The sequence below is a fragment of the Pongo pygmaeus genome, chromosome 16, assembly GCF_028885625.2.
Source record: "Pongo pygmaeus isolate AG05252 chromosome 16, NHGRI_mPonPyg2-v2.0_pri, whole genome shotgun sequence".
Taxonomy (NCBI): domain Eukaryota; kingdom Metazoa; phylum Chordata; class Mammalia; order Primates; family Hominidae; genus Pongo; species Pongo pygmaeus.
The window spans coordinates 50,027,704-50,099,792 of NC_072389.2; the positions used below are offsets into that span (position 1 = coordinate 50,027,704).

Consider the following 72,089-nt stretch of genomic DNA (forward strand, 5'->3'; position numbering starts at 1 on the left):
TTTACTAATTGAAAAAGTACAGAAGGAAGTCAGAGTGGTAAAAATGTACAGCAGAGAGGTCAATGCTACTCTCCAAAGGAGTTATAAGCTTCCAAGTCACAAAAATTCCCAACAATAGACCCACAGTTGCAAATGATAAATTTGAGAGAGGAAGACCACATTAGACTTTCTAGACACCCAACTATCCCCCTCCGTTAATAAGGATGGGCTTGCCCTGCATGTTAGGTAGCCTGCATAAATATTGGGATGCCCTCATTTGGGTCAGGTGCACACCATTACTTTTGGGACTATACGATTTACGATAAAACTAAAGTTGGTGGCCAGCTCAGTACAATATACTTGGACATAAACACAGCCTTATTTATCATTCTCAGCCTTCCCAAGCTAATATAGCCTGGTCCAGTGACTCTCTGAACTAAAGATTGTCAAGTCAAAAGGGGCTCTGTTACCCAGGTATCCTTACCAGTCAGCTAATAATGTCCATGCAATAGAGTTGTTATAAGGTATAAATAAATACTGGGGGTGGGGCCAAGATGACTGACTAGAAGCAGTGGTAATCAAAGGCTCTCATCTAAAAGAACCAAAACAGCATCCAAATCTTGCACTGGCAACCGAGGTATCCAGGTTCTATCATCAGGATTGACTAGGTGGCTGGTGTGACCCACAGAGAGGAAGGAATAGCAGTGTGGTGAGGTGGCCCACCAGAAAGCTACATGGGGGAGGGGAGCCCCCAGCCAAGAGAGGCCGTGAGTGAGCCTGCTACTCAACCTGGGAAGCCATGCTTTTTCCATGGAACTGTGCAACCCACAGATCAGAATATCCCACTTGTGACCCCATACTAGCATGGCCTAGGATCCCAACCACGGAGCCGCACAAATTCTCAACAGCTAGAATCTATCTAAGCCTGTTGCATTAACGGGCAGAGGCGCAGCCATCAACACAGCTGTGGCTGCCTGCTGTCTAAGCCATCTGAGCTTCTTGTGGGAGGGGCGGCAGCCAACACTGGGACTGCTAGTTGGCCGGGCACGGTGGCTCACGCCTGTAATCCCAGCACTTTGGGAGGCCGAGGCAGGCGGATCACGAGGTCAGGAGATGAAAACCATCCTGGTTAACATGGTGAAACCCCGTCTCTACTAAAAATACAAAAAAATTAGCTGGGCGTGATGGCGGGCACCTGTAGTCCCAGCTACTCCAGAGGCTGAGGCAGGAGAGTGGCTTGAACCCGGAATGTGGAGCTTGCAGTGAGCCGAGATCGCGCCACTGTACTCCAGCCTGGCAACAGAGCGAGACTCCGTCTCAAAAAATAAAAAATAAAAAAAAATCTGCTACAACATCTGTCTAACATTGTACTGAAGGTCAGAGCCAGTATAATTAGATGAAAAATTAAATAAAAGACATCCATATTGGGACGGGAAAATTAAAATTGTCTCTACTTGCAGATGGCATGATTTATATACAAAAAATCCTAAATAATTCACTAAGAAACTACTAGATTTAAGTAGGCGGGACAAAAAAATCAATACACAATGATCAATTCTATCTCTATACACTTATAATGAGCAATCAAAAATGAAATAAAGAAGCAATTTCATTTACAATAGCATCAAAAAGAAAAATACTTAATACATTTGATAAAAAGTGTAAAACTTATACTCTGAAAGCTAAAAAGTACTGTTGAAAGAAACTGAAAAAGTCATAAATAAATGGAAAGACATGCCATGTTCACAGATTAGAAGACTATTTGTCTAAGATGGCAATAAATATTCCCAAAATTGATCTATAAGATTCAATGTAATCTTCATTAAAGTCCCAGATGACTTCTTTTCAGAAATTGACTAACTGATCCTAAAAGTCAAGGGACTTAGAGTAGCCAAAACAACCTTTAAAAAGAAGAACAAATTAGGTGGAGACAGTCTCAAAAGTTTCTACAAAGCTATAGTCATCAATATAGCCTGGTACTGCCACAAAGATGTCATATAGTTCAATCAGATAAAATTTAGAGTCTAGACATAAACCCTTCGGTAAACAGTCAACTGATTTTCTTTTCTATATATATTTTAAGCAGAAAAGGATTTATTTTTATTTTTTTTTTTTACTTTAAGTTCCGGGATACGTGTGCAGAATGTGCAGGTTTGTTACATAGGTATACGTGTACCATGTGGTTTGCTGCACCTACTGACCTGTCCTCTAAGTTCCCTCAGTCAGTTCATTTTCTTGTTTTTTTTTTTTTTTTGAGATAGAGTCTCGCTCTGTCCCCCAGGCTGGAGTGCAATCTCGGCTCACTGCAAGCTCTGCCTCCCAGGTTCACACCATTCTCCTGCCTCAGCCTCCCAAGTAGCTGGGACTACAGGTGCCCGCCACCACGCCTGGCTAATTTTTTTGTATTTTTAGTAGAGACGGGGTTTCACTGTGTTGGCCAGGCTGGTCTTGAACTCCTGACCTCAAGTGATCCTCCCACCTTGGCCTCCCAAAGTGTAGGATTACAGGTGTGAGCTACCACATCAGGCCAAAAAAATAGTCTGTTAAAGATTCTTAAGGTAAATCCAGTTTAAAAACTAGAAAGATAAAATAATGTTTCCTTCTGACCTAATTTAAAAGGACCCAGGAAACAAAGTCCTCTACAGAAATCGCAGGGGGTGATACAGAGGGAAAGAAAGCAAATGAAGGAAGTAATAAAGGTACATCCAAGGCGGGATGGACATGCAGGCATCATAGTCACAGCCATAAACCAGATGAACTCTTCAGAAAAGTGGAAGGCTCATAATCTTGATTTGAAAACAAAACTCAATGACTCAGAATGGCTAAACCAAACCATGGCTAAAACCAAAAATACAGGCATACAACCTAAAAGGAGGTGTCAAGGACTGCCCTGCTGTTACTCTGCTGACCATCAGATAAAGTAGATGGTTAGTTAAAAGACTGAGTGCTAGTGAAAGGAAACAGCTGGCTTTTTGGAACCAGCGCTTTCGGGATCTGTTTTACTGTCCTCCCACGGTCTTTGAGGCCTCATAACAAACCTACGCAGTCTATGGTATCACAGATCACCCTGCCCAGGCTACCCAGGGGTCTGCTAGGGTTGTAGTGGTGAGTGGGTGCTTCCCTCCCTTCCACTGCTCCTAGGAAGTTGCTGCAGTCAAGGGCTTTCTGGAAATGAAAAGATTGCAGCTGAGCCTGAAAGCCACAGCAAGGTGTGACATTCTTATTAGTTTTTCTTAAATTACAAAAATGATACATGAACATGCTTTTTAAAAATTTTTCAAATTATAGAGGAATTTATACAGTAAAAAATGAAAGTCCTCCTGTCCCCAACCACCCCACTGGGCAAACAACATAAAACCCCTAAGTCCTTTCTTCCAGAGCTAACTGCTATTAATAGTTTGATGTCCATCAGCCTGGACATTATTTTCTGCACATATTCAAATATATGTATGTAGGAACTAGGCGGGATCTGGGGCAAGTCATTTAATCCGTCTGTATGTCAGTTTTCTCAGCCTTAAAATGGGGGCAATGATATTACTCTCATAGGGTTATTGTGAGGGTTATATGAATTAAGATATTTGGTATTCTCAGAATAGTGTCTGGCCTATAGTGGGCACCCAGGTTCAGCTGTTGTGATTCATTCCTTATTTCTCGTTCACAGAAGCTTAGCATTCTATTGTAGAGATGATAACAATTCTGAGAGGTTTCACCGACTCCTACCTGGATACTTAAGAACATACACAAGGCCGGGTGTGGTGGCTCATGCCTGCGATCCCAGCTACTTGGGAGGCTGAGGCAGGAGGATTGCTTGAACCTGGGAGGAGGAGGTTGCAGTGAGCTGAGATCACACCACTGCACTCCAGCCTGGGCAACAGAGCAAGACTCTATTCTGTCTCAAAAAAAAAAAAAAAAAAAAAAAAAAGAACATACTTACTATTAGCTCTCCTGAAATTAATGGGTTGGGGACCCTGGCCCAGAACTCAGAACTCTGCCTCTGGTCCGGTATTGTTTTCACCACACCACAGGGTCCCCCACAATTCCCCCTTAAAAGCCGAAACTGTCTGGATGCAGCAGCTGGTCCTACTCCTTTTCCCTCAGTGACGTCCAGCTCAGTTGTCTTATTTGCACCCTAGGCTGTCTCTGGTGGGTTTCTGGGGCAGGGAGCTCTAGGCCAGGCGAGCCCTCCTCTTGCTGCAGTCTCTGGACGTGCCCCTCCTGGTCCTCGAGGTTTGGCTTCCCCTTCCACACAGTGAGTCACTACATGTTGAGACTGCTGGCCTGAGGATTCCCAGCTGCTCTGGGTTTAGCTCAGGCTAATGGGCAGAAGAAACGGCTGGGAGCTGGGAGTGAGGTCTGGTTGCTTATCAGGCTACAGACATTTCCAGAGCTCCTTCTACATGCCAGGCACTGTGCCAGCCAGTTAGGGACACCTCCATAATGTAAGTGTGAGACTTGGTCATGGCTTCTGGGGGTCCCCGTCCATGTGAACCAACTGCCCAGGGCTCCTGGGTCCAGTGGCTCTTCAGGGGGGCTTCAGGGGAGCAGAGCAGAGCAGGTCGGTAAGAGGCAGCTCCTAAGTGCTGACACCTGGTTCCTCTCCTCCTCCCTGCCTGGCCTCCAGGTCTGCCGCCATCTCTCTTTCCCTGGCAGGTTTGTGGAATTGCTGAGAATGCCGGGTCAAGGCCAGGCTGAGGCCTTTTCTGCCACCCTGGGAACTGCTCACTTACCTTCGAGCACTTTTGCAGACTCAGGGCTCAGAGCTGGAAAAGTCTTGAGGGTCATTCATCCTACTCATTTAACAGATCAAGAGAGAAAATTTGGTGAGTCAGGGGCAGGGGCACAAGCACTTAATAAGCATAATCAGAGTGCCATTCACCAGGGGAAGAACATGAAGCTTCTTTATTCTGTCCCTATGACAAGCCTGAGGCTTGTTTTATTTTTCCCACTTAAAGGATGAGGAACCTGAAGCTTGGAGGAGTCAAGTGAGTTGCTCGAGGTCATCAGGAAGCAGAGTAGCCTAACGTGTACCCACCTCTTTCTTACTATAGGGAGCCCAAGACATCTACACAACCCACTGGTCTCTTCCTTTACAGGTGCCTCTTCCAAATGCAGGAGAGCTGTCCCTCCAGTCAGCCACAGGCCCATGGCCAGACACGGACTGGATGACAGAAACTTCCCCAGCCAACCACCTTGGCAATGTGTCTTCCCTTCGGAAGCATCGTTCCCTCTGGAACCCCATTCCGGAGGAAGGTGGCATGGCAGGAACAAGGGCCTTCCTCAGGTCCTAGGTTTGTTGGGCATTCAGCGAAGTGTGGGGATTTAGTGTGTGGTACAGGGGAAGGCAGGTAGGGGTTGGAGAGCTCTGGCTAGAGCCTGTCTGTCCCTGTGCTATGCTGAAAGCCCAGCTGCTCCCCAGAACCAGCAGCCCCAGTCCCCAAAGGCCAGAGCTGAGTCACTTTCTTCAGTCTGCCCTGGATGACTAGTTCCTTGCCTCCCAGCTTTTTCTGCATTCACCTTCTCACAGATCATGTGATAGACTCCTTCTGCTTACTGATAACAGTTTTTCCAGAAGTTCCTGAGAATCATTAAACCTTAATATTGTCAGCGCTGGCAGCCCTATCCCATCTCACATGATGGGTGGCAAGAGATATGATTCCCTTTGGTATTCCTGAAAGCAGATAGTGCAAATATGCAAGAGCACTCGAAAATCTACACAGTATTGTTAAGCTATGTAAGCACAGCGTTACATACACATATGTGCCCACAGAATGAAACAGCAATGTGACAAATGCTTTTGAATCACTCAGAAGGCAAAGTTCCTTAAGGGTTTTACAAATTGCCAAGTCTCTTGGGGTCTGAGCATCTAAGATCTGCATATTAACACTTGCTATGGTTTGAGTTTGTCCCCACCAAAACTCATGTTGAAATTTGATCCCCAATGTGGCAGTGTTGGGAGCAGATGCCTAATGGGAGATGTTTGGGTCATAAGGACAGATTCCTCCCGAATGGCTTGGTGCCATTCTTGAGGTAGTGAGTTCTCACTCTGGCAAGACTGGATTAATTCTCTCAGGAATGGATTAGATCCACAAGAGTGGGTTGTTACAAAGCCAGGACGTCCCTTGAGTTTGGCCTCTTCACACGTGTCTGCTTCCCCTTTGACTTTCTCTGCAATGTTTTGATGTAGCATAAAAGCCCTTACCAGAAGGCACGGCCATGCCCTTAAACTTCCCGGCCTGCAAAACTGTGAGCTAAATAAACCCCTTTATTTGTAAATCACTCAGTCCCAAGTATTCTGTTATAGTAACACAAAATGGACTAAGCCAGTACCCAATCCAAGTCATTTTATGCCACATGGATTTGCACCCACTTGGAGAGGTCAGGACCAATAAGGAACATTCTGCACACACCACCCTTACTTCTTCCTGGTGACTTGTTAAAGTTTGGTGAATGGGCCGGGCGCGGTGGCTCTTGCCTGTAATTCTAGCACTTTGGGAGGCCGAGGCAAGTAGATTGCCTGAGCTCAAGAGACCAGCCAGGGCAACATAGTGAAACCCGGTCTCTACTAAAATACAAAAAATTAGCCAGGCGTGGTGGTGTGTGCCTGTAATCCCAGCTACTCAGGAGGCTGAGACAGGAGAATCTCTTGGATCTGGGCTGTGGAGGTTGCAGTGAGCTGAGATCGCGTCACTGCACTCCAGCCTGGGCGACAGAACGAGATCCTGTCTCCAAAAAAAAAAAAAAGGTTTGGTGAATGGCCTTTCTTTAGAGTTGCAGGGGCTCCTGCCCTAAACTTCTCAGTGAAACAGATTTCAATGGTCTTATGCTCCTCCCTCTCCCCCATTTTTTGTTTTGCCGTTTCATTGCTGGCAGTGTTCAACAGCAATATGCCCCCTCTTTGTATATTGTAAGAAACACTAATTCTAGGTTATTACAAGCAGAAATATTTTTGTCCTGAATAACATTGTTACTGGGCCAAAAGATAGATCAGGAGTCCCAGAGTTTAGTTTCCTGAAATCGCCAGGACAGGCACAAGGGGAAGGGGCTCCTGGATATTGACTAACTTGGGTGGGCCTAGCCAGGAGAAAGAGCAACATGTGTTCTGTACTTTCTGGGAAGATCCCTGAAGCCATCACGGAGGCTCCCCAACTTCCGAGTCGCCCATCTGTTGCTGTGGCAGTGGGAACGGATTACTTAAGGAGAGGGCATTTTGCTCTCTGTAGGTGGGCAAGTTTCCTGGGCTCTCTGTTTTACCTCCCTCTGGCTTCTTCCTCCTGTGCCCTCTGCTGTGTGCCACAGGGGATCAGGGATTCTCACCCTCCTGAGGCCCAGTGGGGAAAAGTGAACATGGCAGCCTCAAGGTTAGCTGAAGCTGCCATTTGCCCAGCCTCTTCCATCCCAACCATGTCAGTGAGCCCAGGTCTGGTTAACTATTGCAGAATGCCTGTAGCAGGGAACTCTGGAAGTATATTGGGCTGAGGTGGGATTTTCCCTCCCCACAGTGCCCTGAGCAATGGAAGTGGTGGGGGGTGAGGGAGCCATGCTGCTGAATTCTGGTTGGCATTCCCGCCTTGTGTGAAATGGGGTGTTGGGGTGGGGCAGCCTCTGCTTGGATTTGGTTGTAAGATAAACCTGGAGGAGAAAAAAAAGTTTGGTGAACGGTACCCAGTGTCCCCTGGAATTGAGGTGGAGGGGCAGGGGTAGGGAAGGCTTCCAGTATAAGTTCATTGATGGCGGCTCACTGCTCCACAGTAGCTGGGCCACAGTTCCCTGTGAATTCTGTGCCAGTCCTTCACAGGAGCTGTTTGTTGTCGTCCCGGCAGTAGTCCCAGAGCTAAAAGGGACCACCAATTTTACTAATAAGGAAACTGGGGCCTGGAAAATGGCAATCTGTCCAAGTTTATGGGTCTAGGCCCCTGCTTTCCCAAGGGTGGCCTGAAGCCAGAGAGCCAGTGGCTTCATGGCCTCATCCTCAGCAGCCCCTGTGAGCTACCCAAGACCCCAGAGTCCTCCCACATCACACAAGGCCTGGGGCAACCCCAGAGATTTTCTTAGACAATCTGAATGTCAATACTGTGTTTTCTTGTCTAACCAGGTCACCTTAAAAATGTGTGTACCCTTAACCCCAGCTATTTTCATTCTAAAATATAACTTCAAGAAATAACATATTAATAACTTCAGGAAATAATGAGTCAGGAGCACAAAAGTATGCAACAAGGGTAGTCATTGCAATTTTATTATTAGAGCAAAACTCTGTAAACTATCCAAACACTCAAAATACTGCAATTTTCTTTATAAATGATAGTCTATCCATACAATGGGATGTGGTGATTTAAAATAATGATGTGTATAATTATTGACATAGAAAGAAATTTAGCCATTTATTAAATGAAAACAAGTACGTTTGTAAAACAGTATCTAGAAGACAAAGGACCCAGTTTCTTCAACATGACAGTGGCATGTAAACCAAAATGTAGGGGGAACTATAATAAAGAAGCTTAAGAATGAAGAAAAAATAAAAAATAAAACAGGCTTAATACATCAACCACATGCAATATGTTTAGATCCTGATTCCAGAAAAGCAAGTGTAAAAAAGTAAAGTTTTGGCTGGGCATGGTGGCTCATGCCTGTAATCTCAGTGCTTTGGGAAACTGAGGCAGGAAGATTGCTTGAGGCCAGGAATTCAAGAACACCCTGGGCCACATAGTGAGACCTTTTTAAATTTTTTTCTCTACAAACAGTAGCCAGGCATGGTGGTGCATGCCTATAATCCCAGCTACTCCAGAGGCTGAGACAGGAGGATCACTTGAACCCAGGAGTTTGATGTTGCAGTGAGCTCTGATCAAGACCCTGACTTGGTTTAAAAAAAAAGTAATTTTTTCTGTTTCTTAGATGAGGGAAAATATGGCATGGATTGACTGGGTATTAGCTATTATGAAATTATTATTAGTTTTATCAGGTATAGTAATGGGAATTATTTAATAATTGTGATTTTTTTAAAGTCCTCATCTGTTAACGAGTAAAATGAAAAAAGTAAAGTACACTCCCATTAATGTTTACAAATGCATGCACATGTTTGATATGTATAGATTCATGGAAAGGGGCTGCAGGAAGCCCAGGATTTCATTCCTACCACCACCACAACCAACTAAGTGCTCAATCAATATTGATTGACTCAGTGAATCAGTCCCGGAACCAAGAATGTGAATTCCCCACAAGCTCCCCGACCTTGGGAGGCCCAGCAGCCTCTGTGTGCTCTGTCACCAGCGCCTGGCACTTGATTCATGCTTTCAGTCAACACTGAGGACCCCACCCAGTCAGCACCACGAGTGCTAGGGAGTGAAGAGGTGTCAGGGCGGAGAGCTGGGAAGGACCCTACAGGCAACCTGGAAGGCAGAAAGCAGCGGACTGCTCCACGGACCCTAAAGGAGAAAGAGGACATGTTGGCTCCTCTAATTCCCTCTTGCAGCCCACCTCTGGCTACAGCAGATGCTGGTGTGAAGTCACCTCTGCACTCAGTCACTGGTTCTCTGACATCTTCCCCACCCAGTCTCCCTTGTGCAGCACGGTGCTGCCTCCTCCCTCCTGCCTGCTATTGTGTGTGCGGGAGGCCTGGTGGGGAGTTGGTGGAGCCAGAGGTTAGGAGAAGGGGAGGCAAATAGGATTTATGGGATATTTGCCTTTCCTAAGAACTGTCCTCTGCTCATGATGTCAACCTAGGTTCAAGGTACGGAGGCCAAATAACAGGGAAGCAATGCTCGAAAACTAGCAGCCAGCTGGGACAGAGGCTGGGTCTGGCTACAGGCGGTGGGGCCTGGTCAGGGTCATCTCTGGGTGGCCTCCTCCACACACTGACTTCTACCTAGGGCTCAGGGAGGAGGACGATGAAGGGGCAGCAGTGAAATGGCTTCGCAAGGAGTGCATAGGCTGCAGGACGTGCCTCCAAGACACCAGCAGACATTCTCTGGTAGAGCCTCTGCCCCTCACTCCCAGCTTCCTTCTCCTCTTAAAGCCCTGGCTGAAGCAGACACTGAGCTCCTTCTCTGGGCACCTGAAAGTGGGCACAGGGCGTGAGGATGATGTTTCCACCAAGACTGCTTAGTGCATCTTCTCATCAGTAGGAGCTGCTTGGCGTGGGTGGTGGCATGGGGAGCATCATTGTCCTCTAGGACTGGACCCCTCAGGCCTATGAGAGGCAGCATGTTGTAAAGGACTTGATGCCAAGATTCCTGGGTTCTGTCTAATCCTGGGCCATTGACTAACCCACTGTGTGATTTGCCAAGTCACTTCCCCAATCTGAGCCTCAATTTCCTCTCTTGTTAACTGAAGGGTTGTGTTAAGACAATCTTAAGGTCTCCTCTGGCATTTATATCTTCTTCATCTACAAAATGATTTTGTATGTGGCTTGTTGTGAGGATTAGAGATAATTCATGTCAATGAAATTATATTTGGTAAAGAAAATATGTCACCTTCAAAAATCCTGGGATCCTTTCCTCTGGGAAATGGGTAACCTAAGTCCATTCCCCGCTAAACAGGTCCATAAATAGCAGCATGAGTCAGATAGCACCAACAATATTTATTACCCAAAGCAATCTGAAAGATTAGGGCACAAGGTCATGGCTTTCCCAAGTTACAAGAAAATCAGAACCTCTTCAAACTCACCCACCACCCATAGCCAAAGTAAGGGATTAAAGGCTATAGCTCAAGCTATGTCATGGCTATTATATCCTCATTCTTGATGAATAATCTCAAAGTCACAAGTGGGCATGATGTGATTTGGATCCAAATCTTACCAGAAAAAAACCCTACCATTAAGACAAGACAAGTTCATAGAAATCATTCCAACAGAAAGATACCAAGAGCCTTTACTGGCAATGGGAAGAGGAAAGGTTTTCTGTTTATAATAACCAGAAAGAAATGGAATTGTCTAATAATCATCAGTTGAGTATGAGCCTAGTTGAGTTGAGTATGAGCCTAGTATGGGATGCTAATCTTCTAGGGTGGGGAAGTCTTGTGAGCTAACCAAATCCTCCTGGTCTCTGGTGAGGTCCACAGGTGGCAGTTTCCCAGTGGCCTAGTGACAAGGGACCATGCTTAGGGGTGGGGTGGGGCATGTTGGGGAGGGGGTCCTTCACTTGGCAAGTGAAATAACACAATTCTCAGGAGCTGAAGAAGAGGCAATCTTCAAACAGTGCTGAGAAGTCCTCTTACTTTTTCCACATTAGGGGAATGCAAGCTGGTTTAACCTCACATGACATTTCCTTTTTTGTTTGTTTGTTTTTTTCATTTGATTGGTTTTAAAATTATCCTGGATCCAGGAAAGTGATACCTTTTCTTATTCTCCTTTTATCATCAAACCAAACAGCCAATATGTGTCTAGAAACATTGAGTTCTAAACTGAAAGTGCTGACAAGCCTTCATCCCAGACCCCGAGTGGCAGATTTTCATGAAAATCAGCTTCTGGGCCAGTTAAGTCTTCATGAAGTTATCTTTTCATAACTCAGCCGTCATTCCCCTCCGGGTCAGTAGCAGTGGAACCAGGAAACCCAAGGGCCAGATTTCCTTCCTCAGTGAAGGCACTCCAGGAAGAAGGGGAGTTCCTGGCACCTGCCTGCCAGACTCCGCTCTACTTGCTGAACTTTGCTCAGCATGAACAGGCCATTCTGGCTACAAGTTCCCCCAAACTATCCCAGATTGTATCTTTAAGGCACACCAATTCCTCTGTGTAAGGACTTCTGTTCACAATGAATTGTATTAGTTATTCTTAACATTCAAAAAAGAAAGTTCTGCATCAAAGCCCACCCATGTCCAGCCATTGTGCCCTGAGATACCGAGACTATGGGGATGAGGGCAGAGCCAATTAACATCAGGGATTCTGGTCATTGGGGTCACACTTGAGCATGATTTTCAACCCCAATCCCTTTTTAAATGTTTCAAAGGCCTCCAGAGCTTTCTCCAGAGGAAACCTATGGGTGACGAGGGGTTTTACGTTCACAGACTTCGACGCAAGCATTGAAATCACCACTGGCCACCTGTAAAAGAACAGGAGCATTATATTCAACCTTCAAGAGGAAAGAGCCAGGTGCCCCAAACTACCAAGCACTAGATCAGCTTGGCCGTATTTATTGATAGCACTGTGGTTCTGCAAAGCCAATTTTACAGGCCAACAACCCAGGAAAGGACCTTATGGCTTATGCTTCAGGGGTACAGAGCCTATTTCCAATTGCCCCCACCCCTCACCCACCCGCTCACTCTGCCATGTCTGCATGGAGCCTAGAATTCCTGTGGCATGAAGGTACAAGGCACATGGTGGAGGCCACTGGGAAAAGGCAGAGAAGCCGTGGGGAGGCAGCCCAGGACAAACCAGTCACATCCACTAACAGCTCAGCTTACTGGAAAACTGGCGCCCTCATGAGGGCATGGAGTTACAGCCTCTAAAGCCAGGAGTAAGGGACACTGCTGGAGAGGGGGGTCCCAGCCAGAGGGCCGCAGCAGGGGAGAGGGTAGAGCTGCAGAACATGGGTGGAGCAAACTCAGACCCTTTCGCTCCCCAGCGTGGGCCCTAGGGCTCAGGAACGGAAGCCACAGGACTTGATTTCTTCCTTTTGTCCTCCTTTCTCTCCTTCTTCCCTTTAAAGGGAGAAAATGGAGATCTGGCAACTTAAGAAAATTGGGGGAAAAGGGGGCTTAGGGCGGATAAGCAGCAGACACTCAGTAACAGCATGCTTCAAAATCCGCTCCTTCCCTCCCTCCATCCATCCTTCTGTTCCTCCCATTCTTTTTTTTTTTTTTGAGACAGAGTCTGGCTCTGTCGCCCAGGCTGGAGTGCAGTAGCACAATCTCCGCTCACTGCAATCTCTGCCTCCTGTGTTCACGCCATTCTCCTGCCTGAGCCTCCCGAGTAGCTGGGACTACAGACTCCCACCACCACGCCTGGCTAATTTTTTGTATTTTCAGTAGAGACAGGGGTCACCGTGTTAGCCAGGATGGTCTCGATCTCCTGACCTCGTGATCCGCCTGCCTCGGCCTCCCAAAGTGCTGGGATTACAGGCATGAGCCACCATGCCCGGCCTTCCCATTCTTTAACTGGGAGTGAGTGTTCTCTCTTTGGATCCCTGTTATATCACACAGCTATCAGTGTGGCCAGGGAGTGCCCCCATGAACAAACAGGCAGAGACTCATGGGCTCAGAGGCTGAGTGGGGCCTGCCCTGGTCTTGCTGGAGGCTGGGCATCCCGGCTCACCCACAGCATACTCACGTGTTGCAGTATCGAAACACGCCTTTGATATCCACCTCCCGGAGGACTGCTTGCAGTAGGGGTACGGTGGTCATCTCAGAGCCCACCCCCACAAGCACGAGGGTCCCACCAGAGCGAGTGGCCTGTAAAGGAGGTAAAAACAAGAAAGCTCAGAAGATAAGAAATACTGACTTCCCACTTACAATAACATATTGTCATCACACAAGTATCTTCTGGTTGCATCAGCTGAGCATCCAAAAATACCAGAGAATGTGATTCTTGTACACTGCTGAACTGCTCAGCCTGCCAACCAAACTTAACTGAGTGGCAGAGTAAACACTGTTTTCTTTAAAGCTTCTGAAAAAATACACTTAACCCATGGAGAACCAGGAACAGTGGGAACATCTTCCAAAGCTTTACAGATTCGGGACCCAATATTGGCTTCAGCCACCTCCACAGTCTAAGCACCTGTTCCTCCCACAGAGCGCCCCTCCACAGGCAGCACTTTCATCAGAGCTGGAAGGAACCACTTGCCCTCTAAGCTCACCGGTGGTGAGAAAACTATAAACATGAGACAGATGGGCCACTTGTATTCTGTGGTTTAAAAAAGGCTTTATCCGTGCGTGCAGGCTGGCAGTTAGAAATCTTTTTGTTCCGGAGATGTTTACCTCAACAGTATGAGCCATAATGGGTTTTGTCTTCCTTGAATGTTTATCTGCCTTATCAGTTCCCCACTTGGAGTGGGTCACAGGCAGCAGTGAAATTTCTCACGAAAATTTCCCCAGAACTCCCTGTGAGTGCTGTGCTTGTTTCAGAGCTTTCTGGGGATCACTGTGCTCAGTGTGGTGAGAGACAGAACAATGGACAATTCAGTCATGCTGGGTGTTCATTACAGTCAGCAGCAAGCATTTATTGGGACCATTCTAGGTGCTAAACAGTGGAACTAGAGAAAGGCACACATCACAGCCTCCACTTCTGAGATGAGGGATACACCATGATCACAGCCTCCACTTCTGAGATGAAGGATACGCCATGGAGAGAGGCCTGTGGTGCCCCCACCATCAACAGCTGGAAATGCCAACTGTTCCAAATGCTCTCAGGGCAGGGTACAAGAGGGTGCAAGAAGAAGGAGAGCCACGGCCTTTAAGTCCCCCAGCTTATACTGCCTCTCTGTGGGGTGCAGGTCACTGACCTGCCGACAACTTGAAGACAGTAGATGCAACTTACTCATGTCTTAGCCCTCAAAGTGCCCAGCACAAAGCCTGGCACATGGCAGGTACCCAAGACATACCATGGGTAGATCAATCACACACACACACACAGACCCATTGTTCCTCTCTGAGCTTCAGCTTCTTTTTGCCCCTTCCCACATGGCGACCACTGCCTATGACAGTGAAGCAGAGGGCTGGCCAACTCCAGCTGAAACTCAGGACAGTGCCAAGGTGGCACCCGGTCCTCCCTCTCCCCCACTGCTTCCTCAGCTCCCAAGGCCACTGGGCAACTTAGTAGAGGAAGTCTAGGCAGCTCTGCTACTCAGCTTGGTGGGTTAGCCTTCCCTAGAATGTCTCATGTGATGCAAAGTGCCCTCCTGCTGTGACTCTCAGAAGGAAGGAGGAAGCCCACGCTACCGTGGGGAAGCTGTCTGGGAGGCAGGGACGGAAGTCCCCTGTGGTGGCAGCTGCCTGCTACCCTCTCCAGCCCTGGCCCTGTCCCCCAACCCTAGCAGGGTTGTTCGTGCCCTCCTTCCCTTCCTCTCCTAAGCAGCGGGGCAACTCAGGCACTGGGGCCTGGCAGGGCTGGGCCTGGGCCTGACTTGGCTTGCCTCAAACAAACCACAAATCCCTCAGCATAAAACAGTAACTGATTTTCAGGGCTATTATGCAGATTAGGCCTCATGTTTATAAAGTACAGCAGAGAACCTGGCATACAGTAGGGCTTGGAACCTGGAAGTTATTCTTTTCCCTTCGTTTCCTCATACTTTGATCTGTCAATGCCACTCCCTCCCACCACCTCCAACTTCCTGCCAACTTCCTATAAGTGGTTGGTGGGTCGCTGAGGGGCGAGTCAGGCATTGGCAGCTTATCTGTTCCTAGGTCTGGGAGACAAAACAAGCAGTAGTCAGCTGTGACCCTGGAAAATCACCTCACCTTCATGACTAACTGAATGACTGTCACTTTATATCAATACTAAAAGACTGCAGTTTTCCTCAATAAAATAAGACAGAGATTTCCCATATACAATTAAGGCATGGTTCCCTGTTTTTCTTCTTGATATTTTTACCAAAACTACTGCACTTTTAACATCACAGGTATGATCATGAAGCCAACCGTGTCCCCAAAGTGTGTGTCCTTAACATTTTTCAAGGCCCACGTATAGCTGTTATCTTGTGTGAACCTCAGATGGCCCAATGAGGATGTAAGGCAAGTTCAAGTACAGTGTCCACACTAGAGATAAGAAAACAGAGATAGCAAAAGATGAATAAGTTTGGCTTGGGGCTCACACAGCAAGCTGGTAAAGAAGCTTGACTCCCTACTTCTGCCTCCTTCACTCCCCTACGCTGATTCCCCAAAGCTGCCCTCAGCCCACTCACGTAGATGCCCGCCTGGATGGAGGCCTCTGCCCCCGTGCACTCGATGGTGACTTCCGGCTTGCACCCCAGCAGACCTTCTACTTTCCTGGCAATTTCCTGAGGGCTCTCCTTGGAGATCTGGAGGACTAAATCAGCCCCAATCTCCTTGGCTTTGGACAATCGGGTAGCAGACAGATCTGAAGGTAAAAAAAAAAAAAAAAGAAATTCTTTCAAACGGAGAAATCTGATGACTCATTAGCAAGAAAAGAAAATGGAGGTGTAAGATCTGATGGCAACAAAGCTCTCGTGCAATGGGTGGTGGTGTTGAGCCCAACACACATACTCTTCACACCAAGCTTGTCCAATCTGCAGCCCACATGCAGCCCAGGATGGCTTTGAATATGGCCCAACACAAATCCATAAACTCTCTACAAATATTATGAGGTTAAAAAAAATTTTCTTTAAGCTCATCAGCTATCATTAGTGTTAGTGTATTTTATGTGGGGCCCAAGACAATTCTTCCAATGTGGCCCAAGGAAGCCAAAAGATTGGACACCCCTGCTCTACACCCTCATACACCCCCATATCCACCACACAGCTACACACACACACATTCTCTCTCACACAAACTCTCTCTCTCTCTCTGATAGCTTCTCCTAACACAAAACACACACTCACACTCTTCTATATCTCCACAATCCATATGACACTACACACTCACCCCCTCCACACTGTCACAGATAACCTCTCCTCACACATACACATACAGTAGGCCCAGCTGTTTCCCAGTCAAGAAGATTGAAAAAGAACAAAGTCTTACCAGTCACCACTACTTGAGCTGCTCCCATTGCCTTGGCCATGAGCAAAGTGACCACCCCGATTGCCCCTAAACAAAGCAAAAGACGGAAGATTGTGAAATATTAAACATCTGCTCTCCCACTTGTCCAGGCCATGGACAGGAACCATATCTTTTGTGTGTCTCTAGCATCTATCCCAGTGCCTGGCATGATAAGACCTTAGCGGCTGTTTGTTGAATGCAGAAGTGAATGAATCCATGAAGAATTATTCTCTACATAAAATACGCTCCTAGTGCTGGGTTCTATTTAATCCTCTCAAACCTCAGAGCTAAAATTTTCCTACTTACTCCTGGACACTAATGGAGATAATCTCAAACCACAGGATTCAAGGAAGCACAAACTTACTCAGAAAATAAGAAATCTCAGAAGGTCTGGACTTGTTTTCCTGTTCTTTCTTTGCTCCTACCTTCGTGAGAACCCATCACACCTCCCCCAGAGAGAGACATATTCCGTTTAGGTGCCCTCTGAGGACCACCTGGAGAGGGTCCTTAAGTGAGCTGGCTCCCTGGGTTGGCCCAGGTGCCCAGATAGCCCCAGGATACTCAGGTATCCAAGGATTTGCCTGAGACACCTGCTTCCCCATAGTATCTGCATGCTATGTGACACTATGGTTTTAATATAAAAATCAGGCCCACAGAATGAAAGCAATGCAGACTATCTTTGGGGATTTACTTTTTGTACACACCCCCGAGAACAATTTTGTGAGCTCCCTCAGAAAACAAAACATTGAAAAATAATACCTGAAATGTCCAACAAAGCATGATTTAAAAACTACACGGCTACTAAAAATTATGCCATAACTCTTTATCTATTGACATGGAAAAATGTTCACAGTATTTTTTTTGAGGCAGAGTCTTGCTCTGTCACCCAGGCTGGAGTGCAGTGGTGTGATCAGCTCACTGCAATCTCCACCTCCCGGGTTCAAGCAATTCTCTCACCTCAGCCTCCTAAGTAGTGGAGATTACAGGCACCCGCCACCACGCCTGGCTAATTTTTGTATTTTTAGTAGAGACAGGGTTTCACCATGTTGGCCAGGCTGGTCTCAAACTCCTGACTTCAGGTGATCCGACTGCCTCAGCCTCCCAAAGTGCTAGGATTATAGGCATGAGTCACTGTGCCCAGCCTGATTTTTAAAAAAGAGTAGGTAAAGGAAGTGTATTTAGCATGGTCTCAGAAAAAAACTAAGTAACTAAAAGATTCTATACCCAAATATTAATAGTGGTTCTCTTGGGCTAATCAGTGATGGGATTGCAGGTGAATTTCTGTGTGTGTGTGTTGGGGGCAAGGCATGCATGTGTGTGGTGTGTGTGATTTATTTTCCTTTTCTATGGTAAAAAGGTACTGGATCCACGCAGATTTTTATAAGAATCTGTCACCTGAGTCCCGCAGTCTGCTAGCCCATTGTGGCAAGTCTATTCTACATCCATCAGCCCTCTTAGGAAGCCCTGTGATCACTTATTTGACCAGCCAAAGAAAATCACAAACAAGTATGAGGAACACCAGATCACACCCACAAGGAGTGTGAGCGTACTGTTTGGGTCACCAGAATGATTTGGTCTGAGGCTGCTAGGGCCTGTTCCAGATGGCTTGAAACGGGATGAGAGAAGGCAGCTAGCTACAACCCTACTGCAGGCAGACTGCTGGCTCACAGTGGTGTGGGAGCAGACCACTGCTCACTCCTCCCACTGGCCGGGAGCAGGGTCTACCTTAATCATAGATGGGACTAGGCCACCACTTTGCTGGTATAATTTGAAAATTCCAAGAGTTGCCCTTCCTTTTACTATCAAAAATATTTCTCTAAGGTGGAGGTTGTAGTGAGCCAAGATCACACAAATAAAAAAATTTCCCTAGTTTCCCATTAAGGGTTCAAAAATAATCACCAGATTAATTCCCTTTTTTTTTTTTTTTTTTTTTTTTGAGACAGAATCTTGCTCTGTCACCCAGGCTGGAGCGCAGTGGCATGATCTTGGCTCACTGCAACCTCTGCTTCCCAGGTTCAAGTGATTCTCCTGTCTCAGCCTCCCAAGTAGCTGGGACTACAGGGGGCACACAACCACGCCCAGCTAATTTTTGTATTTTTAGTAAAGATGAGGTTTCATCATGTTGGCCAGGCTGGTGTTGAACTTTCAGCCTCAAGTGATCCACCCACCTCAGCCTTCCCAAGTGCTGGGATTATAGGCATGAGACACTGTGCCTGGCCCAGATTCATTCTTTTTGTTTGTTTGTTTTGAGATGGGGTCTTGTTTTTTTTGAGACAGGGTCTTGTTCTGTCACCCAGACTGGAGTTTAGTGGCACAATCATGCCTCACTGCACCCTTGACCTCCCAGGCTCAAGTGATCCTCCCACCTCAGCCTTCTGAGTAGCTGGGACTACAGGCACACACTACCACACCTGCTAATTTTTGTATTTTTTTGTAGAGATGGGGTTTCACCATGTTACCCAGACTGGTCTCGAACTCCTGGGCTCAAGTGATCCACCGGCTTTGGTCTCCCAAAGTGCTGGTATTATAGGCAGGAGCCACCATGCCCAGCCAATTCATTCTTTAAATGAATGAAAGGGCTATGTTTCCTAGGACATATAACCCTAGTTAATATCATGTCTGCAGATACTCATTTGTTTAGCAAAGTGCTAGTCACTGAGGGAATGGGACACTGCAATCCTCCTTTACCCAGAAGGATTCTAGAACAAATCTCAAGCCTTGGAGGGGGAATGAGATGGGTAGACGGGTCCCTGCATTCCCAGTCAATGAACCCGCAACAGGTTGGCTTCTGTTTCTTACCAGCTCCACAGACAAGGACCTTGTGTTCCAGGGTAACTCCACCTCTCCTGCAGGCATGGATCCCCACAGAAAGTGGATCAATCATGGCGCCTTCCTCAAACGTGACATTGTCAGGAAGCCTGAGGAGTTAATCGAACACAGCGATACTCTGAGTTAACTACAATGCTAACAATAGTATTATATATGCCCAACATCACTGTAATAACAACCATAGCTAACATTTATCGAGCATTTATTTATGTACAGAGCAATGTGCTAAGCAATTTATATACATTAACTCATGTAAATCCCTGGAATAGTTCTGTGGTAGGTACTATCATGCCCGTCTTACAGATGAGGAAACAGGCGTGGTGGGTTAAATGACTCGCCCCAACGGTCCAAAGCTAGTGAGGGGCCCAAAGCGTTCAAATTAGAAGCCAGATATGTTCTCATCACAGAACCCATGCCACAATGTCCCCATCTGAAGAAGGCAACATAGTTTTCATTGGAGAAATCAATTCAGTGAAATGAACACATTATGTTTTCTTTAATGTGTTATCCAAGCTACGGTATGGTGGTTATCATTAATAAGTGAAAAGTTTGTTTATTTACTTATTTATTTATTTATTTATTTTTGAGATGGAGTCTCACTCTGTCTCCCAGGCTGGAGTGCAGTGGCGCAAGCTCGGCTCACCGCAAGCTCTGTCTCCCAGGTTCATGCCATTCTCTCGCCTCAGCCTCCTGAGCAGCTGGGACTGCAGGCGCCCGCCACCATGCCAGGCTAATTTTTTGTATTTTGTAGTAGAGATGGGGTTTCACCGTCTTAGCCAGGATGGTCTTGACCTCCTGACCTCGTGATCCACCAGCCTCGGCCTCCCAAAGTGCTGGGGTTATAGGTGTGAGCCACCATGCCTGGCTGAAAAGTTTATTTAACAAGGAGTTAACATGGCCACGATCCAGCATCTCCTCTGCTTCTCAAACTTACAGCCTTTTTAGTTTCACTTTAGCAAACAATCCTGACTATCACCAGTTTTGCAGAATAGTGATTTAGCAATGGGCATCACTCTGATAGTCGCCTCCCATATTATACATTCCAGAAGAACCACATCTGAGGACAGCGGCTGCCCTGCTGACCCAGGACCAGTCAAGAAGGAAAAAGGACCTGTTCCACAAAGCTGATTAAATGCTGTGTCACCTTCACTCTGGGTTCTAGGTTTTCACTTCCACTGGCATCTTGACCCTATCAATAATACAGCTGATGACGACAGCAAATATTTGCATAAAGCTTTACAGATTAGGAAGCACGCTCATCCATTATCTCATTTAATCCTCATGATAACCATGTTAGGCAGGTAGGGCAGGCTTTTTTTAGAAAACCTTTAGTTTACAGAAGAGGAAACTGAAACTCACTGACATTGAGAGAATTGCCAAGGTTATGAAGCTAGGGAATGAAGGCCAGACTTAACCAAGGTGTCCTGATTCCACATCCTCTGCCTGTCCCATATCAGCTGCTTCCTGGTATGAGCAGCTGTGTAGCTAATATTAATATCCAATTTCTGCTAGTTCCTCACTGCCCAGGATTTACCCAGCACCCCAAATCTCCACACACAGGAACAGGAAAACCCTCAAGTTCCAAAAAGAAATAAATGTGGCAGCCAAACCATGTGCTCATCCCCATGATCCTTTCAACATTGTCTCCAACCTTCAACAGAATAACTCAGAGTCCTCCTGTCACGGTCCCTGATCCTTGATAGAACTACTCACCCGGCCAATGGAGGCCCAGCTGCCACCCACCACCCCCTTATCCCTTCCCCTCGGCTTCTTTCCCATCACTTCCCCTACTCCAATCCACTCTCCTGCTCTGACTGCGATCACACTCCTTCTACTCCCCCTAGAAGTATCCCTTCTATATAACACGAAAAAGTTTAAAATGAAACAGTGAAGATTCCTAAACTCTCTCAGGGACTCCACAGGCTCCTAGACATGCCTGCCTTTCCACATCTGGGCCTCCTGAGGAACTCATAAGGGCTCCATGCAGAGGGTGGCCTGTGTGGAAACTACATAGAGGAGAGATGGGATTGGGGAAGGTGATGAGGGAAGATTGTTATCAGGAAGAATACTCTACTGATTAAGCAGATTCTGCCTCATCCGCCTGCACCCAACACAGCCAACCATGTTGGAAAGCCACCTGGTGTGGTGGCAGAAGCGTGCACAAGGAGTCCTGGAGGCCAGCCCCACTGGCACTGACCTTGGGAAAACCACTGACTCCACCCTCCCCAATCTTGTCCAGTGGGGGTTGATGGAGAACAAGGATGAGAAGACTCCAAGTTTCTTCCCAGCCCCAAACTTTCATGACTTTATAAACACCAGAGAGTGATGAGGCAACTTGGTAATTTTTACAATGGGGTTCAGGGAACAGTCCAAATTGGGTAACGGATGATCAAGAAGACAAAGAGGAAGCAGGAAAATAGAAAGAAAATAGATACACAAATAAAGAGGCTGTGGTAGTATGGGAATCCTAAAAAGACATCAGAGAGGAGGGCTTCGGTCTGGGGAAGAACTGGGGACACAGGCAGAAAGCACCCTGGGAGGAGAAGAAAGGCAGGGGCTGTAGGACTCCCCAGAGACCTTCCTCAGCACCCCCACTGCCATTGCCAACCAGAGCCCCATCATTCCCTATAAACCACCAGCACAAGGCCTACTCCTGCACCTCCATCCCCAGACCACTAGGCCATGACTATGGCATAGCTTGGTACGATTTACTGAGCACTTACTATGTGCCAGACCTCATGCTGGAGACTTGATATGCTTTTCTCATTGGATCTCATCAGTAATTCTATGAGGGAGGTACCATTACTATCTATTTTACAGGCGAGGACATCGAGGTTACAAAATTTAAGTGACTTGCCCAAGGTCACACAGTTGTAATTGGCAGAGACCAGTGGGCTTCACCACTATGCTCTTCTGCCTTCCATGAAACTTTTGTTTGGTGTCTTGACTTGGAAAGGGCCCCATAAAGATGGGCTCATTCAGGAACCACTTGCTGAAAGGTGTACTCTGCACATGTAACCTGCTTACTTCTAGAGCAGGTTCAGGGGTTGACTTAAACCTATCACAAGGTCTCTGGCCTGTGACTCCTCTCAAGGCTCCCGGTGGGCCCTAGAAAAACTCAGATCTGTCAGACTGCTCCTGTGACTGGCACCTGGCCTCCATCAGACAAGCCCCATCCTGGTTGAAAACAACCAATGGGGCCAGGCTGTGGTGGGAGAAGAATGCATCTGGGTTGGGTCAGGGGGAAAGCAGCACTTCGGCACCCTAGAGCTCCATGGCTGGGGCCATGAGGGGTCATGCAGAAAGGGAAGCACTTTGCTTCCTCCAGACTCAACTTCACAATTTCAGGGGTGAGAATTGGAGTAGGGTAAGGGAGTGGGCACAGGGCAGGAGCTTGAGACTCAGAGACCCCAGTTTGACTCTTGGTTGTGCTCTGTGCCCAAGTCAATGAGCTTCCTTCTGCCTTGGTTAACCCAATAACGGTGCCCACCTCACCATTATTCTTGTGGAGATTAAATAAATTAAAGCATGCAAACCACTTATTAGCACAAGGGCAGGCACATAGTAATAATAATTATGACTCTCCATGCATCACCTTATTTAATATTTTGGCGAGTAAATGAAACTGAATCAGAGAAAAGTGAAATCATTTCTCCAAAATCACTTGCCAGGAGGGAGTAGATCCAGGATCCCAGAGCTCAAGCCCTGGCAGCACACCACGGCACCTCAGGAAATGTCAGCTGTTGCTGTCATGGTGTGTCGTTGTTATTGTCGAGGTCATTGTTGTTGTTTTTCTTTTTGAGACGGAGTCTTGGTCTGTTGCTCAGGCTGGAGTGCAGTGACGCGATCTCCACTCACTGCAACCTTCACCTCCCAGGTTCAAGCCATTCTCCTGCCTCAGCCTCCCAAGTAGCTGGGACTACAGGTGCCCGCCACCAGGCCTGGCTAATTTTCTGTATTTTTTTAGTAGAGATGGCGTTTCACTGTGTTAGTCAGGAAGGTCTCGATCTCCTGATCTCATGATCCACCCGCCTCGGCCTCCTAAAGTGCTGGGATTACAGGCGTGAGCCACCACACCTGGCCGAGGTCATTGTTGTTATGACCTTTCTGGTGGTTGCAGTGGAAACTAATAACAGAGGATGAACCACAGGAATTCCCTCCAGGATGTCTGCAGAGGGTGAGTGATTTCAGCAATAATTTTCTATTGTTGCTCTAAGTAAGGGAAACTGAAACTGAAAGACTAAAACCAACCACTGTGAGTCAGTCTTATTCCTAGGGAGGCTACCCTCTCTCAATGCCACCAAGAAGAGTAGCCTGCCCAGGTGATGCCTCATGTTTGGAATTATGAGCTGAAAAGAATAAAGAAATAACCACAGGAAACAGCACCAAGCTAATGAAGGGAAAGAGGTCCCAGGAGACCCAGTGGGACTGTGGACACTAACTTGTAACAAAAGGCTGCATTGTGCTTATAGAACCGGCAGAGGTTCCCGTCATCGGGGGGTGTGGCACAGAAGAAGATGGAAGGCGACAGATTGTATCGGCCAATCTTGCAGAATTCATCATTTTCTCGGGGAGCACCAGGCTCGATGGCAACACGATCACCTGGAGAGGAAAACAAAGATGGCACCATGTCCGAGGGTGGGAGCAGAGTCTGCCCCCTCTTTGGTCTGGTTCTTTGTTTTCCAACCTTTGAAAACAGCAGAAGCAGAGATATTATGAAGGCTTGCATGCTCACGGGCAGATGCCAGATGAGAGAATCTAGCTTAACGAGCCACCTTCCTCCCTGGGGACCCAGGGTGTCCTAGGCAAGTGAGGAAACTCGGGATGAAGCACAGACTCACTCTGGGGGAAAAGGACCAGCCCCCTCCTCCACAGCCCAGTGTGGCCTGCCCTTTTTCCAACTCCTGCAACAAGCCAAGCTACCCCTCTGTCTCCACAGCCACTTCCCAGCTAAGGCAAGCCAAGTATAGTTCCCATCTCACACTGCTGGGGAAGGTGTAGCTAATACATGGAGTTTGCAGGCATTTTTTCTTCATCTGTTTGGAAGATAGGGAGCAAAGCCTTTACAAAGACAAGAGCTATAATTACAGCATGTTTTATGTCCAGTCTGGTCATTTTTAGACAATAATTAGGAGTCAACTGATTCCTGGTAGTAGAACTGCAAAGGCCAATGACCTGCAGAGGCCTCGTACAGTGGAGAGTAATACTCAAGGCTTCTGAACAGCCAGCTCTATTATATTTCTACTCTATGCCTCACAACACCTGCTTGGAAACCCAGCCTGAGAACTGCTCTCTAATTGTTTTCTTTTTCTATCTTTTTATTATGAAGAATTTCAAACACACAGCAAAATTCAAAGAATTGTATAGTGAACACCTGGATACCCTCCTTCTACATTCTTCGAGGAACATCTAGCTATATTCACTTTATCACATATCTATCCATCTACCCCTCCATCTCATCTCTGTCTCCTTCCATCAATCTATCTTCTTTTCCGATGCATTTCAAAGCAGGCTGCAGACATCAGTATACTTCACCCTTAAATGCTTCAGCCTGCATATCATTAACTAGAGTTCAGTATTTGTTTATGGTTCTTTTTTAAAGGTATCACCTAGGAACGCAAACCCCTTTTATGATACAGAACACTACCACTACCTCAGAAATCTTATTCATCTGTATCTGTTCCCAGTCAATCCCCACCCCCATCCCCAGAGGACACCAATGTTTTGATTTTTTTTTTGTACCACAGATTAATATTGCCTGTTCTAGCACATCACAAAAATGGGATCATACAGTAGATACTCTTTTGTATCTTTCTTCTTTAAGTTAGCATAACGCTTTTCAGATTGATCTATGTTGTGGTATTAACTGTCCGGCCAGGTGTGGTGGCTCATGCCTATAATCTCATAATCCCAGCATTTTGAGAGGTCAAGGCAGGAGGATCGCTTGAGCCCAGGAGTTTGAGACCAACCTGGGCAACACAGAAAGATCTCATCTTTACAAAAAAAAATTTTTTTAATTAGCTGAGCATGGTGGTGTGTGCCTGTGGTCCCAGCTACTTGGGAGGCTGAGGCAGGAGAATCACTTGAGCCCAGGAGGTTGAGGCTGCAGAGAGACATGATCACACCACTACATTCCTACCTGGGTGACAGAGCAAGACTGTCAATAACAAATGACAGTTTGTTCCTTTTCATGGCTGAATAGCGTTCTCGTAGTTGCTCAGGCAAGAGAAGCTGCACCCTGTGCTTGTCTAATGTAAGACTATACCACAGTCAGTATCACCATTCTCTTATTGATGGAAAAAACCTGGTTGTTTCCAGTTTTCTCATTGCTGGTTTTTTGGGGGTTTTTTTTGTGTATGTTTCTTTGTTTTTTTGGTTTGTTTGTTTTTTGAGACAGGATCTCACTCTGTCACCCAGGCTGGAGTACAGTGGTGCAATCACAGCTCACTGCAGCGTCGACCTCCCCAAGTTCAGGGGATCCTCCTGCCTCAGCCTCCCAAGTGAGGAAGGAGAAAGAAAAAAAGCAGGCAGACAGTTAGGGCAGGTCCTTGGTGAAATTCTTTCAAACAAAAGAGCAGTCTGGAAAAAAGCTGCAGGCACATAAAGAGCAGCTTGGAAAAATCAAGCTACAGGCACAGATAAGGGAGTGAGGTCCAACATAGAAACGCCTTGGTTCTCTGTGTAATCGTTGGACTCCCAGGAAAAAGTTTCCTCCCCTTTTTGGGCATGTACACAGTGGGCTCCATGAGAACTTGCATGGGGTGGGGTGGGGGCTTGCCTAAAACATGCCTGTAGTCGCTCAGGCAAGAGAAGCTGCACTCTGTGCTTGCCTAATACATGCTCGCAGCCGCACAAATAAGGGAAGCTACACAGGCAGCTACACAGGTAAGGTAAGTTACACAGCACCTACACAGATAAGGGAAGTTTCTTATAAAAACCTTCATATTTAACTGTAAAACAATAACCCTCTTTCAGATCCCCCGCTCTGCTGCTGAGAGCTTTCCTCTTTGACTTATTAAACTTTCACTCCAACCTCACCCTTGGTGTCCACACTCCTTAATTTTCCTGGTAATGAGACAAAGAACTCTGGATAACACCTCAGATAGTGAGATTGCTATATTGACCCTAGACTGCTTTACAAGTAGCTGGGACTATAGGTGCATGCCACCATGCCTGGGTGATTTTTGTTTTTGTTTTTGCAGAGACAGGGTTTTTCCATGTTGCCCCGGTTGGTCTCAAACTCCTGAGCTCAAGCAATCCTCCTGTCTTGGCCTCCCGAAGTGCTGGGATTACAGATGTAAGCCACCACATCCATCCCTGGTTGTTTTTCATGACTATCTTGCCTCCTCATCAAGGATGGGAATGCCTCAGGATTAGTCAGTCTTCCGCTCCATATTTATTTTTTCATAGTGTCTAGTGTTGTGCTAGACAAATTTTTATTGCTAAACATAGAATTTGTGGATTGGGGGAAAACAAACCATGGGACACAAATGTCATTAGTATCTAGAAGGTCATTAGTTATTGGCAAACATTTCCCCTGGAATGTGACAAGTAAAAGCTGTTGGTTAAAGACAGTAGCACTTTTCTGTTGTAAAGGAAAGGGAGAGAGGTAGGAATAATTGAGGACAAATAGTTATCCTGAGGTTTTGGGATGGTTTAGATGGTTCATCTTCTTGTAGGTACCCAGCCCTGTGTAGGGGAACTCCAAATACACTGTCAATACAGCAATGGCCTCCATGTTTGCAGAAAACAGAAAGCAGACTTACAGGGGATTTTAATATCACAGGTATTGCTACACATCAAAGTTACAATTGGATTTAAACTCTGTCTGAATTTGGGGAGTGACCCATACCAGCGAATCAGAGACCAAACTAGAAACTCTGGCAGACCCCCTGCCTGAGCCCAGGCATTAACTCTACAGAGAACAGCAGAAATCTCCCCTTCTAGCAGCCAGGAACAAGCTAGAGACCAACACAGCCAAACGTCAGTGAGGCAGGAAGCCATGTGGCAGGAACCCAGGAAATGACCCACAGGCCTTATCCTGCCTCAGTACCTGGTTATTCAGGAAAAGTCTGACGGACAGACTCCACTGGGAAGAGGTGCTTAAACCTACTACATAGAATAGAGTTTACTAATAACGGTGGGATCAAGTCCTGCCATTTACCAAATGCCCATTGTGTGCCAGGTACCAGGAAAGGCACATCACAAAATCTCCCTTCCCTCACCATAAACCAACAAGATGGTGTTATCTCTGCTTTAGCGATGAGGAAACAGAAGCTCAGGTGGTCACACAGTGATAAGCTGTGGAGATTTGACCGTCCGCTCACCTCTGTACTAGTGTTCGGGCCCTCTGGAGCCTAAAGAGGATGTTAGGAACTGGGTTAGGCCTACTGAGGCCATGGAAGGTCTGGCCTTTATTCAGCAGGGACATGATAAGCTATTTTTCCTAAGTCTTTTTGTATTGAAAGTACTCACAGAATACTGTAGAGTCCTGATACATAGTCAGTGCTCATTAAAATAAGTGGTGAAGGCTGGTCTGAAGGTAGTGCATCATCTTAATTGATTGTTCATACTCAGTTACAGATAATACTCCTTGTTCTACTCTTTCCCCGCTTCTCACTACTGCACTTGACTAGTTTTAAAGAAAATAGGAATGCTTCCATGCTTTAGAGTTATTGACTTATATGTAAGTTTGTTTGTTTGTTTGTTTATTTGAGACAAAGTCTTGCTCTGTCACCCAGGTTGGAGTGCAGTGGCAGGACCTCAGCTCACTGCAACCTCCACATCCCAGGTTCAAGAAATTCTCCTGCTTCAGCCTCCTGAATAGCTGGGATTACGGATGCACACCACAACATCTCGCTAATTTTTGTATTTTTAGTAGAGATGGGGTTTCACCATGTTGGCCAGGCTGGTCTCGAACTCCTGACCTCAAGTGATCCGCCCACATAGGCCTCCCAAAGTGCTAGGATTATAGGCATGAGCTACTGTGCCTGGCTGACTTATATGTTTAAATTCTGTAAATGAACATTAGGAAATATTTGATGAATTGTGGTCTTCTTTTTTTTTTTCTATTATTATTATTATTATTATACTTTAAGTTTTAGGGTACATGTGCACAATGTGCAGGTTAATTACATATGTATACATGTGCCATGCTGGTGTGCTGCACCCATTAACTCGTCATTTAGCATTAGGTATATCTCCTAATGCTATCCCTCCCCCCTCCCCCCACCCCACAACAGTCCCCAGAGTGTGATGTTCCCCTTCCTGTGTCCATGTGTTCTCATTGTTCAATTCCCATCTATGAGTGAGAACATGTGGTGTTTGCTTTTTTGTCCTTGAGTTGTGGTCTTCTTTCTAGATTAGTTGATTAGAATTTTAAGTCAAAGTTAACATATGAAAACTTTAAATCCAAATTCTGTATCCTAAGAAAAGAAAAGGACCCACAGAAATCCTTATGACCACCAAAATATGTCTATATTTAGCTGGGCATGGTGGTTTATGCCTATGTAATCCCAGCACTCTGGGAGGCCGAGGAGGGCTGATCACCTGAGGTTAGGAGTTTGAGACCAGCTTGGCAAACATAGTGAAACCCAGTCTCTATTAAAAATACAAAAATTAGCCAGGCGTGGTGGTGCATGCCTGTAATCCCAGCTACTCAGGAGGCTGAGGCACAAGAATCACTTGAACCTGGGAGGCAGAGGTTGCAGTGAGCTGAGATGGCACCATTACACTCCAGCCTGGACAACAGAGTGAGACTTTGTCTCAAAAAGATAAAATGTCTCTATTTGTCTCTTCCTTCTATCTCCTCTGACTCCCTCTGCTTTCTCTCCTGTCCAGTGAACTTTCTGCAAATTATGCCTATGCCATTAAGGATGAATCTTCCACCTAGCCTTCAAGATCCTCCATAATCAGGTGGAGTTTTCATATTATTCAGTTTTACCTTCTAATTATGATTATATTATGATAACATGACATTTCACAGTTTTACAGTGCTTTTTAAATTTTATTTTATTTTATTTTTTTGAGATAGAGTCTTGCTTTGTCACCCAAGCTGGAGTGCAGTGGTGCAATCATGGCTCACTGCAACCTCAACCTCCTGGGCTTAAGTGATCCTTCTGTCTCAGCCTCCTGAGTAGCTGGAACTGCAGGTGCACACTACCACACCCAGCTAATTTTATTTTTTGTAGAGACAGGGTCTCCCTCTGTTGCTCATGCTGGTCTCAAACTCTTGAGCTCAAGCAATTCTTCTGCCTTGGCCTCCCAAAGTGCTGAGATTACAGGTGTAAGCCACCATGCCCAGCCAAGTGCTTTTTAAAGAGGAACTTTTATAAAGATTATGCATGTTTATCATCTCCAATAACTCCCCAACACAAAACCTCTGCTCTGAGCAGCACAGACTTATCTGCACCCAGATATGTTACTCTTGCATCTGTAATTTTGTTGTTCGCTTCCTCTTTTTTTTTTTTTTTTTTTTTTTTGAGATGGAGTCTCGCTCTGTCTCTCACCAAGGCTGGAAAGCTGGCATGCAGTGGCACGATCCTAGCTCACTGCAACCTCCGCCTCCTGAGTTCAGGCAATTCTCCTGCCTTAGCCTCCCAAGTAGCTAGGACTACAGGACTACAGGTGCGCGCCACCATGTCTGGCTAATTTTTCTATTTTTAGACAGAGTTTCACCATATTGGCCAGGCTGGTCTCAAACTCCTGACCTCAAGTGACCTGCCCACCGCAGCTTCCCAAAATGCCGGGATTACAGGCATGAGCCACCGCACCCAGCCTGTTTGCTTCCTCTTAACTAGAATATTAGCTCTGACCTCTTCAATAACTCAAATGTAAAACCTTTCTCAAGTATGAAGATGCTGGGTAGCCCAGTGGTTCTGAGCACTTGCTCTAGAGTCCAAAAGACCAGGGTGGGTATCTAAGCTCTGAGACCAACTAGTGAGTAACCCTGAGCAATAACCAGGCTTCAATTTCTTCTTCAATTAATGAAGATAATAATGCCTATCTCATAGAGTTGTTTCAAGAATGAAATAAATAGCCCAGGTGCAGTGGCTCAGGCCCGTAATTACAGCACTTTGGGAGGCCAAGGTGGGCAGATCACTTGAGGTCAGGAGTTCAAGACCAGCCTGGCCAATATGGTGAAGCCCTGTCTCTACCAAAAATACAAAAATTAGCCAGGCGTGGTAGTGCATGTCTGTAATCCCAGCTACTCGGGAGGCTGAGGCATGGGAATCACTTGAACCAGGAGGTGGAGGTTGCAGCAAGGCGAGATCGCACCACTGCACTCCAGCCTGGGTGACAGAGGGAGACTCCGTCAAAAAAAAAAAAAAAAAAAGAAGAAATAAATGTACATCTAAGTGTTTAACATGGAGACTAATGTAGCAAATCAATAAATATTAGCCACCTTTTTATTAATGTTACTACTGTTAGATGTCTAGCTCAAAGACCTATCTCCTCCATGAACTCTTTAACCACCTCTGCCCACAACAAATGCCCTTAGATCTCCTAAAGCCTATTCTTTCCCACACCTAATTGTACCCTATGGGCTTGCTGTCTAATTGCTGGTATTTATGAAGGGCCTGACATCTAGTGTTTCCATATAGATCTAAGCATCCAGGGATCATATCTGCTCATTTTTCTATATCCCTCAAGGCTCATGGCATAGGACTGAGCTCATTGTAGACAACTGACTAAACCCTTGTTATAATTTACATTTAGAGAACCCCACTCTTTGTTATAATTTATAGTCAGAGACTTTGTCCCACAGGTGAGAACCAATCATCAGTGGCTGTTGGAAGCTATAAACATTCCACTATGAAATAACCTCATAACACCACAGGAGCCTTCTTGACTTCTGCTAATGATGAATGACTTAAAATCCCTAAACAAGACACATGCCTGACTTCTTCACAGCTAGTCAATCCCTCTCCATGTGGTTGGGCTCAGAGAACTTTATAACTAACACAGGATGGGGCCTCCTGTCAACCTCCACCTTCCCCCAAATAATGTGACCTTATTTCCAGGCTGCACAGCAGCCTCACCAGTAAAGGAAGGTTAAAGCCAACAGCTAACTATGCCAAGACAACTTGGATTTAATTCACGGTATCAGGGAACAACACAGCCTGCCACAGCTGAGAATTCCTCCCTCTGGAAAAATGAATTAAGTAAATCTAGGAAAAATAATGGTGGTTTCCCAGCCATCTAATAAAAATCAAACACTATATCCAAGGCCGTGGTTCACAGCTTGTAAAGGTAGTTTGGGTTCCTGTGCCTCAAATGTTTTCTCCAGCCCTTTACCTGGCTTATTTCTTACTTGGCTCCGGATGTTGGATTAATTGTCCCTTCCTCAAATGAACCAAGGGTCTGGGTAAAATACACTAATCACACCCTGCATTCTCCTCTACTGCCCTAAACACATGGTGACTAAGTAACTATCTGTCTGCTCCAGGTCCCTGTTTTCTTGTGTAAGGTAAGATCCATGTGAGTATGGACCAAGATTGTCTTGTTCCCTGCTGTACCCAGAGCTTAACAGAGGCCATGGCCCAAAGAAAGCATGCACACATATTTATGTTGAATGAACACATAAGTCGAAGGACCTTGCTGACCTGGTTTTAGGTGCTTTACCAATGATCCCACTTTTTCGACTGTTCCTGAAGCTTCATGTCCCAGCACCATGGGCTTTTTCACAATAAAATTCCCAATTCGACCATCCTCCCAGTAGTGGACATCTGAGCCACAGATTCCAACAGAATGCATCCTCAGCAACACCTCTGATAAAAGAAAGGAAGAAAAAAACAGTGAGAGAGGGAAGAACCCCTATCACTCTGAGGTGACCTAGTGATTTCCCTTTGCCCAGGGGACAGGGCTGGGTTACCAGGCCAGGTACACGATTTAGGCCATAGAGGAAAACAAGCTCCATAGCAACCCTGATTAAGTCTCGCAAGGCAAACAAGCTTCCACATGTGATGGCTAATTTTATGTGTCCACTTGGCTAGGCTATAGTGCCTGGTTGTTTGAAGATACGTGTTGGGCATGGTTAACTTTTAAACCAATAGACTTTGAGTAAAGTAGATTACTCTCCATAATGTGGGTGAGCCTCATCCAATCAGTTTGAAGGTCTTAGAAGCAAAGACTGAGGTTTTCTGAAGGAGAAGGAATTATCCTCAAGACTGCAACATCAACTCTTACCTGAATTTCCAGCCTGCCCTTTGTGCACACACACGTACATACATACACATATATCTTAGTGGTTTTGTTTCTCTGGACAACACTGACCAATACACTGGGTAAACAATATATCATTAGTAGGATGAAATGTACCAACCACTTAAGAGAACAAACTGTTTTCCAAAAGATAACTTTCCAGACAATTAATATGCTATGCGTGATTCGTAGATGCATATCTATTTATGAGAAAAGGTCTGGTAGAATCTCAGCTTGGCAACATTTTGTGAACTATCAAGTTGAGTTCTTCATGCCTATTGTCTTTCTTTCTTTCTCTCTCTCTCTCTCTCTCTCCCTCCCTCCCTCCCTCTCTCTCTCTCTCCCTCTCTCCCTCTCTCTCTCTCTCTTTCTTTCTTTCTTTTGAGACAGTCTCATTCTGTTGCCCAGACTGGAGTGCAATGGCAGGATCTCGGCTCACCGCAATCTCCGCTTCCCGGGTTCAAGCAATTCTCCTGCCTCAGCCTCCCAAGTAGCTGGGATTACAGGTATGCGCCACCACGCCCGGCTAATTTTTGTATTTTTAGTAGAGACGGGGTTTCGCCATGTTGGCCAGGCTGGTCTTGAACTCATGACCTCAGGTGATCCGCCCACCTCAGCCTCCCAAAGTGCTGGGATTACAGGCCTGAGCCACCGCACCTGGCCAGTTTTCTAAGTTTAAAATAATGATGGTAATGAGCCCCTTTGGTGAAATAAGTACCAATAAGTACCATCATCTCTGACTGAGATGATGGTTATGAATACCTCCCTGAAAAAAACACTCTGCCTTAGAAAGACAAAGAGACCCAAATCCCTGCTATGCACTGCACTTGCCACAGACTGCCAGGGGTGGCTCTTCAGAACTTTCTTCCTCCTTAGTTTTAGTGAAGAGTAAGAAATGGCAGGGTGAATTCTCAGGTCAAATGCAGGGAAAAGTCATTTGAGTTAGGAAAATCATCTCAGAATTTCCTCTCTTGAAGTAGCAATTGGTAGCGAGAGATTAGATTTGACTTGCTAGAACACTTGCTGAAATGCACTCTTTTCCCTTCCAATGCAAGTGTAGCAAGAGAAGAGAGTGCGAGCAGAATGCTGCTTCAGGGAGAAAAGCTGTACCAGGAGCCAAGCTTGTACTCTGGGTCCAAGACGGCCCTCGTTTGGCCACTTCTGGAATCAACAGTCAACTTTTCAGGACACAGTGAGGTAACTCACTTCTCTGAACATGGTATCTTGGTGAAAATCCTTGAACCCTAACTATACAATACTTACTCAGCACCCATAGAATGGCTATATTCTATCTAGTCTGTATTCTTACCACTTACAAGTCGATAACCCAACTGACCTTTCAGCAGCAAAGTCTGGATCTACCAGGAAAGCTGCCTTCGATCTGATGTTCACCCAGAAGCTGCGGTTCTTGTGTGAGGTAGGACAAAGTGGGAAAGGACACCCCCAACTCCTCAAGGGCAGAAAGGGGACCTGACTGTCTAGGTGTGAGAGGCGGAGGGTGAGTATCTACAGACACTCTGCCCATTGCCCCCAGCCTCACTTCAGGGTCCTGCACGATTATGACAAAGTAGAATTCCAGGGATGGGAGGGATTAGAAAGCTGTCAGCAGGGATCTGCCCGAGCCAACAGACAAAAAGAGATGGAAATGTTCACAGCACCTGCCATGTGCAGACAGTGGGCTGGACTTTATCCTCACCATAGCGCTCAGTTTGTACATGAGAAACTCAAAGCTGGGAAGTTGCAGATGCCACCTTGGGTGTCAGCATGTCAGCTAAGCCCCACAGGCTTAGCAAGTGAGAGGCCTGGAAGGAGTGGAGTAAAGGTGTTGGAAACCCTGCCCCAGTGTGCTCACTCACTTTCTGTGCTTGGTTGATTAGGGCAGGGGACAGGGCCTCATGCAGCCCCTTCCACCCCCACTGGACAGTAGGTCCTGGGCTGCCTCACACTTTGGTGAATGGCCTTCCTGGGGAGTGGGGAAAGCTGGCATGATGCTCCCTTTGCTAAAGATTAAGTTCTGTAGACTCACTCCTTTTCAAAGTTTGGGTTAGGGTTAGGACACTTGGCCACTCCAACAGCAGCTTCTGGTAGATAGGGTACACTGTCATTAGGTCAAAAGAGGACGAATTCTGTCATTGGTCCATATACTTCACATCAAAAACTCTTTGGGACAAGTCAGCAGTCTGGTATGGTAATTTTTCTGATTCTATCACTGTTCTTTTTATTTCATGTAGCAGCCAAGATAAACTTCCCACCAGGTCATGCTGTGGACAGTACACTCTGTTCTCAGCCTAACAAAAGCATAGGTTTTTAATGGACACAAAAGTAATAAACAGTAGGAAAAGAGAGGTAAGGGAACAATATACATGTGACTCCAAAGGAAACAACAGGAAATAACAAAATATAAGTCGTGTTTCTCAAGAACTTACCATTTGGGCCTGGTTCAGGGATAGGATAGTTCTCCTAAAAGAAACAAAATTGAAAAAATCATTTAGCATGCATAATAACTTCACCTTATGAACATTTTCCGTTAAAAACAATTAGAGTTTCATCATTAGTTTATTTCTTCTTAGAATTAATACAAGCTCAGACCACACTGCTCCTGGGATCCTGCCTGAGGGGATAAGCTAAATGGCACGCTGCACACATCTGCCTAGCCCTTCATCACTTTTCTGCATAACACAGTGACGGACCCAACAGCAGCATGCCCAGCATACTCACAGAGCATACAGAGGACCACACTTGTTGTCACTAGTGACATGTCACAGGGTGAGATAAAGTTCTGATGCTGGGTTCCCTCCCTGGGAAACAGCCTACGAGCCGAAGGCACAATCCTAACCAAGGAAGAGCTGACTCTAATTGCTGACCTCATCCCACCCACTGGTGCAACTTCGCCAGGACTAAGGAAAAAACACAGTCCATGTAACTCTAGGCAGAAGGGATCTTTGGGTCTCTAGATCTGCCATCCATATCAGATCCTGCCTTCCTGGAAAAACATGTTCTTAGATACAGATTTGTTTGGTCTGACAAACTCCCCCAGGGAAAGGATGCAGGCGTTTCTGACAGTTGCACGTGAAAATGTTTCCCTCTAGACAGGTAGGAGAAAGTGTCTGTGCTGCCAACCTCTTTCCTTTACATCAGCACAAAGACTGATACCTGGTCCTCTTTTCCTAAACTTCCCATGTGGCATTTTAGGGGCCCCTTGGGAACACATAAGACCTGCATTTTGGCCCCTCTTACAGGTTCAAAAGCAATCTGAGCTATTCTGGTGTTCACAGCTAGTAGTAGTAGCAGTAGCAGCAGTAGTTGTAGTAGTGTTGGTTTACTAAGCCTTCTTTCCTCATTGTCAACGGTCTAGGAAAGTCCTAGTGACAAGGAAGGCCACTGAGTGGCCAAATCCAAGTGTTCATTTTATTCTTGGAAGGTAATCAAGAAAAGAGATGTACCCAGGCGCAGTGGCTCATGCCTGTAATCCCAGCACTTTGGGAGGCTGATGCGGGCGGATCACTTGAGGTTAGGAGCTTGAGACCAGCCTGGCCAACATGGTGACACCCATCTCTACCAAAAATACAAAAATTAGCCGGGCGTGGTGGCACGTGCCTGTAGTCTCAGCTACTCAGCAGGCTGAGGCAGGAGAATTGCTTGAACCCGGGAGATGGAGGTAGCAGTGAGCCAAGATTGTGCCACTGTACTTCAGCCTGGGTGACAGGGTGAGACTCTGTCTCAAAAAAAAAAAAAAAAAAAAGAGAGAGAGAGAGATGGAAATGTTCACAGCACCTGCCATGTGCCAGACAGTGGACTGGACTCTATCCTCACCATAGCACTTAGTTTGGAAATGAGAAACTCGAAGCTGGGAAGTTAAATAACTTGGTCAAGGTCATGCTACCAGAGAGTGGATGAAGCCTGCTTCCACTGTACCTTACTGTAGCACCAAGGTGGAATATGTCTTTTCTCCTTCAGGGGTGGTGCAAAGAGCTGCCAAATAAGTGATGAGAATGTCAGAGCTGGGCCCCATGAAGAAAGCTCTGGGAGGAGGCACTGTTCAAAGCTTACCTCCTCCCTAAAGGGCCTATCTAGCTACTTTTATAGGCAGCCCCACCGCACTAAACAACACCAAAGAGCACTAGACAAATGCTGCTCGGTACTATCACTGTGCTTAGTGATCAGTGGCTTTTTATTTTTCCTAACAAGATAATAAACACCTTGAAGCCAAAGACCATGCCTTCCATCTCTTTAGCACCAGGTACACTGCTTGGACCCAAACTCAAGTGTTTGTACTTGTTAAATAACCACTATCCAAACTAGTGTTTCCAAGGAAGGTCAGAGGTTTTCACTCATCTCAAGTTACCAGCCCTTTCTGTTGAAGAGGCTCAGTGCTAATGTGAACCTCTTCTCTAGTGAAACAAAGCTCAACGTTTTAATGCTATTGCTGCCTAGCTGACATTGCTCAATGGCTTATTTGTGTCAGGTACTGTGTGCTTGACAGGCATTACCTCATTTAATACTCACAGAAACCCTAAATGGTACATCCTACTATTGTCCCTTTTTCATATGATGAGACTGAGGAACCCGCCCATGGTAACACTAAGGCAGTAAATGGTGGAGCTGCATCCAAAGCAGCCTGATGGGGGCAAAAGGGCTTAAGGGAGTTTTCTTAATCTCTTAATAATTTAGTCTGGCTACATCAGAAGGAAGGAAGGAAGGGAGGATGGGAGGGAGGGAGGTAGGTAATCAGTCTAGAAATAGCCACCTCATGATAGCTGATTGTCACCAAAACCTTCCTCAAAGTTGTTGCTGGTCCCACATCAGACATCAGGGACCGCTGTGTAAAGTGATGCTTCTGTTATACCACGTGGATTTTTTTTTTTTTTTACTTTAAGTTCTGGGATACATGTGCATAACCTGAGGTTTGTTACATAAGTATACATGTGCCATGCTGGTTTGCTGCACCTATCAACCCGTCACCTAGGTTTGAAGCCCCACATGCATTAGGTATTTGTCCTAATGCCCTCCCTCCCCTTGCCCCCCACCCCCCGACAGGCCCCAGTGTGTGATGGTCCCCTCCCTGTGTCCATGTGTTCTCATTGTTCAACTCCCACTTATGAGTGAGAACATGTGGTATTTGGTTTTCTGTTCCTGTGTTACTTTGCTGAGAAGGATGGCTTCCAGCTTCATCCATGTCCCTGCAAAAGACATGATCTCATTCTTTTTTATGGCTGCATTATACTGCGTGAAATGTTAAACTGCAGGTTAAATTGAAACTGAAGACTAAGGCCTTTATTTCAAACATGGGAGAGCACCCCACCCTCCCTGCTAAATTTGCTAGTAGGCAAATTCACAGACACTGAAAGACAGTTCCACAGCATACAATTCATAGCCTTGCCTCCAGCCAGCCCAGACCTGAACGCCCCATTTGGAGGGGGAGAGGTGGTAAGACTAAAGCTTAGAACAACAGTCAGGCACACCAAGTAGGCCCTGGGTCACTAGAGAGAACACTACTGTAAATATTTGTTCAACTTAACAGAGCTGAACAACTGTGCTCGTACCACACAGCAAAGCTGCAGTGACCCTCCCAGACACTAGAGGGTGCTGTGCCGACACCCTGTGCTGTGCTTATAGCAGAACACGCTTGATGGAGAAGTTAAATTAAATTATTCTCCCTGCACACCAACTTCCTTTTCCATTCTTTTTCTTGCTGATTCTAATTACCCTTACAACTCAGGCTTGTCTCCTGCCTCCTGCCTCTGTAGGAGACATCCTACCTGAGCACAAAACCATTTTAACATCAGCCGGTAGGTTTGTAAATATTGCCCTAAGCACACTGTGGAGACTATAATGTTTTAGGAAGTTATTACAGCATGGTTACTCAAAACCTTGCTTTTCATGTTTCCTTGGCAGATGTTGGTCACAATCCTCTGTTTGCTTAATCTCTTTTTCTGTCTCATATACTCTTCCATTTATCCTATTTCTCATCTACCAAAGTTTCTTAGCTCCTCTGAGATCCCGAACTTTCACTTTTATCTCCACAGCTCCTTTTTTTCTCATTCCCAAAGGTTTTGTCATCTCAATCATATTCAAGGTTTCCTAAATGAATTTCTTTCTTTATTTTATTTATTTATTTATTTATTTTTTGTAACTCATCAGCAGTCCCTGATGTCAGATGTCACTGTACTCAGGCTAGAGTGCAGTGGTATGATCTTGGCTCACTGTAGCCTTGACCTCCTGAACTCAAGTGATCCTCCCATCCTCCCACCTCAGCCTCCCGAGTAGCTGGGATTACAGGTGTGTGCCACGCCGCGTGGCTAATTTTCTTCTATTTTTGGTAGAGATGGGGTTTCACCATGTTGGCCAGGCTGGTCTTGAACTCCTGGCCTCAAGTGATCTGCCTGCCTCTGCCTCCCAAAGTGCTGGGACTACAAATGTGAGCCACGATGCCCGGCCGAATTTCTAATCTTTTAATGAGTGACTGTACAAGAGAGTAAAAAGGAATTGAGTAATTCTTCTTTACCATAGTTGTGTGAGTTTTCCAGCATATTTCACTTCAAGTCAGAAATATATATCTGAATCACATATATACTCTCCCTTCTATCCGCTTCAGCTCCTCCCGCTGCCCTACCAGCCTACTCCTGAAGTAATTCATGGAAATACTTCAGGAAGTACTCTCTGTGGGGACATGGAATCATCTCAGGTAACTCTCACATACTAAATGTTATCTTGCTTTTCCTAAGTATATTTTTTACATTAGCCTAAATATATATTTCCTAGCTATGTCATCATTGGTCCCTTTACCTCTACTTCCACCTGCATAACTGAGTTGATTCCCTCAACATGTCTTGCTTGGGTTGTAGCAACGGCCTCAACACAAGCAGAAATGGAAGGAAGATGACTTTTCCCTCCTCCAGCCAACCGGAGTGGCACAGTGAACTCAGACTCTGGAACTGCCTGTCTACATGCCACCCAGGCTTCCCCCACCAGCTGTGTGACCTCAGGGTAGTTATGTAACCCCTGTGTGCCCCAATTTCCTCCTTCATATAATGATAATCATGAAAGGGAATGCCGACTCAGTAAATACGTTCACTCTTATTACAAAAGAAGTAAAATCAAAGTTCTTTTTCCATAATTAGCTCACACTATGGTTGAACCAACCCTGGACAATCTTGTCCTTTTGATAAGAGTAAAGCATGTTAAATAGAAATTACAGGAGGCCACTGTTTTGCTCCTGCACTGGGCCCCAAGAGAACAGAATTAAAAACCCAAAATGGAGCCACTCATACTAAAGCTCCACATCATCAAGGCAAAACTAAGTTGTTATATGACCTTCAGAGAAATCAGGAGAGATAATAGCCAAATATCCCAAACAGGCCAGTTTCAGTCAGCATGATGATAAAATTCCCTCTACTTTAATCCTTACCAAAAAAATAAAAAATAATGACCTGAAGAAATCTGATCTTAACCAATCAGTTATTTTTCTGTTGTTCTATTTCCCTGTTCCCACCTTACAAGGAAAACAACTGAAATGACCAATCTGCTTTTTCTTGTGTTTCTGCTTTCTTTAGCTCTTTTCTGTTTGTAAAACCAGACTCCTCTGTTTACCTCACTGGAACACAGGCTATTTTATGGAATGAAGTGTTGCCCAATTCTAGAATTGCAAATAAAGCCAAAGAAAATCTTTTAAATTAAATTGCAGTAATTTTATCTTTTGACCAGTATTTTAAATTGTTTTGTGGAAAAGTTATGTTCTGCATCCTGGATTCAACCAAACCTCAGGTCAAAAATGTTCAAAAAATAAAAAATAGCAGTACAACAATAAAAATAAAGCAGATGAAAAATATATATAACAACTATTTACAGAGCATTTATATTGTGTTAGGTATTAGAGGTAATTTAGGGGGATTTAAAGTAGATGGGAGGATACATGTAGGTTATATGCAAATACTACACCATTTTATTACATACAAGGGACTTGAGAATCCTTGGATTTTGGCATCCACAAAGGGTTCCTGGTGCCAATCCTTCCCCTACTCTAGGATACCAAGGACAACTGTATTCTCATGGTTTTCATATCAACATTAAGAAAATCTGACCACTCTTTACAAGGCTGGAATTTGGAAGAAAGTGAAGGGATTCTTGCAGTTTTTAGGCTTGACTCTGCCAGTTGTGGAAAGAGTGCAATGTGCTCCCACTGTCTTAGGGTGGGGGATGGCTAGCAGTATGTGGGGAAGGTGCTGGTCCCATCTCAGATGCACAGCAGTCACCTGCTCCCTGCTGCCAAGCCTGCTGTGGGCCTGTGGAGGGCTGCCCTGCACACCTGCAGAGCGCAAGAGACCCTGTTTTTCTTCCTTTCCCCTTCCATTTTCCTTTTCCCTTGAGTGCCTGAAGGGTGTTTTGAGGGTGGGAGGAAAATTCAAAGGTTTCCCAATTGGCTATTTTGTCATGAGAGGCTTTGTTCTAGCCGCGTTGGTCCTGGCAAACTTGAGGTCAAAGTAGGAGGTAGAATGTCCTCCCAAGGTCCAATGAGCTGGTCTCCAGCCTAAGCTCTCCTGGCTCCATTCAACTTTGTTCTGCTTATAACAATCTTGCTGAAATGCAAATCTGTATCAAGTCGCCAGTGACCCTGGAGACTCCTAAACCCCTCACCTGTTGGCCACCACGCCCCCATCTTACCTCCAACCACACCACACTCACCCTTTCCCATTGCCTAATCCCTCTCCTTCTTTCAGATCCCGCAGGAGGTGGGAAGTGAGGCATCTGGGATGACTTCTGAATTCCTACGAGAATTACGAGACACTTAGGTTTGGACATGCTGGGACTGAGGTGTCTTGGGACATCCAGGTAGGGCTATTGATATATAACAATGTTTTGTGATTCTAAATGTCTCAAAATGGAGTCTTTTTTTTCTTCTAGTTCTTGTTTTATAAAAATATATTGTGGTAAAATACATAACATAAAATTTACCATCTTAAATCTTTTTAAGTGTATAATTCAATATTGTTGTCTATATTCACATTGTTATACAACAGACCTCTATAATTTTACGTCTTATAAACCTGAAAGTGAATACCTATTAAGTAACAACTGCCCATTTTACCCCCTCAGCAGCCCTTAACAAACACAATTCTACTTTTTGTGAGTTTGGCTACTTATTTCATATAAGTGGAATCATACACTATCTGTCACTTTGTCACTGGCTTGTTTTTATTAACATAATATTCTCAAGGTTTATTTTTAACACAGCATGTGACAAAACTTTTTTTCAGGGCTGAATAATATTCCATTATATATCTATATCCCACATTTTTAAAAAAGTGTTCATCACTTGAATAACATCTGGGTTGTTTCCACCAACAAAATGGAGTCACAATGATAAGTGACTCAGCTCACAGTGAAACTGCTGACTGCTCAAAGTGATAAGCATATGTATGTGGGACTGAGATGACAACACCTGCTGTGGCCAGGCAACCCCAAAACTTGACAAGAAAGTGAAGCCAAGGCCAGGCGGGATGGCTCACACCGGTAATCCCAGCACTTTGGGAGGCCGAGGCAGGTGGATTGCTTAAACTCAGAAGTTCCAGACCAGCCTGGGCAACACGGTGAAACCCTGTCTCCAAAATTAATTTTAAAAAATAAAATAAGAAAGTGAAGCCAAAAGATGGCTAAGTTATGACAATGGACATTCCTGTGCAGGGTATAAAAATAGCAAAGAAAGTGACCATGGCCGAGAGCCTGTAGAAGCTCTGCCGTGAGAACTCTGAGGCCTCCTCCTCACGAACAGAGGCTGCCATAAGTTCTGCTGGGAGAAGAACAGCCACAACACTCCTCCCACTTTGTTGTTTCAAGGGAAATCCAAATCGGTTCATCAGTCAGCGTGCTGGTCTCTGGAGCTACTTGCCGTGGTTCATTCCCTCTGTTTTTTTTTTTTTTTTTTAAGAGATGGGTTCTCATTCTGTAGCCCAGGCTGGCACATTAATAGCTCGCCACAATCTCGAACTCCTGGGCTCAAATGATCCTCCCACTTCAGCCTGTTGAGTAGCTATGACTACAAGAGTGTGCTATCACACCTGGCTACTTTTTACATTTTTTGTAGAGATGAGGTCTTGCCCCGGCTGATCTCAAACTCCTGGCCTCAAGTGATCCTCCCACCTCAGCTTCCCAAAGTGCTGAGATTACAGGTGTGAACCACCATGCCCGCCCCGACCTCCCCTATCACTACCTGTGTGTGTTGAATATATTTGCATGATTGTTGGTATGTGAAAGCCTCGCATTTAATTGGCCATTGAGTTATTGTGAAACCTCTGGGCTCCTGGTCGGAGTCAGCACAAGTAGGCTGGAACCTGACATGACAGCTGTTCAATAGGCAGTTGGTTACTGGGACTGGTGCTCAGGCATCACCTCCTGCAAGAAGCCTCCCCTGTCCTCACCAGGCTGGAGAGGTGACTCCTTTCTCTCATTTGCACTTTTCCAGCACCTAGCATTGAATCCACACAGGATAGTTAAGGACTATTTAATTTTCATCAGGGATAAATATATTAAAATTTCCTCCTAATTCAAAGTGTATGAACATAACCATACATGATCTTATTAAATGGTTTTATATATGGAGCAAAAATTCTAAGTCTCTGAGCTTTGTTGGATGCTCTAGTCTGTTCGTGAATCTTGATAAGTGCTCACTGTGTTCAGGTCTATGTAATTGAATATTTCCGTGTTTTTCAAAATTGTTGAGTTGAATATTACTTTGCAAAATTTGAATATATTTTCCCCGGTAACTAATGTTCTTAGTGTAAACCTGATTTGTGGACAACTGCCAGCATTAACAGCCACACTAAAAGACTTCTAAGTTAGATGCTAATATTGAGTATCTACGTGTACATATTTCTCCTCCTTCTTAATTTCTGTCATGCAAGTTTTAAAGAGAAATTTCTCCTACATCCGTAATTCTAGTGTCTCCCCTTAAAATAGGGCTGCTTTTAAGGAATGGTAAAATCCTACTTGTGATATTGCTTGCTTCTTCTCCTGCTTTTGATAGCAAAAGGAGGTGGCCAAATGCCTAGGCAGACAGGGGTGGGTACCCAGTGAAATTCCACCTCCAAGTAGAAGACAGTTTAAAGCCTGAAAGCCAAGCTACAAGTCAAATCCTGGGACTGGATCGAGAACTTGTCTTCCTGTTTGGATGCTTCCCTCTGATTGATCCCCACCCTTCACCTATTTTACATATACCTAACCTTTCCTAAGTAGTTTTCTACACTGTTTTGCCCACCTTTGAGTGGTGTCTTCACTTTAACCTTTTTTGCATACTCACAAACCCATCAATACACACTTCCTCCTGTGCCTATAAAGATCCCAGACTCAGTTGGTAGCGGGGGAAATGGCCTGACTTTGAGGAGGAGGCAGCCTGACTTCTGGGAAGATGACCTGCCCTTCCCATCCCCTCTCCAGTTCCCCTCTCTGCTGAAGGCCATTTTCATCACTCAGTAAAATTCTCCACCTTCACCATCCTTCAATCATCTGTGTGACCTCATTTTTCTTGGACACTGGACAAGAGTTCAGGGCCCACCAAGTGCAGGTACCCAGAAAAGGCTGTCACACTGGCCCTTTGCCCCTCACCAGTGGCATGCCCCGTGCAGCGAGGCAAGGGGCCAACTGAGCTGCTAACCTGACACCATCTGCAGACGGTGGAACTAAAGGAGCACTGTAACAGCCCCTCTGGGGCTTCGGGGTCATGGACACCCTCACCTGGGCACTGCCACATTCCCCTCAAGGAGCTTGCTCCTGTGCCAGTGTCTGGAGCAGCTGGCTGGCTGGATTCCACACTCGCTCATTCACGTGCTCCCTCCCACAAGGGGATGAGCACGGTAGGCCCAGTAGATAATGCACTGCTTCTGTAAGTCCGGAAAAGGGGCCAAGAAAAAGCTTGCATCTCTTTGAGAGGAAAATTCTACCTTTGTGCTTCGTGGTATTTCACAGACAAAGGCACTGCCTTTCCAGAGCTGTTGGTGGAGGTGGGAGTGTTTGCTGGATTTAATTTCCTGTTTTGAATTTGAAATGGTTTGTCCCGTTTGGGTTGTGTTTTATTGTTAAAACATAATTAAGATAAAAGCAAGAAAGATGCTTCTTTGGGTTACTTGCTGCTACCAAATTTCTCTTTTTCTGGAGGAGTTTTAGATTCTCTTTTCATTCTCGAGTGTCTCTGACTGGTAAGGGTTAAGTGGCCTGCATCTCATCACTATCAGGGTAATCTGGTTTAATCCAGCTGCTCCTTCATGACTATCAGCGCCTTTAATCTGATCACATAGAAGCAGCTGGCTCAGAGAAACAGACATGATGCGCAGGACCATCTGAGCTGCCTATGTTCATACCCTCTCATTATACAATCCGCTTCTCACCCCAAAATCTTAACAGTAAAGTATAGACAGCAAGGAGGGAACATTTTGAATGTGCTGCATTACAGATATAGATTTATCTTATTTTTAAAAATAAATAAAAGTTGGTCAAAGCAATTGTTTTGACCTAAGGTATAATACGTTGCCTCAATGGATAAAAACTCAAGAAATATCTTCATGGACCTCCAAGTAATGTTTAAACTTGATGCCAATGTATTATTTTTTTCTGCCCTTTATAATTAAATAACATTAACCCATCATTCTGAAATTATTATTTTTTCCTTTAATTTATTGTCTCTTCATATAGCTGATCATAAAAATCTGACTACATCCCCTCCATGGTGTTGTTTCCTGGAAGTGGAGCCTGTTTTGTTCCTATACTTCTCCCTGTTCAGATGCTCCTGCCTGAAGTCTGGAAGAGCCAGCTTTCAGGAAAAAGGGAGATAAAGTGCACTGAGAGGGTGATTGATGAACTGATTTGTAATGCAATGTACAGAAATTGAGAGGAGCATTTAGAAATGTTTATAGAATTTTTTTGTTTGTTTTTGTTTTGAGATAGAGTCTTGTTCGGTCACCCAGGCTAGAGTGCAGTGGCGTGATCTCGGCTCACTGCAACCTCTGCCTCCCCGTTTAAGTGATTTTCATGCCTCAGCCTCCTGAGTAGCTGGGATTACAGGCGTGCACCACCACACCCAGTTAATTTTTGTATTTTTAGTAGAGACAGGATTTTGCCATGTTGGCCAGGCTGGTCTCAAACTCCTGGCCTCAAGTGATCTGCCCACCTTGGCCTCCCAAAGTGCTGGGGTTACAGGCGTGAGCCACCGTGCCTGGCTGTTTATAGCATTTTGACGTGACACAGCATTCAAATATATTGATGCAAACATATCAGTCCATGGCCGACTGGAAAAAGTAAAATTGGTCCTTCATTGTGGACAGTTTGTAAAGCCCTGTATTAAAGTACCCAGCACATGCCTGGAATGCAGTAGGCAGTCAACATATTAATTCCCCTCATTTCCTTACCATTCGAGTGAACCCTACATTATAAAAACAAGCTGCCCACCGCCCCCACCACCAAACATAGCTTCTGTGAGGGAAAAACTAATTTGACTGTTTTATATTCTAACTTCATAAACCAGTAATTCATTTCCTAATTAAAAGCTTCTAGGTCTCTATAGACTGATCAAAGGGGCATACAGTAATTAAACTAGTAAATACAGTGGAAAGAAAGATTACTGCCTGGGCCCACATTATAATAATTTGGTTAGGAAAACTGTCTCTGTGTTTGAAGGCCCTGGTCTCCATCCACCTCTTTTTAAGCTGATATGGTTTAAGTGTCTGTCCTTGGAGGCTCTGGCTTCCTGCTCATCTCCACAGTTAGCACGTACCATTAACAGTGTGCTGGATGCTGTGCTAGGCCTTTCACATGCACGACTGGTTCCACTGAATCCTCATACCATCAAAGATGAATACTACCATAATCCCCATTTCACTGGGAAGTTGAAGTGGAAAATAATTTGTTGAGTCATACAACTAGCAGCAGGAGAATGGGGACTAAACCCCACTCTGGCTCCTCAGCCTGGTTTGGGAACTTCGTACTGTTTCCATTTAGAGAGAACTCCAGCAAGCTGACACTGTTTGCTTCTTCATACATCAATTTGGTCAACAGTCCCTTTTCCTCCTGCCAACTCTCAAACTTTTTCTATTTAAAATGAGGGGAAAAGCGAAAGTCCTTAAGTCTCAGATTGATGTTTCATTTTTTTCTCCTAATTATAAAAGAAAACCACCGGTCTTAGTGTGTGTCTGACTTACCACCCAATTTATAAATACTTATCTTTGCTGTGGTCAAGGTGATCATTAACTAATTAGTAGGCAAGGAGTTTACTTTTTTGTTCCCTGCAGCCATACATCAAGAAAGAAGAGAATGGTGCAGTCTCCTTAGGCAGTAGGGAGGCTGTGCGGTAGGTTTCCTTCCTGCCAGTTAAGGGACAAGTAAAGTGGACCAGGTCGCATTCCCCTACAGAATCACTGCCCTGGACGCTGGCTGGTTCCTGGCCTTCCCTCAAGTAGGATGGCAGCACTGGGAAAGGTTGAGATATTGCTTCCTGCTTCAGAACGCTTTGGAATCCTGCTTCAGATTTTAGGAATGATTTATACACTTTTTGGAAAGCAAATAATGATGTAATTTAAATGATACACTTTTCCCTTGAAAATTTATACATTTGTTGAAAAGATTTTAGGAATGAGAGTTTCCTCAAACAACTCCCTTCATAGGAGTTCCTGAGGCACTGAACCATTTTATCAGCAGACCCTGCCCCCGCTATACCTAAACCGGCCACAGTTTGCTGGGCTTCAGTTCCCCAGCCAGCCAGAAATGGAAGAGTTTTTAATCTGCGGCTGGTGGTCTTACATCAAAAGAAGAAAACAGTAATATTCTCCAGTTCATATCCAACCAAGGGTTTTTTCCTCCCCCAAAATGCAACCGCTGACAATTTATTAAGCCCAGGAAATCCCGGGTTTCATTTTGGTCCTCTTGCAGAGAGGAAAATGGGTGGTTCCCATCAAAGCTTCCCCAGGATTGTTCCTCCTAGTTGCTATCTCTGGTTCACTACTGACCCCAACCCCAAGCCACTGAGCCTACTTGTCTTATGGAAAAGGTGGAGGAGCAGTGATACCATACTGGGGGTCTGGGTTGGGCACTGTGGAGGTGCTGGTGGAAGACCATGCCTGAGAAGGAGTGGCGAGGGCCCAGAAGGTCTGTGTTGAGCTGCAGGTGCACCTGAGGCAGCACAGTGGGTCTCCTCTGCTGACAACTCTTTCTGCCCTTTCCCCTCCAGTGTTGGGGCTCTCTCCAGGGTAATGTCCTCCTCTTCTTTCCTTCTCACTCTACATGGTTCACTTAGCCCAGGCAAGCTCAGCCATCCACAATTCCCCATAGGGCACTATTTGGGACAGGACAACTCTTTGTTGTGCAGGACAGTGCTGTGAACTGAATAAAGTGTGCAGTAGTGCTCCGCAGTCATTGTGACAACCAAAGCTCCCTGACACATTTCCAAATGCCCTCTGGGTCAGGGGGGCAGTGCAGTACTGCTCAGTAGAGGAGCAAAGGACTCCTGAGTTTACATTTCCACCCTAGATAGTATCCCTGCACTCCAGACCCCTGCACCCAAGGAAATTTCTCAAAGGCACCTTGTGTCCTGTCCCAGAGACATCTTTTTTTTTTTTTTTTTTTTTGACAGAGTTTTGCTGTCATCTAGGCTGGAGTGCAGTGGTGCGATCTCAGTTCATTGCAATCTCTGACTCCCAGACTCAAGTGATTCTCAGCTTCCCAAGTAGCTGGGATTACAGGCATGCTGCACCACACCCAGCTAATTTTTGTATTTATAGTAGAGACAGAGTTTCACCGAGTTGGCCAGGTTAGTCTCGAACTCCTGACCTCAAGTGATCTGTGCACCTTGGCCTCTGGAAGTGCTGGGATTACAGGCATGAACCACCACACCTGGCCTCCAGAGACATTTTAAACTCAACTTTTCAAACCTGATCTCATTTTAATCTACTCTGACCAGTAAATGACCCTACCACTTCCCATTCTCAAACTGAGCCTAGGTGTCATTCCCTAAATCCTCCTCTGAACTCTTTTACCCAGTTAGTGTACCAGCACACAACCACAGGTGAAATTCTCTAGCTCATCATATTTTCTATATCTTTTAGGTTACAGCCACCCCAACCTAGCCCCTAATCCAGTCAGAGAGTGGGTTCTAATGCAAAGCTGATGAGATCAATGTTAGTTCGCTGCTGCTCTAATCTTCAAAGCTTTGTCTACGGAACCATAGTAGAGGTAGTCTGCCTGAGCAGTGGAAGACCATGAGTTTGAGGTAAGATGAAGGAGAACTTAACTGTGTTTCTGCACCTTAGGTGCATGACTTTTAAGCAGGCTCTGAGCAGATAGAGGGCCAAGGGCCCCTCCCTGTGGGGTCTTTTCTCTCTGAGGCCTCCATCAAAGCCCTCGGGCTCTGTCATAATTGTTGACTTTATCTGTCTGCCTCCCTCAGTAAACTTGGGAGCAGGGGTTGTGTCCTCCTCTCTGGGCTCTCAGCCCAGTGCCTGGCACATGGCAGGCACCCTTTCATGAGTCAATGTTTGTGGAATGAAGTACTGAGTTGGAAATCACTCTGCAAGCTGTGTAGAGCTGGACCACTTTCCCTTATAATACCATCTGGCATTTGCAACAATAAACACTAACAGCCTCAATTTAATTCAGGACCTTGGGTGGAGGCTCCAAAGAGTGGAATGAGCACTAGAATGGGGAGTCTGAACATCTGAGTCCTTGTCGTGGCTCTGTTAACTAACAAAACTTATTACCTTGGGTATGGCACTTTCTTCAACTGAGGAGATGGAGAGTCAGCTGGGACAATGGTTCTATAGAGGGGCTTAGAGTGGCTTAAAGGGAGTCCTTGAACAATCTGAAATTGTTGCCAAACTCAGTCTCTTTGCATTCTGTCGAGGGGACACTACTGATTCTTAAATAGTCAAGAACTGCTAATCTGGATAAGCTTCTGAATTACTGCAATTTACATACTGATGCATGTACTTTGAGGGAAAGAGGTACAGGGGAGCAGCAGAGAAGGCTGGCACTCGTCCCACATACCCACTGCCATCCCAGGCCCATCTGAGAGGGACTTTGTCAAGGGAGCCTTGGGATGACCAGGGTGCTTACTCAGCCCCTCCCTAAACTTTGGTGCCACAAAGCAGGAAGCAAAAGGCAGGGTCTAAAGCAGAGGACACACATACAGAATGCTCCTAAAGGGACAGAGGCACAGGATTAGAAAGAAAAACTGCTGGAAAGTGAACCAGATAGGGACTTAGGGAGAGAAGGAGCCTTACAGACAAGGGGACTATCAAGGTTCAGAAGTCTGGCACAGGCAAGGGGAACACCAGGAGTTCTGGAGATGGCGGCCTAGACTTGAAGGAAAGGAGAAGGAGCTGGCACTTCCTGAGCACATACTAAGTGCTGAGTACTCTTGTGATCATAATAATCCTGCAAGGGAGGTTTATCAGTCCCAAGCAAGGGGAGTTAAATAGAAGTTCTGCTGTTTTTAAGTGTCCTCTGGCCCCCCTTTCTGCTTTGCACTATCTGCCCGGATAATTCAGACAGCCTTAGCATTTTCTTTGAAAAGGTCAATGACAAGAGGCTGGACTATGAATCTGCAGCTGGCAAAGGAGAGAGAAAGCTTCATTCAATCAGTTTGCAACCATCCTGGGCACTGGCCACATGCCAGCCACAGGGCTAGGTTCTCAGAGGCACACAACTAGATCCCTGCTCTTCGCAATAGCCACTACCCGCCGCCCCCACATCCTGAGGGGAACTGGGATCTGGGCAGCCAGGGCGCTTAAGGTGTGGGGCCAGCACCGGACTATAAGTGGGAAGCCAGGACTGTGGCTGGGCTCAGAGGAGAGTGAGGCAGGGTCGGTAGGCTTCCCACCCTCCTTCCTGGCTTACCAGGCGCAAGTCACCTGGTCCGTGCACCACCAGGGAGAGGTTCTCGGGCTTGGCTGCCACCGCCATGGAGCTCTTTTGGCTCTCGAGTGTGGCCTGGAACACACAGGATGTGTGGTTGCTCTGGTGGCACTGCCCAGCTGAGGGTCCAGGACACTGGGTGTGAGGCGGGGCCTGGGAGAGGCAGTGCATGCAGGGGTGGGACCAGGCTTTTTACAATCCTCTTGCAAGACAGAAGAGTTCTCCAAGTCCCCACTCAACCCAGGAAGTCCAGCTGGCTTCACTTCTCAATCCTCCCTCTAAACAGGACACACCAACTGCTGTTGGGAATTGGGCGATGACCGATCTAGCTACTTCCTGCTGGATAGGAGCAAAGAAGGGGCCCTGCAGTTGTAGTGTCCTCCAGAGGGGAACTTTTTAGGCCAGTCAAAGGGCCAGTAGGTTGATCCAGGGGTTCTTGGTAGAAGTTGTGAATTGAGCTCATTTGGGGTTACATTTGTAAGACCGTCTGTAGCTTGATGGCCTCAATCCTGGAGGAAACAAATTTGACAAGGAGGTTAAAAATACAGGGCCTGGGCTGGGCGCAGTGTCTCATGCCTGAATCCCGGCACTTTGGGAGGCCAAGGTGGGCAGATCACAAGGTCAGGAGATCAAGACCATCCTGGCTAACACGGTGAAACCCCGTCTCTACTAAAAATACAAAAAATTAGCCAGGCATGGTGGCAGGTGCCTGTAGTACCAGCTACTTGGGAGGCTGAGGCAGGAGAATGGCATGAACCAGAGAGGTGGAGCTTGCAGTGAGCCAAGATCACACCACTGCACTCCAGCCTGGGTGACAGAGTAAGATTCCATCTCAAAAACATTAATAAATAAAATAAAATACAAGGCCCAAAGGTGAGTAATAGCAAGATAGCTGTCACAGGACCTAGAAAGGGGAGAAGCCATGTCGCCCAACTCCAGAGGTTGGTCTAAGAGTTTGAGAGGCATTGTGTGATTTCAGAAGCCTTTTCCTGTAAATGCTTATACTATCCCTGACTGGTTAGTGTAAAAGCAACACTCTTCCCCTAAGAAGGTGCAAAGTCCTCCTTTCTCAGCAGCAAGGAGGTTTAGGCCTCAGCGGTTTTGGAGAATCACTGCTGCCAAAGAGTCTGTTTGGGATTGTAGAGTAAGGATAGATTTTGTTATTTCTCACAAACTGTCTGAGAAATCCTTAGAGAATGTATGGTAGTACGATAGTGAAGTGGACAAACCTGCTATTCCAGTTCCTGTAGCAGTGGCCATTCCTAACCCTATAAGTAAGGGTATTAGTTGTATGGCCCTGCACTGATGGACTTGAGCTTTGAGGGGCATTGATATGGTTTGATTTCCTGGGGCAATGTCAATGCTGGGACTTAGGAAGACTAAGGTGCAGGTGTCTGTCCAGTTGGTGGAGAGGCAGATATAAGTTGAAGTTCCACATAAGAAGAATATGCCTTGGCTGTAGACAGAACTGGTTGTGTATGTTAAAAAGGTGTATGAGTTTGTTGTTTTCATTTTCCCATACTCCTAGAGTACTTGCCAAGGTAGCTCTTGTGAGTGGCTGGAAAGGGGTGTTAGGAGCAAACTGAGTGGCTTCCTGTGTTCCGTTTTCCCATTGGAGAAAAAATCATTTTGTATCAACTACGAACCATTCAAGGGAGTGACTGAAAGAGAGGATGAGAAGGCAATAATTAATGGTGGGGGCACTGCTGCAGGGGGACCAGGGGTGAATGGTCATGCAGGGAGTATGTTTGCCATTACAAAACCCAGACTGTTTGTTAAGCAGGGAGGAGGTAATGATTTTTGGAGGCCCTGAGAAGCAGACAAGCCATCTGAATGGAGCTGTTTGGGTGACTCAGAAGTTACTATGATCAGTTGGGGCTTGAAGTTGTAGGGTGTAATTACACTGATGGGATAGTAGGTGCCCCAGGGGCAGGCCTGATCATAGGCTGTGCTGGAGGCATAAAGGGGCTTTGAAAGTTAAGACAGTATTCATGGTTACAGGGCCGTGTATGGGCTTTTCATTGCTCATGTAATAGGTGAGTTTGGAAATGTAAAAGCTGGATTGCATGTCCTGTTAGGGTATTCTTGGTAAGCTTTGGGGAAGCCCAAATCTAGGAATTATTTCATGAATTAGGACTTTAACCACTTCCCAAGCCTTCTCTGTCTTGCAGGGGAAGGCTTCTGTCCAATTTGTAAGAATATCAACACAGACCAAGTATTGAAATCCCCTTGACTTAGGCATATGGGTGAAGTCTAACTGCCAGTCTTCTCCAGGATCATGCCCTATTCTTTGTTCCCCCAGAGGGGCCTTATGATAGACCAAGGGATTATTCCTTTGGCACACCTCACAGGCTTTGACTACTTGTTGGATGGTCTGGAGGAGATTTGGCCCCATAAACAGGGATTTGGCCATTTGATGAGTGTTCTCAATACTCATATGAAAAGTTTGGTGAAGGTTCTTAAGTATTTTCCACTGGCTGGCTTTGGGCATGAGTACCTTTTCCTCTTCTGTCATTAACCACCCTAGGGTAGAAAACTATGCCACCATGAAAGTCCCCATTCTGTTTTGGTCGGGGAATACTGGGGCTTAATCTCTTGGAGAGGGTTGTTCCATACCAAGGGTCCTTCCATAGGTATTTCTAATGGGAGTTTCTGCCTGGCAGCAATTTTGGCCTCAGTGTCTGCCTGATAGTTTCCTTTTGCCTTTTCTCCTTCACCTTTTTGACGGCTTTGGCAGTGGAAGACTGCCACCTCCTTGGGTTTTTGCACTGGGTGCAATAACTTCATGATTTCCTTGGGGTATTTAATAGGGGTTCCCCCAGAGGTTAGAACTCCCTTTCTTTCCATATTGCAGTATGGGCATGTAGAATAGATAAGCATACTTTCTATCTGTATACACATTTATTCTTTTTCCCTTTCCCAGTTCTAAGGCTCGGATAAGCGCCACCAGTTCTGCTAACTGGGCGCCGGTCCCTGGGGGAAGACGCTTACTTTGAAGTACTGTTACATCACTAACTATGGCATAACCTGTCCTTCGTATCCCATTCTCCACAAATGAACTTCCATTGGTATATAGGTTAAAGTCAGGATTAGCTAAGGGGACTTCTAAAAGATCCTCTTGGGTGGCATAAGTCTGGGCTACAATTTATTGGCAGTCATACTCGATTGGTTCCCCAACCTGTGGGAGAAAAGTGGCAGGATTGAGAGACGCACATGTGCATATTTGAAGCACTGGTCCCTCAAGGAGTAGCACCTGGTATCTAAGCAGGCGGTTGTCTGATAGCCACAAATTTCCTTTGGCACCTAGTATGCCATTTACATCATGAGTAGTCCAGACAGTGAGATCCTTTCCTTGAATTATTGTGATAGCCTCTGATACCAAGATAGCCACCACCGCAACTACCTGTAAACAGTGAGGCCAGCCTTTTGCTACGACATCAATTTCCTTACTTAGGTATGCCACTGGTTGTGGGGTTGTCCCACAAGTCTGAATAAGGACTCCAGGAGCTATTCCCGCTCTCTCTGTGATGTATAAAGAGAAGTTTTGTCCTGTGGGAAGGCTTAAGGCTGGAGCTTGTTCTAGGGCCTGCTTTAAGATTTTGAAGGCTGTTTCTGTCTCTTGTTCCCATTCTACTAGATGAGTATTTGCCCTCTGAGTCTCCTTGATTAGAGTATAGAGTGGCCTGGCCATCTCACTGTATCTGGGGATCCATAGTCAGCAACAGCCAGTGATTCCAAGGAAGCCCCGCAACTGTTTTAATGTCTTAGGGCAAGGATAAGTCAGTATAGGCTGTGTTTGTTCCTTGCTGAGGGCCCTGGTTCCTCTGGCTAAGATTAGGCCTAGATATTTGACTTGTTGTAGGCAGAGCTGGGCTTTCAGTTTAGATGCCTTGCACTTTTGATTAGCTAGAAAGTTCAAGAGATCTACAGTAGCCTGCTGGCATGAGGCTTCCAAACTGGTAGCCAAAAATAAATCATCCAGATTCCATTCCAACATGGCTGAATAGGAACAGCTCTGGTCTGCAGCTCCCAGCATAATTGATGTAGAAGATGGTGATTTCTGCATTTCCACCTGTGGTACCTAGTTCATCTCATTGGGACTGGTTGGACAGTGGGTGTAGCCCACAGAGGGCAAGCCGAAACAGGGCAGAGCATTGCCTCACCCAGGAAGCCCAAGAGGTTGGGGGATTTCCCTTTCCTAGCCAAAGAAAGCTGTGACAGACTATACCTGGAAAATCGTGACACTCACCCAAATACTGTGCTTTTCCAACAGTCTTAGCAAACAGCACACCAGGAGATTATATCCCGCACCTGGCTTGGTGGATCCCAAGCCCACAGAGCTTTGCTCACTGCTAGCGCAGCAGTCTGAGGCAGCAGCCTGGCAGGGGAGGGGCATCCACCATTGCTGAGGCTTGAGTAGGTAAACAAAGTGGCTGGGGAAGTTCGAACTGGGCAGAGCCCACCGCAGCTCTGCAAGGCGTGCTGACTCCGTAGACCCCACCTTTGGGGGCAGGGCATAGCTGAACAAAAGACAGCAGAAACTTCTGCAGACATAAATGTCCCTGTCTGACAGCTCTGAAGAGAGCAATGGCTCTCCCAGCATGGTTTCTGAGCTCTGAGAATGGACAGACTGCCTCTTCAAGTGGGTCCCTGGCCCTTGTGTAGCATAACTGGGAGACACCTCCCAGTAGGGGCTGACAGACACCTCATACAGGCGGGTGCCCCTCTGGGATGAAGCTTCCAGAGGAAGGATCAGGCAGCAATATTTGCTTTTCTGCAATATTTGCTGTTCTGCAGCCTCCGCTGGTGATATCCAGGTAAACAGTGTCTGGAGTTGACCTCCAGCAAACTCCAAATGACCTTCAGCTGAGGGACCTGACTCTTAGAAGGAAAACTAACAAACAGAAAGGAATAACATCAACATCAACAAAAAGGACATCCACACCAAAACCCCACCTGTAGGTCACCAGCCTCAAAGACCAAAGGTAGATAAAACCACAAAGATGGGGAGAAACCAGAGCAGAATAGTGGAATTTTCTGAAAACCAGTGCGCCTCTTCTCTTCCAGAAGATCACAGCTCCTCACCAGCAATGGAACAAAGCTGGACAGAGAATGACTTTGACGAGCTGATAGAAGTAGGCTTCAGAAGGTTGGTAATAACAAACTTCTCTGAGCTAAAGGAGGATGTTCGAACCCTTTGCAAAGAAGCTAAAAACCTTGAAAAAAGATTACATGAAAGGCAAACTAGAACAAACAGTGTAAAGAAGACGTTAAATGACCTGATGGAGATGAAAACCATGGCACGAGAACTACATGATGCATACACAAGCTTCAATAGCCGATTCGATCAAGTGGAAGAAAGGATATCAGTGATTGAAGATCACATTAATGAAATAAAGTGAGAGGAGAAGTTTAGAGAAAAAAGAGTGAAAAGAAATGAACAAAGCCTCCAAAAAATATGGGACTATTTGAAAAGACCAAATCTATGTTTGATTGGTGTACCTGAAAGTGACAGGGAGAATGGAACCAAGTTGGAAAACACTCTTCAGGATATTATCCAGGAGAACTTCCCCAACCTAGCAAGGCAGACCAAATTCAAGAAATACAGAGAACAACACAAAGATACTCCTCGAGAACAGCAACCCCAATACACATAATTGTCAGATGCTCCAAGGTTGAAATGAAGGAAAAAAGTTAAGGGCAGCCAGAGAGAAAGGTCTGGTTATTCACAAAGGGAAGCCCACCAGACTAACAGCGGATCTCTCGGCAGAAACACTACAAGCCAGAAGAGAGTAGGGGCCAATATTCAACATTCTTCAAGAAAAGAATTCTTCAAGAAAAAAATTCTGAATTTCCAATCCAAAATTTCATATCCAGCCAAACTAATCTTCATAAGTGAAGGAGAAATAAAATCCTTTACAGACAAGCAAGTGCTCAGAGATTTTGTCACCACCAGGCCTGCCTTACAAGAGCTCCTGAAGGAAGCACTAAACATAGAATGGAGCAACTGGTACCAGCCACTGTAAAAACATGCCAAGTTTTGGCTGGGCACGGTGGCTCACACCTGTAATCCCAGCATTTTGGGAGGCTGAGGTGGGTGAATCACGAGGTGAGGAAATCGAGACCATCCTTGCTAAGACGGTGAAACCCTGTCTCTACTAAAAATACAAAAATTTAGCCAGGCATGGTGGTGGGCACCTGTAGTCCCAGCTACTCAGGAGGCTGAGGCAGGAGAATGGCATGAGCCCAGGAGGTGGAGCTTGCAGTGAGCCAAGATCATGCCACTCCACTCCAGCCTGGGCAACAGAGTGAGACTCTGTCTCAAAAAAAAAAAAAAACAAAAAACAAAGAACAAACAAACAAAAAACATGCCAAATTTTAAAGATCATCAATGCTAGGAAGAAACTGCATCAATTAATGGGCAAAATAACCAGCTAACATCATAATGACAGGATCAAATTCACACATAGCAATATTAACCTTAAATGTAAATGGGCTAAATGCCCCAATTAAAAGACACAGACTGACAAATTGGATAAAGAGTCAAGACCCATCAGTGTGCTGTATTCAGGAGACCCATCTCACATGCAGACACACATTGGCTCAAAATAAAGGGATGGAGGAAGATCTACCAAGCAAATGGAAAGCAAAGAAAATAGCAGGGGTTGCAATCCTAGTCTCTGATAAAACAGACTTTGAACCAACAAAGATCAAAAGAGACAAAGAAGGCCATTACATAATGGTAAAGGGATCAATTCAACAAGAAGAGCTAACTACCCTAAATATATATGCACCCAATACAGGAGCACCCAGATTCATAAAGCAAGTCCTTAGAGACCTACAAAGGGACTTAGACTCCCACACAATAATAATGGGAGATTTTAACATCCCACTGTCAATATTAGACAGATCAATGAGACAGAAGGCTAACAAGGATATCCAGGACTTGAACTTAGCTCTGTACCTAGAAGACCTAATAGACATCTACAGAACTCTGCACCCCAAATCAACAGAATACACATTCTTCTCAGCACCACATCGCACTTCTTCCAAAATTGACCACATAGTTGGAAGCAAAGCACTCCTCAGCAAATGTAAAAGAACAGAAATCACAACAAACTCTCTCAGACCACAGTGCAAACAAACTAGAACTCAGGATTAAGAAACTCACTCAAAACCACAAAACTACATGAAAACTGAACAACCTGTTCCTGAATGACTACTGGGTAAATAACAAAATGAAGGCGGAAACAAAGATGTTCTTTGAAACCAATGAGAACAAAGACACAACGTACCAGAATCTCTGGGACACACTTAAAGCAGTGTGTAGAGGGAAATTTATAGCACTAAATGCCCACAAGAGAAAGTAGGAAAGATCTAAAATCAACACCCGATCATCACAATTGAAAGAACTAGAGAAGCAAGAGCAAACACATTCAAAAGCTAGCAGAAGGGAAGAAATAACTAAGATCAGAGCAGAACTGAAGGAGACAGAGACACAACAAACCCTTAAAAAATTAATGAATCCAGGAGGTGGTTTTTTGAAAAGATCAACAAAATTGATAGGCTGCTAGCAAGACTAATAAAGAAGAAATGAGAGAAAAATCAAATAGACACAATAAAAAATTATAAAGGGGATATCACCACTGATCCCACAGATACAAACTACCATCAGAGAATACTATAAAAACCTCTATGCAAATAAACTAGAAAATCTAGAATAAATGGATAAATTCCTGGACACACAAACCATCCCAAGACTAAAGCAGGAAGAAGTTGAATCTCTGAATAAAACAATAACAGGTTCTGAAATTAAGACAATAATTAATAGCCTATGAAACAAAAAAAGTCCAGGACCAGACGGATTCACAGCCAAATTCTACCTGAGGTACAAAGAGGAGCTGATACCATTCCTTCTGAAACTATTCCAAACAATAGAAAAAGAGGGAATCCTCCCTAACTCATTTTATGAGGCCAGCATCATCCTGATACCAAAGCCTGGCAGAGACACAACAAAAAAAGAGAATTTCAGACCAATATCCCTGATGAACATTGATGCAAAAATCCTCAATAAAATACAGGAAAACCAAATCCAGCAGCACATCAAAAAGATTATCCAACATGATCAAGTTGGCTTCATCCCTGGGATGCAAGGCTGGTTCAACATACACAAATCAATAAATGTAATCCATCACATAAACAGAACCAACGACAAAAACCACATGACTATCTCAATAGATGTAGAAAAGGCCTTTACAAAATTCAATGGCCCTTCATGCTAAAAACTCTAATAAACTAGGTATTGACGGAACGTATCTCAAAATGGTAAGAGCTATTTATGACAAACCCACAGCCAATATCATACTGAATGGGCACAAACTGGAAGCATTCCCTTTGAAAACCAGCACAAGACAAGGATGCCCTCTTTCACCACTCCTATTCAACATAGTGTTGGAAGTTCTGGCCAGGGCAATCAGGCAAGAGAAAGCTCCACCTCCTGGGTTCATGCCATTCAATTAGGAAAAGAGGAAGTCAAATTGTCCCTGTTTGCAGATGACATGGTTTTACATTTAGAAAACCCCATCGTTTCAGCCCAAAATCTCCTTCAGCTGATAAGCAACTTCAGCAAACTTTCAGGATACAAAATCCATGTGCAAAAATCACAAGCATTCCCATACAGCAATGACAGACAAACAGAGCCAAATCATGAGTGAACTCTCATTCACAATTGCTACAAAGAGTAAAAAAAACCTAGGAATCTAGCTTACAAGGGATGTGAAGGACCTCTTCAAGGAGGACTACAAACCACTGCTCAATGAAATAAAAGGGGACACAAACAAATGGAAGAATATTCCATGCTCATGGATGGGAACAATCAATATCGTGAAAACGGCCATATTGCCCAAGGTAGTTTATAGATTCAATGCCATCCCCATCAAGCTACCAATGACTTTCTTCACAGAATTGGAAAAAATTACTTTAAAGTTCATATGGAACCAAAAAAAGAGCCCGTATTGCCAAGAAAATCCTAAGCAAAAAGAACAAAGTTGGAGGCATCATGCTACCTGACTTCAAACTATACTACAAGGCTACAGTAACCAAAACAGCACGGTACTGGTACCAAAACAGATATATAGATCAATGGAACAGAACAGTGTCCTCAGAAATAACACCACACATCTATAACCATCTGATCTTTGACAAACCTAACAAAAACAAGCAATGGGGAAAGGATTCTCTATTTAATAAATGGTGCTGGGAAAACTGGCTAGCCATATATAGGAAGCTGAAATGGGATCCCTTCCTTACACCTTATACAAAAATTAATTCAAGATGGATTAAAGACTTAAATGTTAGACCTAAACCATAAAAACCCTAGAAGAAAACCTAGGCAATACCATTCATGATATAGGGATGGGCAAGGACTTCATGACTAAAACACCAAAAGCAATGTTAAGAAAAGCCAAAATAGACAAATGGGATCTAATTAAACTAAAGAGCTTCTGCACAGAAAAAGAAATTATCATCAGAGTGAACAGGCAACCTACAGAATGGGAGAAAATTTTTGCAATCTACCCATCTGACAAAGGGCTAATATCCAGAATCTACAAATAACTTAAACAAATGTACAAGAAAAAAACAAATAACCCCATCAAAAAGTGGCCAAAGGATATTAACAGTCACTTCTCAAAAGAAGACATTTATGTAGCCAACAGACACATGGAAAAATGCTCATCATCACTGGTCAGCAGAGAAATGCAAATGAAAACCACAATGAGATACCATTTCACACCAGTTAGAATGGCGATTATTAAAAAGTCAGGAAACAACAGATGTTGGAAAGGATGTGAAGAAATAGGAATGCTTTTACACTGTTGGTGGGAGTGTAAACTAGTTCATCCATTGTGGAAGACAGTGTGGTGATTCTTCAAGGATCTAGAACTAGAAATACCATTTGACCCAGCCATCCCATTACTGGGTATATACCGAAAGGATTAAAAGTCATGCTACTATAAAGACACGTGCACACGTATGTTTATTGTTGCACAATTCACAACAGCAAAAACTTGGAACCAACCCTAATGTCCACCAATGATAGACTGGATTAAGAAAATGTGACACATATACACCAGGGAATACTATGCAGCTATAAAAAAGGATGAGTTCATGTCCTTTGCAGGGACATAGATGAAGCTGGAAACCATCATTCTCAGCAAACTATCACAAGGATAGAAAACCAAACACTGCATGTTCTCACTCATGGTTGGGAATTGAACAATGAGAACACTTGGACACAGGGTGTGGAACATCACACACGGGGGCCTGTCATGGGGTGGGGGGCAGGGGGAGGGATAGCATTAGGAGAAATACCTAATGTAAATGACGAGTTGATGGTTGCAGCAAACCAACATGTAACCTATGTAACAAACTTGCATGTTGTGCACATGTACCCTAGAACTTAAAGTATAATAATAATAATAAATGTAAATCATCCACATACTGAAGGACCAGAGTTCCTGGACTTGAGAAGTGGCCTACATCTTGGGCCAGTGCCTGACCAAACAGATGAGGGCTATCCCCAAACCCTTGAGGCAAGAATGTCCATGTAAATTGGGATGTGTGGTCTGTGGGATCCTCAAAGGCAAAGAGAAACTGGGCGTCTGAGTGCAAGGGAATGCAGAAGAAGGTATCCTTGAGGTTCAGAACCATTCTGCTTCCTCTGGTATTTGAGAGAGCAGGGTATAGGAGTTGCATACAACTGGATATGGAGAAATTACTGCCTCATTGATGAGTCTAAGATCTTGCACTGGTCTCCACTGATCATTTGCTTTTTGTACTCCTAGAATTGGGGTGTTGCAGGGCCTATCACATTTTCTTACTAAGCCTGGAGCTTTTAAATGTCTAACAATTTACTGTAATCCTTTATGAGCTTTAGGCCTTAAGGGATATTGCCTTTGATAAGGAAAAGTGGTGGGGTCTTTTAGCCTGATTTGAACTGGCTGGGCATTTTTTGCCCTTCTGAATTGTCCTTCCAATGCCCAGACTTCAGAGTTGATTCCCTCCTCAAGTAGGAGACAACAAATGGGTAACCTGTCCCCCATATTCATATCATATTGGTAATAGCTCCAGCTTTGGCTAATATGTCCTTCCCTAATAAGGGTGTGGGACTTTCAGGCATAACAAGAAAGGTATGTGAAAAGAGCAAAGTCTCTGAATTACAACTGAGGAGGTGGGAGAAATACCTGGTTACAGGCTGTCCCAGGATTCCTCGGATGGTAATGGACTTTGAAGACAGTGGTCCAGGGCAGGAGATTAACACTGAGAAGGCTGTGCCAGTGTCCAGGAGGAAATCAATTTCCTGGCCCTCAATGGTTAACTTACCTACGGCTCAGAGAGGGTGATGACATGAGCTGGCACTTGCCTTGGGCACCCTCGGTCCTGTTGTTGGATCATCTGGTTAGGGGCTTCTGGCCCAGAGAACCTTTGTCCTCTGGGGCAGTGCACCTTCCAGTGACTGCCTTGGCATAGTGGACATGGGTGAGGGGGCGGCTTGTTTCTCGTTGGACAATCTTCTATTAAAGTGTTCTTGCAAACCACACTGATAACAAGCCCTACCAGGTGATTGGCCTGCTCCATTTTCTGTCCTCTCTGAAGCACCAAGGTTTGTTCATGTGAGGGCCATGAGTAAGGCTGTGGCCTTTCTCTGATCTCGCTTTTCCTTCTCAGCCTGTTCCTTTTGGTCCCTATTATAGAACACCGAGGTTGCCAGCTTTAATAATGCCTCCAGATTTTGTTCAGGGCGCAGGGCGGGCTCACTTTGGAGCTTTCTCGTGATATCTGCAGCTGGTTGCATAATAAACTTATCCTTTAGGATCAACTGACCCTTGAGGGAGTCAGATGACAGGGGAGTATATTTTCTTAAGGCCTCCCATAGCCACTTGAGGAAGGTGGATGGATTTTCTTCCTTTCCCTGAGTTATGGTGGACATCATTGAATAATTCATGGGCTTTTTCCTAATTCTCTTAGTCATTCTAGAACACAGGTTAATAGATGTTTGTGACTCCAGTTCCCATGATCTGAGTCGAGGTCTCAGTGGGGATCCATACTGGGGATGGCTTGCTGACTGGTAGGGAATTTGTCCCTTTCTTTGGCTGCCATTCTATCATTCACTTGACTAAGATACCAAGTATCTCCAAACTCTCAGGCTGCAGCTAAACCTGCATTCTTTTCATTAAAGGCCAGGGTTTGATCTAACAATAGCATGACATCTCTCCAAGTGAGCTTGAAGTTTTGCCCTAGACCCTGTAGGACATCTATATACCTATCAGGATCATCTGAAAACTTCCCCAGATCTACTTTAAATCAGAGAGGGAGAAGGGTACATGTACCCAGTTTGGGCCAAATTCCCCTCCCTCTACAGCTTGAAGATAACATAACTGATAGCCTGGAGGTTTTTGTGGCCCCTTGGAGATTTCTTTGCTTGTTTCCTTCTTGGTGGAGAAGATTAGAGGAGGCTCATCATTAATAGGAAGAGGAGCTGTAGGGAGGCTAGGATATGGGGGTAAGCTGAGAGGTCCTCCTGTGGAATGTAGAGTGCAAGCTTTGCATAGTTGTGGATTATCCTTCAATGAAAAGAAACCTTGGACATAAGGTATTTCACTCCATTTGCCTTCCATCTTACAGAAAAGGTCAAGCTGCAGTATAGTATTATAATTTTTTACTTCCCTCAGGTGGCCATTTTTCCCCATCAGAGAGAGAATATTGGGACCAGGCCATAGTACAGAAAAAAATAAGCTTCTTCTTTTTCAGGGCTTGCAGGTCAAATTTGTCCCAATGGCTTAGGATGCATTTCAAGTGTGAGCCTATTGATGCCTGAGTGTTTCCCGTCTAAAAGAAAAAACTATCCATGGTTTAGGTTTGTTTTTTTATCCCTGCCCAAAAACTTGCAATGGTCCCTGGACCCTGCTGTTCAGAATAGTTGTGCTCACTGAAGCAGCAGCAGAAACACTAGTTTTCCTCCTAGACAACAAAGAAGACCGAGGAAGGTCAGATTTAGTGGCCCTTACCAATGCATTCTCAAAAACCTGCACCCTTGCCTTTCCTCTTAGACCACAAAGAGGACTGAGAAAAATCGGATTCAGTGGCCCTTACTGACACATTCTCAAAAATCTGTTAGTTAAGAGTCCTAAGCATTTTCTTCTGTTGGTATTGGGACCTTACCCTTGTCCTATAAAGATGATATGCCTCAAAATGGAGTGGAGGGCCATACCTTGAAGGGGGGAAGGGATCTCCAGGGTTGTAAGAGTGATGCCTTTTGTCCTCACTTCTCATCATATGAATAGGAAGGATATCCCCCCCTCCCAATTTTGGAGTCTACAATTTCTGAGGCTCTCCATATCTTAGCTTCAGGAATAGCCTTTGTTAGGCCTACTAGTCTGTAGAGGGATCCTAAAATTCCAGATAGTGCCCCCAAGATAGGGCTTCAGGCAATAATTATGTCTTTCTGATTGGTGAGCCTGGTGCCTAAAAAAGGGAACAGAGTCCCAAAATTTATACTAGAAATCATTCTTACAGGAGAAACTAGAAAAGCACCAGGGACAGGGAGTGGTTTTTAGAAGCAGGACTACCCTTGGAGAAGAGAGGCAGGAGGAAGTTTGTCTGACAGGCGTTAGGACCCAGGAAGCAAGGGTCAGGTTAGATAGGATAGATGGACAAGTCTCACTTGGGTGACATAACTTTGAGAGTCTGCTCATGGCTGCAAGGTCAACCAACTTTTGTTGGGACCCCAGAGCGAATGGCTTTCCTCTCTGTTGACCCTTAGCTCAGCCTGGAAGTACAGGAAAAGCAGAAGCTGTTTCCAGGCAAACCAATGCTCCTAACTCCGTAGAGTCAGGGGTCTTTAGAGAGCCCTTTCCTAGAAAGCCTGACACCCATGTCTTATTCCAAGGGCTGCACTAGTTCCTTCTAACTGGCTGACAAGTGCTCGGTGTTTAGCCCCCAAATTCTAAGGAAAAATAGGACAGAATAGCAAGTGAAATGGTACTCACTGCATGATGCTATCCTGGACGAGCCCCCAAAATGTGTCCAGAGTTGGTTTGCTGGGCGTTCATGGCCTCGCTGACTTCAAGAATGAAGCTGCAGACCTTCACGGTGAGTGTTACAGCTCCTAAAGGTGGCACGGGCCCAAAGAGTGAGCACTAGCAAGGTTTATTGTGAAGAGTGAAAGAACAAAGCCTCCACAGTGTGGAAGGGGATCTGAGCAGCTTGCCGCTGCTGGCTGGGTGTGGCCAGCTTTTATTCCCTTATTTGTCCCCTCCCATGTTCCATTTCTATCCTATCAGAATGCCCTTTTTTAAATCCTCCCTGTGATTGGCTACTTTGAGGATCCTGCTGATTGGTGCATTTTACAGAGCACTGATTGGGGCATTTTACAATCCCCTTGCTAGCTACAGAATGCTGATTGGTGTGTTTTTACAGAGCACTGATTGGTGCATTTTACAATCCTCTTGTAAGGTAGAAAAGTTCTTCAAGTCCCCATTCGGCCCAGGAAGTCCAGCTGGCTCCACCTCTCACCAACACTTTGGGAGGCCAAGGCAGGCATATCACCTGAGGTCAGGATTTTGAGACCAGCCTTGTCAACATGGCAAAGCCCTGTCTCTACTAAAAATACAAAAATTAGACAGGGTTTCACCATGTTGCCCAGGTTGGTCTTGAGCTCCTGAGCTCAAGCTATCTGTCCACCCTGGTCTCCTAAAGTGCTGGGATTGCAGGCATGAGCCACACCATGCCTAGCCCCAAGAGGCTTTTATTCCTTAAAGGCAAGCACGCAATTCCAGTCAAAGCCTTGGTAAAATAACCAGTTTCTTCAATTGTGTCCTGTTGCAAAGGAAAACATTCTTATTGCACTTATGGAAGTAACAATATTGCCATAAGAATACTCATAAATAGTTACCAAATTCTGGCAAAATCAGGAAGAGAGAAACAAATATACTCCAAGTTTTGTTTACAGATGTATACTTTACTCAGTATTAAAAGCTGTAAATAGCTCAAAAGAAAGGTTTTCTTGGCTCTGAAAAAAAAGAAAACGAGCAGCAATGTTTTAAGCAAAAAGTCAAAAAAAGTTGCTTCAGTTCAGCCCATGCAGTTAACTTCTGTTCTGCTTAGTATTCATGAACATTTCAGCTCTCAATGAGAGTCCTGAAAGTTTTTCCTCTATTCTAACATCACAATCTCCAAAGTTTTCAGAAACCTACATTTAAAAGCACCTGTTAGAGTATTATAGCTGATTATAAAACCACCATTTAAAGAGGATCAAAAGACAATAATTGTCTGTGGATGACAAAAAGTTTTAGGCCAGCCACAGTCAAAGACACAATTGACAAGGAAATTTGTTACTTCTGGGGCACACAATAATTTAACATAGCAATTATAATTATTAATGATAACATATACAAAGTCATATCAGAATTATAGGAGTTTCACATAATTTTGGAACATATATCAATAACACAAAAATCTTTTTCAAAAAAGAAAACCAAATTTCATATTTGCATTAATGCCTCTTTAATGCTAAAGCTAGTTTTTAAATAAAATGTTGGGGGGGAGGAGCCAAGATGGCCGAATAGGTACAGCTCTGGTCTACAGCTCCCAGCGCGAGCGACGCAGAAGACGGGTGATTTCTGCATTTCCATCTGAGGTACCGTGTTCATCTCACTAGGGAGTGCCAGACAGTGGGCGCAGGTCAGTGGGTGAGCGCACTGTGCGCCAGCCGAAGCAGGGGCGAGGCATTGCCTCACTCGGGAAGCGCAAGGGGTCAGGGAGTTCCCCTTCCAGGAGTGACAGACGGCACCTGGAAAATCGGGCCACTCCCACCCGAATACTGTGCTTTTCCGACGGGCTTAGGAAACGGTGCCCCAGGAGAGTATAGCCCGCACCTGGCTCAGAGGGTCCTACGCCCACGGAGTCTCGCTGATTGCTAGTACAGCAGTCAGAGACCAAACAGCAAGTCGGCAGCGAGGCTGGGGGAGGGGCGCCCGCCATTGCCCAGGCTTGCTTAGGTAAACAAAGCAGCCTGGAAGCTTGAACTGGGTGGAGCCCACCACAGCTCAAGGAGGCCTGTCTGCCTCTGTAGGCTCCACCTCTGGGGGCAGGGCACAGACAAACAAAAAGACAGCAGTAACCTCTGCAGACTTAAATGTCCCTGTCTGACAGCTGTGAGGAGAGCAGTGGTTCTCCCAGCACGCAGCTGGAGATCTGAGAACTGGCTGACTGCCTCCTCAAGTGGGTCCCTGACCCCCGAGCAGCCTAACTGGGAGGCATCCCCCAGCAGGGGCAGACTGACACCTCACACGGCCGGCCAGGTACTCCAACAGACCTGCAGCTGAGGTTTCTGTCTGTTGGAAGGAAAACTAACAAAAAGGACATCCACACCAAAAACCCATCTGTACATCACCATCATCAAAGACCAAAAGTAGATAAAACCATAAAGATGGGGAAAAAACAGAGCAGAAAAACTGGAAACTCTAAAAACCAGAGCACCTCTCCTCCTCCAAAGGAACGCAGTTCCTCACCAGCAACGGAACAAAGCTGGACGGAGAATGACTTTGACGACTTGAGAGAAGAAGGCTTCAGACGATCAAATTACTCCGAGCTACGGGAGGATATTCAAACCAAAGGCAAAGAAGTTGAAAACTTTGAAAAAAATTTAGAAGAATGTATAACTAGAATAACCAATACAGAGAAGTGCTTAAAGGAGCTGATGGAGCTGAAAACCAAGGCTCGAGAACTACGTGAAGAATGCAGAAGCCTCAGGAGCCGATGCGATCAAATGGAAGAAAGGGTATCAGCCCTGGAAGATGAAATGAATGAAATGAAGCGAGAAGGGAAGTTTAGAGAAAAAAGAATAAAAAGAAACGAGCAAAGCCTCCAAGAAATGTGGGACTATGTGAAAAGACCAAATCTACGTCTGATTGGTGTACCTGAAAGTGACGGGGAGAATGGAAACAAGTTGGAAAATACTCTGCAGGATATTATCCAGGAGAACTTCCCCAATCTAGCAAGGCAGGCCAACATTCAGATTCAGGAAATACAGAGAACGCCACAAAGATACTCCTCGAGAAGAGCAACTCCAAGACACATAATTGTCAGATTCACCAAAGTTGAAATGAAAGAAAAAATGTTAAGGGCAGCCAGAGAGAAAGGTCGGGTTACCATCAAAGGGAAGCCCATCAGACTAACAGCGGATCTCTCGGCAGAAACCCTACAAGCCAGAAGAGAGTGGGGGCCAATATTCAACATTCTTAAAGAAAAGAATTTTCAACCCAGAATTTCATATCCTGCCAAACTAAGCTTCATAAGTGAAGGAGAAATAAAATACTTTACAGACAAGCAAATGCTGAGAGATTTTGTCACCACCAGGCCTGCCCTAAAAGAGCTCCTGAAGGAAGCGCTAAACATGGAAAGGCACAACCGGTACCAGCCACTGCAAAATCATACCGAATTGTAAAGACCATTGAGACTAGGAAGAGACTGCATCAACTAACGAGCAAAATATCCAGCTAACATCATAATGACAGGATCACATTCACACATAACAATATTAACTTTAAATGTAAATGGACTAAATGCTCCAATTAAAAGACACAGACTGGCAAATTGGATAAAGACTCAAGACCCATCAGTGTGCTGTATTCAGGAAACCCATCTCACATGCAGAGACACACATAGGCTCAAAATAAAAGGATGGAGGAAGATCTACCAAGCAAATGGAAAACAAAAAAAGGCAGGGGTTGCAATCCTAGTCTCTGATAAAACAGACTTTAAACCAACAAAGATCAAAAGAGACAAAGAAGGCCATTACATAATGGTAAAGGGATTAATTCAACAAGAAGAGCTAACTATCCTAAATATATATGCACCCAATACAGGAGCACCCAGATTCATAAAGCAAGTCCTGAGTGACCTACAAAGAGACTTAGACTCCCACACATTAATAATGGGAGACTTTAACACCCCACTGTCAACATTAGACAGATCAACGAGACAGAAAGTCAACAAGGATACCCAGGAATTGAACTCAGCTCTGCACCAAGCAGACCTAATAGACATCTACAGAACTCTCCACCCCAAATCAACAGAATATACATTTTTTTCAGCACCACACCACACCTATTCCAAAATTGACCATATACTTGGAAGTAAAGCTCTCCTCAATAAATGTAAAAGAACAGAAATTATAACAAACTATCTCTCAGATCACAGTGCAATCAAGCTAGAACTCAGGATTAAGAATCTCACTCAAAACCGCTCAACTACATGGAAACTGAACAACCTGCTCCTGAATGACTACTGGGTACATAACGAAATGAAGGCAGAAATAAAGATGTTCTTTGAAACCAACGAGAACAAAGACACAACATACCAGAATCTCTGGGATGCATTCAAAGCAGTGTGTAGAGGGAAATTGATAGCACTAAATGCCCACAAGAGAAAGCAGGAAAGATCCAAAATTGACACCCTAACATCACAATTAAAAGAACTAGAAAAGCAAGAGCAAACACATTCAAAAGCTAGCAGAAGGCAAGAAATAACTAAAATCAGAGCAGAACTGAAGGAAATAGAGACACAAAAAACCCTTCAAAAAATCAATGAATCCAGGAGCTGGTTTTTTGAAAGGATCAACAAAATTGATAGACCGCTAGCAAGATTAATAAAGAAAAAAAGAGAGAAGAATCAAATAGATGCAATAAAAAATGATAAAGGGGATATCACCACCGATCCCACAGAAATACAAACTACCATCAGAGAATATTACAAACACCTCTATGCAAATAAACTAGAAAATCTAGAAGAAATGGATAAATTCCTCAACACATACACCCTCCCAAGACTAAACCAGGAAGAAGTTGAATCTCTGAATAGACCAATAACAGGAGCTGAAATTGTGGCAATAATCAATAGCTTACCAACCAAAAAAAGTCCAGGACCAGATGGGTTCACAGCCGAATTCTACCAGAGGTACAAGGAGGAGCTGGTACCATTCCTTCTGAAACTATTCCAATCAATAGAAAAAGAGGGAATCCTCCCTAACTCATTTTATGAGGCCAGCATCATCCTGATACCAAAGCCTGGCAGAGACACAACAAAAAAAGAGAATTTTAGACCAATATCCTTGATGAACATTGATGCAAAAATCCTCAATAAGATACTGGCAAACAGAATCCAGCAGCACATCAAAAAGCTTATCCACCATGATCAAGTGGGCTTCATCCCTGGGATGCAAGGCTGGTTCAATATACGCAAATCAATAAATGTAATCCAGCATATAAACAGAACCAAAGACAAAAACCACATGATTATCTCAATAGATGCAGAAAAGGCCTTTGACAAAATTCAACAACCCTTCATGCTAAAAACTCTCAATAAATTAGGAATTGATGGGACGTATCTCAAAATAATAAGAGCTATTTATGACAAACCCACAGCCAATATCGTACTGAATGGGCAAAAACTGGAAGCATTCCCTTTGAAAACTGGCACAAGACAGGGATGCCCTCTCTCGCCACTTCTATTCAACATAGTGTTGGAAGTTCTGGCCAGGGCAATTAGGCAGGAGAAGGAAATCAAGGGTATTCAATTAGGAAAAGAGGAAGTCAAATTGTCCTTGTTTGCAGATGACATGATAGTATATCTAGAAAACCCCATTGTCTCAGCCCAAAATCTCCTTAAGCTGATAAGCAACTTCAGCAAAGTCTCAGGATACAAAATCAATGTGCAAAAATCACAAGCATTCTTATACATCAATAACAGACAAACAGAGAGCCAAATCATGAGTGAACTCCCATTCACAATTGCTTCAAAGAGAATAAAATACCTAGGAATCCAACTTACAAGGGATGTGAAAGACCTCTTCAAGGAGAACTACAAACCACTGCTCAAGGAAATAAAAGAGGATACAAACAAATGGAAGAACATTCCATGCTCATGGGTAGGAAGAATCAATATCATGAAAATGGCCATCCTTCCCAAGGTAATTTACAGATTCAATGCCATCCCCATCAAGCTACCAATGACTTTCTTCACAGAATTGGAAAAAACTACTTTAAAGTTCATATGGAACCAAAAAAGAGCCCGCATTGCCAAGTCAATCCTAAGCCAAAAGAACAAAGCTGGAGGCATCACGCTACCTGACTTCAAACTATACTACAAGGCTACAGTAACCAAAACAGCATGGTACTGGTACCAAAACAGAGATATAGATCAATGGAACAGAACAGAGCCGTCAGAAATAATGCCACATATCTACAAGTATCTGATCTTTGACAAACCTGACAAAAACAAGAAATGGGGAAAGGATTCCCTATTTAATAAATGGTGCTGGGAAAACTGGCTAGCCATATGTAGAAAGCTGGAACTGGATCCCTTCCTTACACCTTATACAAAAATCAATTCAAGATGGATTAAAGACTTAAATGTTAGACCTAAAACCATAAAAACCCTAGAAGAAAACCTAGGCATTACCATTCAGGACATAGGCATGGGCAAGGACTTCATGTCTAAAACACCAAAAGCAATGGCAACAAAAGCCAAAATTGACAAATGGGATCTAATTAAACTAAAGAGCTTCTGCACAGCAAAGGAAACTACCATCAGAGTGAACAGGCAACCTACAAAATGGGAGAACATTTTCGCAACCTACTCATCTGACAAAGGGCTAATATCCAGAATCTACAATGAACTCCAACAAATTTACAAGAAAAAAACAAACAACCCCATCAAAAAGTGGGCGAAGGACATGAACAGACACTTCTCAAAAGAAGACATTTATGCAGCCAAAAAACACATGAAAAAATGCTCACCATCACTGGCCATCAGAGAAATGCAAATCAAAACCACAATGAGATACCATCTCACACCAGTTAGAATGGCAATCATTAAAAAGTCAGGAAACAACAGGTGCTGGAGAGGATGTGGAGAAATAGGAACACTTTTACACTGTTGGTGGGACTGTAAACTAGTTCAACCCTTGTGGAAGTCAGTGTGGCGATTCCTCAGGGATCTAGAACTAGAAATTCCATTCGACCCAGCCATCCCATTACTGGGTATATACCCAAAGGACTATAAATCATGCTGCTATAAAGACACATGCACACGTATGTTTATTGCCGCATTATTCACAATAGCAAAGACTTGGAACCAACCCAAATGTCCAACAATGATAGACTGGATTAAGAAAATGTGGCACATCTACACCATGGAATACTATGCAGCCATAAAAAATGATGAGTTCACGTCCTTTGTAGGGACATGGATGAAACTGGAAATCATCATTCTCAGTAAACTATCGCAAGAACAAAAAACCAAACACCGCATATTCTCACTCATAGGTGGGAATTGAACAATGAGAACACATGGACACAGGAAGGGGAACATCACACTTCGGGGACTGTTGTGGGGTGGGGGGAGGGGGGAGGGATAGCATTGGGAGATATACCTAATGCTAGATGACAAGTTGGTGGGTGCAGCGCACCAGCATGGCACATGTATAC

The 72,089-nt window shown here is 45.0% G+C and overlaps 1 protein-coding gene across 1 annotated transcript; it reads right to left on the reverse strand.

Annotated features, from left to right (window-relative positions):
* Window positions 1-11,105: 11,105 nt before the first annotated feature.
* LOC129014015 (sorbitol dehydrogenase-like) lies at window positions 11,106-50,679 on the reverse strand. The gene is made up of 9 exons (XM_054450914.2): window positions 50,524-50,679; window positions 35,079-35,112; window positions 32,055-32,219; window positions 23,892-24,051; window positions 19,420-19,538; window positions 16,603-16,668; window positions 15,804-15,979; window positions 13,235-13,356; window positions 11,106-12,008 (listed from the first exon to the last, which is right to left on the reverse strand). The coding sequence occupies exons 1-9, from the start codon at window positions 50,587-50,589 to the stop codon at window positions 11,843-11,845; spliced, it is 1,074 nt and encodes a 357-aa protein (XP_054306889.1). The 5' UTR covers window positions 50,590-50,679; the 3' UTR covers window positions 11,106-11,842.
* Window positions 50,680-72,089: the final 21,410 nt, after the last annotated feature.

What these genes read in the sequence shown, in the direction of transcription:
- LOC129014015 (XM_054450914.2), bottom strand. Translation starts at nt 50,589, where the DNA reads ATGGCGGTGGCAGCCAAGCCCGAGAACCTCTCCCTGGTGGTGCACGGA. An exon ending in GACCAGGTGACTTGCGCCTG is followed by an intron (nt 35,113 to 50,523) that starts GTAAGCCAGGAA and finishes TGTTTCTTTTAG; the next exon opens with GAGAACTATCCTATCCCTGA. An exon ending in GGTAAAGCACCTAAAACCAG is followed by an intron (nt 24,052 to 32,054) that starts GTCAGCAAGGTC and finishes TTTCCTCTCCAG; the next exon opens with GTGATCGTGTTGCCATCGAG.